Genomic DNA, 72,089 nt, shown 5'->3' on the forward strand with positions numbered 1-72,089 from the left:
ATTCCTCACAGTCTGGAGTCTGAGAAGTCTAAGAGCAAGCAATCAACAGAGCTGGTGTCTAGTGAGCGCCCATCTCCTGGTTCATAAGATGGCTATTTTTTGCTGTGTCCTCACATGGTAGAAGGGAAAGGAAACTCTGGGGTATCTTTTACAAGGGCACTAATCCCATTTATGAGGGCTCCACCTTCATGACCTAATCCCCCTGCAAAGGCCACATATCCAAATATCATCGCCTTGGGGATTACGATTTTAACATATGGGTTTTTTGGGGGGTGGGTGATACAAATATTCAGTCTATAGCAGAAGTCAAACTATTATCACCCCCATTTTGCAGATCAGAAAACTGAGGCTCAGAGAAGTTAGAAGACTTGTTAAATCTCATGCATCTTGTAAGTGATGGAACTGGAATTTGAAGCCCAGAAGTGCAGCTTCAGAGCCTGCATATTTAAGTACTATTACATACTGTCACTCAGATATAAGAAGAAAATGACACAGTCTACGCGGTCAAAGAGTTTAGAGACTGATAGGAGACATGTATACTTTCTCTCTCTGGCTCTCTCTGTTTCTCTCTCTCACACACAAACACATTAAAAAATACACATGAAAAAGTAGAATACAGAAGAGTGCTACAGAGAATTAATGCTACAAGAAGCATCTAGGAGAAAGAGTGCTCCTTGCAGGCTCAGGGACTCAGAGACCAGTGCTTTAGAGCTGGACCTACAGCCCCCTTTCACCTCTTTCTTCTGTGCTCAAGAATATGCTTAGTGAGGCAGCTCATAGGGGTACCTTAAGGGCTGTGCCTGAGGAAGAAAACAAAGGCTGGAAACCCATCCAGAGCCATACATATATGTCCCTCCCTAGAGTCGGGCGTGGGTATTGCCACAGTCCTGACCCCAGCCGTGGGAACTAAAGTGTTGCCAGTAGCCTATGTTGCAGTGAAAGCATGTGCAGAGCAGGTCAGAAGAGCCACGGTGTAAGCCTTCTGTGCCTCGGCCTCATCTCTCACTAACAAGACTATATGGAAACCACAGCTGGAAGGGCCTTTCTAAGCTTTCTCTTCACTTATTTTGTAGATGAAGAAACTGAAGCCCAGAAAATTCAATTAACTTGATTAAGGTCATGCTACTGTGTTGGTGGCCAAAGTGCACAGCTAAAGGAGTTCCTCTGCCTTGTGACTTAGGTAAAGGATTTAGGGGTTTTCATACAGGGTTTGCTTTCTTCCTCCCTGTATCTGGACACACACGCACGCTAGTACATGTACAATAATTTCACTTCTTGATGCTTTTGTTTGTGATTTTCTCCCTTGATTATCACCTACCATTTACACAAAGTACTGTGAGAATTTGTTCAGCATTTTTCCTCTCTGACCATAGGTGGTGAGAGAAAAATGTTTGATCTGCCCAGACACAAATTTTCAAAGGGTGTCATTATAATGGCCAGAGAATGAATGGTGCAACTCCTAATAGAATCTTGAGAACAGGCCCCAGTTTTCGGGGATGGCATTTCACGTGCTTGCTTGGAGGATGGGCAATGATCTAGTGCCTCTGTGACATGATCAATTATATAGGCCCAGGGTTAGGGTTACATAACAGGCCTGCCTATGGGGAGAAAAACATAAAACAGAGGGGTGCAAAAAATGTGCTGTGCAATTGCATAAGAATCTTGTGGAAAACAAAATGCCTTACTCATTTTAATAAAAACACAGGGGAAAAAATGATGAGTCTTCACTCTGTCTAATCAATTTCAGGGCTTCATAATAAAAGCAAAGCTGCTTTTTCCCCACAAATAAGCACAAGATCAATCTTCAAAAGCAACATATTTTATTGCACCTATTCTTGGCTCTTCTGCAACCCAATTTATAAATGGTTATTTTTTTCCTCAGTTGGGTGGAGATAGGGTGGGGAAGGCCGAGCAGGACTCACAGGTGTCTACAGTGTTCTAAGCTGTGTATCACAGGGCTGTTTTATAAGTCTTTCCCAGCTCCCTAGTAGCATCAGTTAATTTGCAGGACTGGGTCATGGAGAGGAGATGCACACGCAAACGTGTGGCAGAGAAAAATCTTGATTCAACTCTGCTCTCCTCCTGGGATATTTCATACCAGCCTGCACATAAAATCTGGTGCTGAAACTTCCTGCCCCATTCCCACTCAAGCACCCAAACAATATCTTGTCTCTTCTACCTTTGTGCTGAACCGAGTTCCTGCCTTAGGCTAGTTCCTGTGGTTGTAAAGATCTTAAAAGGCCATATCTCCCAAGAAGCATTTCTTAGCACTCCCCCATACTCCCTGCCTTCCAAGATAGATATAGATACTTCAGTTGAGTGTTACTTTAATGCACTTTGCTTCATCTGTCACTGTTCCCTTCCATGGCTTTCCTACCCCATTCCCAGCATGCTCAAGACCAGGGATCTGGCGTACCTTGGGTCTGTGCCTATATTAAGCAGTACTGTGCTTGGCACGAAGAAAGGGCTTGGACAGCATTCCTAGAATGGATATAAATGCTGCAGCTTACCTGAAGTGAGATGAGAGGGGGCAGTAATGAGTTAATCAGACAAATGTCCCTGTTAGAGTAGATTTTGAAAACTAGCAATAAAGGGCCTGAAAGTAGGAAATATAGAGGCCAAGAGTTGCAGCCGCAGTGCAAACAGGGACAAGGAGCTTGAATCTGTGACCTGGACATGTTTGCCTTCAGTTTGTGTCCTTGGAGCTTACCACTGCCAGGATGATTTCCTCAGTGAGGTGTCCTCATTGAGTCATATTTATAACCTATTTCCCCAAACTGGATTGGATTTCATGGGTGGTTTACCTAGTCCAGGGACTTGCAGTAGCATACAGGGGATACTCTGTGCCCATGGTGAGAACTATGGTGCACGTGTCTTGATTGATACAGCTGCTCATTTGCTGAGCCGAGTGATATGCAGGCATGCAGGGCATGCTGGCGGTGATATGCAGACATAAACAGTTTTGTTTTGGTAGAAACTCCTCTAGGTAAGATAGTGTTTAAAGAATAAACGCTTTCTTTTGTAAGTTGAAGAATCCCAGTGCAAATGGAGGAGGGTTAGGAATGTGTTTGTGAGTGAGAGAGTGACGGAGAGACACAGAGACAAAGAGAGACAGAGAGGAACTACTTGATCCTCCAATTAGACTCACATTGAAAAATAAGAGCAAACATGTAGTGTTTAACCCATGCCAAGTATTGTGCTCTCAGCACCTTACGGTGAGCATGTTTTTGAATTCTCACAATGTTTAGAGGTTGTACAATTGTGAACCCTATTTTATATATGAAAATAGTAAGGCTTGGATAAGTAAAATAATGTGCCAAATATCACAGAATTGGTGTGGAGAAAATGGAAGTTCCCATGGCCAGGATCCTCACCTGACCTTAAACTACTTGATGATGTAACTGGCCTGCTGCTAGGCTACTGCTTCCACACCGGTAAGCAATAGGCTATTATTGACTGAGTCACTATATAAATAGCTCTGCCTGGTGCTCTGCATGGAGGCAGAGATGGATTACAGTCCTGCAGACTGTTGGATGCAGATGTAATTCTAGTTCTCAACCCACCACCTATAGAATAAAACTGAGTATAAACCCTTTTACCCCAAGAACATTCCGTTGTCATTTCTCAGTCACATCAAATCCATAGTGAACTTGCCCAGGGCTGAAAACTCTCAAGCAAGACAATTGGTAAGTGGTAGAGCAGGGAAATTAAACCTCATTTGTTTGATTCCACAGCTCACATTCTTCCCTCTAGTTAAAGGTACAATTTACATGCGGTAAAAGACACAAATCTGAAAAATACAGCTGGATAATATTTTACTATGTATATACCTACATGACTGCCACCCAGGTCAAGATAGAGAACATTTCCATCATCCCAGAAAGTTCTTTTGTGTCCCTTCCCAGTCAACACCACCTTCTCAACCCAAATGTATTTGGTAACCACTATTGTGACTTCTATCAGCATATATCAGTGGTTCTCAAAGTATGCACCCAGGATGGACAGCATCACCCTTACCTGAGAACTTGTCAGAAATGCAAATTCAAGGCTCCACCACAGACCAAATGAATTAAAAAACTATTTTTTAACAAGCTATCCAGGTGATTGATTCATAACCAAGTTTGAGAACTGTGGCACAGAGTGGTTCTGCACGCTTTAGAAATTCATATATATAAAAATAGAATCACATACTATGTACTCTTTTGTGTCTGGTCTTTTTTTTCCTTAACAAAATATCTGAAATTTATTCATATTGTTGCGTGTATCAGTAATTCCTTCATTTTTAATTGCTGATTAGTATTCCATTGTATGAATATACAATGTTATCTCTTTGATAGGTTGTTAATGGAACTTTTATTAAGAGAAGTTTATTAAGGGAAATATTACATTTGTCTAAGGCAATTAAATTTGTGGAATCACAAAAATTAAGGAGACACTTAAGCAAGAATAAAGCAGACTGTTGTATCATATAATACAATTTCAGAAAGGCAATGCTTTTCCTACCACCAAATCTCTCTCTTACTTGCTTCCTAATGCTGGAAATTTATTTAATAAGAAGCTAGCACCTTTATTCCAGAATAAACACTAAAACTGAAAAGGCATGTGCATGCTCCAAAATTTTTAAAAAAAGGAATAAAAGACTAAAAGTCATACTTAAGTGTTAATGGTCTATCCTGTCTTGCCAGTAGAGTTAAGGGCATAGAAGTCAAATATATAGCATGTATCCTATCACTTACTCATCCAAGCTATTGACAGGTATTACTAATCAATCATGCTCTTTTTAAATGTTGATTCCCAATACAATCTCAGAATTCTTCTCAACAAATTATCCCAGGCAGCAACCATCACTCCTTCACAGCTAGCATGCCATCTCTGGCCTAATTCAAGTGTGCATACACATGCATGTGCATGCTTGTGTGCACGTGTGATTATAATAGTGTTTAGAACTAAAAGGGGACGGAGACCCCATGGGAGGGATGTATGGCTCAGAGAGGAGAACCAAAGTCCTATTTTCTTTTCCTTTAGACAATTTTTTTTACTAAGGTATTTTTGATATACACTCTTATGAAGGTTTCACATGAAAAACAATGTGGTTACTACAATTACCCATATTATTGAGTCCCCCACATGCCCCATTGAAGTTACTGTCCATCAGTGTAGTAAGATGCCACGAATCCACTATGTGCCTTCTCTGTGCTACACTGTCTTCCCCATGATCCACCCCACACCATGTGTACTAATCATAGAACCCCTCAATCCCCTTCTACCTCCCCCCCCACCCTCTCCCACCACTCCCCTTTGGTAACTGCTAGTCCCTTCTTGGAGTCTGTGAGTCTCCTGTTGTTTTTTTCCTTTGGTTTTGCTTCGTTGTTATACTCCACAAATGAGGGAAATCATTTGGTACTTGTCTTTTCCTGCCAGGCTTATTTCACTGAGCATAATTCACATAGCTCCATCCATGTTGCTGCAAATGGTAGGATTTGTTTCTTTCTTATGGCTGAGTAATATTCCATTGTGTATATGGACCTCCTCTTCTTTATCCATTCATCTACTGATGGACATTTAGGTTGTTTCAATATCTTGGCTATTGTTAATAGTGCTGCAATAAACATAGGGGTGCATATGTCTTTTCTTTTTGAATCTGAGAACTTGATTTCTTTGGGTGAATTCCTATGAGTAGAATTCCTGGGTCAAATGGTATTTCTATTTTTAGTTTATTGAGGAACCTCCATATTGCTTTCCACAATGAATGAACTAGTTTACATTCTCACCAGCAATGTAGGAGGGTTCACCTTTCTTTGCATCCTCGCCAGCATATGTTGTTCCTAGTCTTTTCAATGCTGGCCATCCCAACTCGTGTGAGGTTATATCTCATTGTGGTTTTAATTTGCATTTCCCTGATAATTAGTGATGTGATGCATCTTTTCATGTGCCTGTTGGCCTTTTGAATATCTTCTTTAGAGAACCATCTGTTCATAACCTCTGCCTATTTTTTAATTGGATTATTTGCTTTTTGGTTGTTGAGGCATGTGAGTTCTTTATATATTTTGGATGTTAACCCCTTTTCAGATATGTTGTTTACAAATATATTCTCCCATACTGTAGGATGCCTTTTTGTTCTGCTGAAGGTGTCCGTTGCTGTGCAGAAGCTTTTTAGTTGATGTAGTCCCATTTGTTCATTTTTGCTTTTATTTCCTTTGCCCAAGGAGATTCATTCACAAAAAAGTTGCTCATGTTTATATTCAGGAGACTTTTGCCTATGTTGTCTTCTAAGAGCTTTATGGTTTCATCACTTACATTCAGGTCTTTGATCCATTTTGAGTTTACTTTTGTGTATGGGGTAAGACAATAGTCTGGTTTCATTCTCTTGCATGTAGCTGTCCAGTTTTGCCAACACCAGCTGTTGAAGAGGCTGTCATGTCCCAATTGTATGTCCATGGTTCCTTTATCATATATTAATTGACCATATATGCATGTGTTTATATCTGGGCTCTCTAGTCTGTTCCATTGGTTTATGGGTCTGTTCTTGTGCCAGTACCAAATTGTCTTGATTACTGTGGCTTTGTAGTAGATCTTGAAGTCAGGGAGTGTAATCCCCCAACTTTGTTCTTCCTTTCAAGATTGCTTTGGCTATTTGGGGTATTTTGTGGGTTCCATATGAATTTTAGAACTATTTGTTCCAGTTCATTGAAGAATGCTGTCAGTACATTGATAGGGATTGCACTGAATCTGTAGATTGCTTTAGGCAGGATGGCCATTTTGACAGTACTCATTCTTCGTATCTATGAGCATGGGATGTATTTCCATTTATTGGTATCTTCTTTAATTTCTCTCATGAGTGTGTTGTAGTTTTTTGGGTATAGGTCCTTCATTCCTTAATTAGGTTTATTCCTAGGTATTTTATTCTTTTTGATGCAATTGTGAATGAAATTGTTTTCCTGATTTCTTTTTCTGCTAGTTCATCATTAGTGTATAGGAATGCAACAGATTTTTGTGTATTAATTTTGTATCCTGCAACTTTGCTAAATTCAGATATTAGTTCTACTAGTTTTGGCATGGATTCTTTAAGGGTTTTTATGTATGATATCATAACATCTGCAAACAGTGAATGTTTGAGTTCTTCCTTACCAATCTGGATGCCTTTTATTTCTTTGTGTTGTCTGATTGCCATGACTAGGACCTCCAGTACTATGTTGAATAAAAGCAGGGAGAGTGGGCATCCTTGTCTTCTTCCTGATCTTAAAGGAAAAGCTTTAAGCTTCTCACTGATAAATATGATATTCACTGTGGGTTTGTCATATATGGCCTTTATTATGTTGAGGTATTTGCCCTCTATACCTATTTTGTTGAGAGTTTTGTATCATGAATGGATGTTGAATTTTGTTGAATGATTTTTTGGCATCTATGGAGATGATCATGTGGTTTTTGTCCTTTTTGTTGATGTGGCAGATGATGTTGATGGATTTTTTAATATTGTACCATCCTTGCATCTCTGGAATGAATCCTACTTGATCATGATGGATGATCTTTTTGATGTATTTTTGAATTTGGTTTGCTAATATTTTGTTTAGGATTTTTGTATCTATGCTCATCAGGGATATTGGCTTATAATTTTCTTTTTTTGTGGTGTCTCTGCCTGGTTTTAGTATTAGAGTGATGCTGGCCTCATAGAATGAGATTGGAAATACTTTTTCCTGTTCTACTTTTTGCAAAACAGTAGGTCTTCACTAAATGTTTAATAAAATACAGCGGTGAAATCATCTGGTTCTGGAGTTTCATTCTTAGGTAGTTATTTGATTACCAATACAATTTCATTGCTGGTATTCAAAATTGGTTTATCCATTTTGTTAGCATATAATTTTTCATAGTATTCTCTCATAATTCTTTGTATTTCTGTGGTGTCAGTGATTTTTCCTTTCTCATTTCTGATTCTGTTTATGTGTGTAGACTCTTTTTTTCTTGATAAGTCTGGCTAGGCATTTATCAATTTTTGTTTCTTTTCTCAAAGAACCAGCTCCTACTTTCATTGATTCTTTCTATTGTTTTATTCTTCTCAATTTTATTTTTTTCTGCTCTAATCTTTATTATGTCCCTCCTTCAACTGACTTTGGGCTTCATTTGTTCTTCTTTTTTCTAGTTTTGTTAATTGTGTCTTTAGACTGTTCATATGGGATTTTTCTTCTTTCATGAGTTAGGCCTGTATTGCAATATACTTTTCTTTTAACACAGCCTTTGCTGCATCCCACATATTTTTGCAGTGTTGAATTATTATTGTCATTTGTCTCCATATATTGCTTAATCTTTGTTTTTATTTGGTCATTGGTCCATTGGTTATTTAGGAGCATGTTGTTAAGCCTGCATGTGTTTGTGGGATTTTTTTTCCTGCTGTAATTTATTTCTAGTTTCATACCTTTGTGGTCTGAGAAGCTGGTTGGTACAATTTCAATCTTTTTGAATTTACCAAAGCTCATTTGGTGGCCTAGTATATGATCTATTCTTGAAAATGTTCCATGTGCACTTGAGAAGAATGTGTGTCCTGCTGCTTTTGCATGGAGTGTTCTGTAGATGTCTGTTAGGTCCATCTGTTCTAATGTGTTCTTCCGTGCCTCTGTCTCCTTACTTATTTTCTGTCTGGTTGATCTTTCCTTTGGAGTGAGAGGTGTGTTGAAGTCTCCTAAAATGAATGTATTGTATTCTATTTCTTCCTTTAATTCTGTTAATATTTGTTTCATATATGTCAGTGCTCCTGTGTTGGGTGCATAGATATTTATAATGGTTATATCATCTTGTTGGACAGACCCATTTATCATTATGTATTGTCCTTCTTTTTCTCTTGTGACTTTCTTTGTTCTGACATCTATTTTGTCTGATACAAGTACTGCAACTCCTGCTTTTTTCTCCTTATTAATTGCATTGAATACCTTTTGCAATCCCTTCACTTTTATTCTGTGTATGTCTTCGGGTTTGAAATGAGTCTCTTGTAGGCAGCATATAGATGGGTCTTGTGTTTTTATCCATTCAGTGACTCTGTCCTTTGATTGGTGCATTCAAACCATTTACATTTAGGGTGATTATCTATAGGTATGTATTTATTGCCTTTGTAGGCTTTAGATTCATGGTTACCAAAGGCTCAAGGGTAACTTCCTTACTATCTCACAGTCTAACTTAACTCACTTAATATGCTTTTACAAACAAAGTCTAAAGATTCCTTTCCCCCCCCCTCCTTTTTCTTCCTTCTCCATTATTTATATATTAGATATCATATTCTGTACTCTTTGTCTATCCCCTTTCTGACTTCAGGGGTACTTCATTTAATTTGGCATCTGCTGAGTAATTAATTATTCTGTTTTCTTTACTGTGGTTTTATTTCCTATGGTGACAGTTATTTAGTTGTAAGAACATTTCCATCTATAGCGATCCCTCTAAAATACACTGTAGAGATGGCTTGTGGGAGGTAAATTCTCTCAGCATTTGCTTAACTGGAAATTGTTTAATTCCTCCTAGAAATTTAAATGATAATCTTGCCAGATATAGTATTCTTGGTTCAAAGCCCTTCTGCTTCATTGCATTAAATATATCATACCAATTCCTTCTGGCCTGTAAGTTTTCTGCTGAGAAGTCTGATGTTAGTGTGATGGGCTTTCCTTTGTATGTGATCTTATTTCTGCCTCTGGCTGCTTTTAACAGTCTGTCCTTATCCTTGATCTTTCCCATTTTAATTACTATGTGTCTTGCTGTTGTCTTCCTTGGGTCCCTTGTGTTGGGGGATCTGTGCATCTCCATGGCCTGAGAGACAATCTCCTTCCCCAGATTGGGGAATTTTTCAGCAACTACCTCCTCAAAGACACTTTCTATCCCTTTCTCTCTCTCTTCTTCTTCTGGTACCCCTATAATACAAATATTGTTCCACTTGGATTGTTCTCACATTTATCTCAATATTCTTTCATTCCTAAAGATCCTTTTTTCTCTCTGTGCCTCAGCTTCCTTGTATTCCTCTTCAGTAATCTCTATTCCATTTACCATCTCCTCAACTGTATCTAATTTGCTTGTAAATCCCTCCATTGTATGTTTTCTTCCTGATACTGTGTTCTGTAATGATTGAATCTTTCTCTGGAATTCTTCCCTATGTTCTTTAGTACTTTTCTCTGTACCTCCAAATGCATGTTTTTGATTCTTATTTTGAAATATTTTTCAGGAAAATCGATGAGTTCAGTTTCACTTGACCATTTTTCTGGTGTTTGTGGTATTTTGGTTTGAACCAGGTTCCTTTGACATTTCATATTTATATGTAGCACCTCTAGTGCCCAGAGTTCTACTCTTTGAAGCAATGTTAGGGGTTACAGGGGAGTGGTGCTGGTGCCTGGGGGGAAGAAAGAGGTGTTTCCTGTTTCCTGGCTGCTATGCCTGTCTCCACTGCCAGAACCAGTGGGATGAGCAAACCAGTGTAAACCTCTATGTTTTGTGTTTGTAGTAACTGTGGGCAGGGCTTCCCTCTGGCTGGCCTGATGCCAAAGTAGGGGCTGCCGATTTGCCAGCAATTGGGGTTGGCCAGGAAGAAGGTTCAGCAGGCTGCATATCACACTGCAGAAATTGGAGCTGTGTAGCCAGCCAGGGGGATGGAGCAACTGAAGCTCCTGAAAGTTTCCAACTTGCTGTTCAGAGTGAACCTGGACAATTTTGCCCACCTGTCCTTTTTCCTGTGCAGTAAGCTCTGTGCAATCCCTGCCCTTTTAGCAGCCCTCTCGCTATTAGGAAGTCTCCAGACTGCCTGCCTTTCTTTTTTCCCAGAGCAACTGGATGTGGATCCCTGTTTTCCACAAGCAGCTGGCATCTCAGTCTCTCCAGGTATTCTACCTGTCTTAGTTTTCCATTCCCCCCAGTCTCCAGAGCACCATGCAATGTAAGTTCATGCTCCCAGGGCAGATCTCTAGGGCTGGGTATTCAGCAGTCCTAAGCCTCCACTCCCTCCCCACTCTGTTTCTCTTCCTCCTGCCAATCATGGCTTTGGTATGTTGCCCTGTTTTGTGGAGTCTGTTCTTTTCTCCAGGTGTATGTAGTCTGGCACAGCCTTCTTTCCTGTTGCTCTTTCAGGATTGGTTCTATTAATTATATTTTTGTATTATATGTGGTTTATGGAGGAGGCCTCTGTCTCACCTCTTATGCCTCCATCTTTAATGCTCTCCCGAAAGTCCTATTTTCTTTGCTCTGGTGTGTTTTCTCTTCTGTTTAAATTGGAAAGCCCATTAAGTATGGATGGCCAGAACATAACAAATTATTAGTTAACTAATTCATGGGAAATCAGTATAAAAACAGCAAAACAACAACAATAACTACTATCACTGTTTTTATTGAGTGCTCTGTATTGGACCTTGTAGCTTATTTACATGCATTGTCTCACTTAATTCTCAGAACCCTGCTAGGCCAGTATTATTATTTCCATTTTAAACATTAAATTGAGGCTTAGAGAGAGGTGCCCAAATCCACATAACAGAGCTAAGATTAAATGCGAGGCTATGTCATTCCATGTTCTTTGGAAACTCCCATGTTCATTTGGAAACCACTATTCCATATTGACTCTGAGATCATTGGATTTATTTAGTGCTACTTAAAACCCTTTTCTTCACAACTCTTGTTAAAATTTTCTGAGTCCACTTTCCTGCCTTAATAAGAATATAGTAATGACCACTGAAGATTTCAGAGATATCATCCTTACCATCAGCAGTTAAACTAATAACTAGAGCTGTCAGTGGTGCAGGTGTAGATTATAAAATTAGTATATGAGACACCAACCCTCCCCATGGTGTTTGCTCCCTCTCTTTAGTTCTAAAGACCATTATGTACATTTATTCATTTATCAAACATGTAACACATTTCTATTTTATATCATTCATTAGACTTTAAGCTCCAGGAGAGCAAGGACCTGTCTTGTTCACTGCTATATTCCCAATACCAGGCACCTACTAAAAGGTATGTCCTCAATAAATATTTTTTGAATGAATGGAGGGGTAAATGAATAAATGCATGTACAAATGCCAGGCACTGTACTGAGCTTTAGGGTACAAGCTTGACTTCTAATTCTGCCCATTTGCCTCAAAGAGGGGAGTTAGTAGAGGGATCCTATTAGGTGGATAAAAGTTATATGCTTCTGAATATTAGACTTTGGATTTCCATGTACAATATATATAGAAAACACGAAGTTTGGTCTTCTCAGGTTATATCTGCTATTTTCCCCCCAAGAACTTAATGGTTAAGATTTTATTTGCAACAGAACAAAACTTGCTTCTTTAAAAAAATAAAGCTGAATATATTCATACTGGCAGAAGAATGTGAACATTGTGTCTATAGTGATTTTTACATTGGATGTTACATTTTAAAAAATGCAGAATAACAAAAGAAGGAACAGAATTCCTCACCATCCTTTGCACAGTGAAAATGCATTACATGGTAAGATAGTCTTTTTCAAAAATAAGTCAATGCTGGTAGAGAATCAAAGAAAATGCTTCAGTGGTTTTTGTCAAATTGGAAGTAGCACATTCTTAGTCTAGTGAAAGTGAACATTCACAGATGTCTCACTTCTTTCTGAAATTATGCACAGGATGGGGAACAATGGCAAGTAATCCACCCAAGTGTATTTCCATGGAAGCTCAGATGTCCTGTTCCTCTGTCTCACACAAAAGCAGTACAGATGGCACACTGGCAGAATTGGAGTGGTGCCCATGTCACCTCTGCATCAAAGGCAGTGGGTTTCTGTTGACCCAGAGCTGCAGGCTTGTATTGTCTATAAGTGGTAGCCAATCGCTCCATTGGAGCCACCTTTTAGGCACAGGTGGTAGAAGCCATCTGTTTTCCCCTGAAAGATAAAAGGAATGATGACCATCTTTCTTGATATCACTTGTAGTCCCACAATGATAATCATCCATGAGGAAGGTCAAAAAATAACAACCCAAACTTCTCTTTTTGGCCTATATAGCCATTTAGGACCACGTTCTAAGAAATGTTACAAGGGATAACAGTCAAAGGGTTGTATTTCAGAGTGACACTGTGGATTTGGAAGAGAAATTTAGTTTTTTCTTTCTGTTTTTGTTTCTTTGGTTCTGTTTCATCTTTACTATTCTATGGGCAAAGGCTGCTCTGGTACCAAGCTATGGTGCTATGTGGTGACATCAGCCCTAACACTGATTTTTTGGAAGGTGATGACAGTACACTTAAATTCTTTTCACCAAACCCAGATTTATTAGTTTCCTATCACTGCTATAACAAATTACCAAAAACTTACTAGCTTAAGACAATACAAATTTATTCTCTTAACATTCTGGAGGAAAGAATTCTTAAAATCAAATTGTCTAGAGGGCTGTGTTCATTTTGAAGCCTTTAGAGGAGAACCCATTTCCTTGCCTTTTTAGATTCTAGAGGCCACCTGCATTCCTTGGCTTATGACCGTCTTCTCCATCTCCAAAGCCTAGCACTTCTCCTCTGCTGCCATCATCCCATCTCCCTTTTTTCTGCCATTGACCCTCTTGCCTATCTTCTACGGGCCCTTGTAAGTACATTGGGCCCAACTGAAAAATGCAGGATACTCTCCCCATCTCAAGATATTTAACTTAATCACATTTTGCCATGTAAGGTAACATATTTATAGGTTCCAGGGATTAGGACATGGACATCTTTGGGGGGCCATTATTCTGTCTACCCCACCAGCCTAGCTGTAATGATAATGCTTAACTCACTTGGCTGGGGTACCTAAGTTCATGAGGCCACTATTGCTCGTCTGATGTTTATAAGTACCATACTGATGATTATGGACCATATAATATAATGCTAGTAACAACTGTATGAGGTAAACATTATTATAATCTCATTTTGAAGATACAGTGGTGGAACTCATAGAGATTAATAAACTTGCCCAAGTTCACATATCTAGGAAGTAGTAAAGCAGTACTCAAATCCACATAGATCTTATTCTAAAGTCCATGATATTTCTAGTTCCCTACTCTGTAGCATTGGTTTTGCTGAGTTTACTTACTTCATTTCCTGGCCACTGTACATACCTAAACTTTGTCCAAAAATAGCATAGCTGGGTGCCTTTCACCACATGTGGTTAGATTTGGACAAATTCACCACCACCTCTACAAGGGTAATTCTTGGTTAGGGTACCTAAGTTGATGAGGCCAATATTTTAATTCCAGTTTAACTCCAGAGACTTATTAAGCACCAGTGTATGCTGCCAACCTGTGCAAAGTCTGTGCCTCACCAATGGTGATGACTCATTTGAGCTGCCTCAATATTGTCAGAGCATTACACTGCAGCCATCCTTTCATGATTATCTCTCAGGATAAAAGGGAGCAGATGCCTCTTGAGCAGGTCAGTGAAAAGGCCATGCCTTGAAACTGAGAAATTGCCAAGTTTCCGAAGCTCCTTTAATTTGCCAATCCATCTGCCTCTAGGAGATAAGAGATCATTTTTCGCATTTTTTAACTGTTCAAAAGATGGTCCCTGAGATAAATAGTGTCTGGGGGTGTATGGACAATTGTGGACCATAGAAGGCTGGTTAATACAGAAGTTACATGACCATCTTTGAACATTTCTTTTATACATTTCTTTTATAGTATGTGACTTCATCTTTTCAGGGACACTGGAAGGTCAAACCCAAAGGTGATAGTTACTGTGACATTAATATGATTGTTTTATTAGCCAATAAATGCTTCAGTTTTTTAGAGCCCCTCTGCTCTTTAGTTATCTCAGGTTCCCTGACCCCTGGTTTCCTGCACCAGACCCCCAGATGCTCTATCTTTATCTGCACTCTAAGCTCCAACTAATTCTTCCTGTGTTCCATTTCCCAGTGGAACTCTGTTTCTTATAGTTTTTATAATAACTGTATACCAAGTTATTAAGATATATAGCTTTGTTATTCTTCCCAAATAATAACTTTGTTGAGAAAGGGAGGGAGGTATGAGGAAGAGGAAAGGGAGAGGGGAAGGGAGGGGAAGAGAGAGAGAATTTTTGAAGTTCTCATACCAGGAAAAATTTTTCCCCCTTTCTTCCACATCTGTTCCTTTCCAGAATTTTTTTTGTCATATTCCCTTAGTTTTCCAAATACCAAGGAGCCTCAAGAGCAACTTCTTTAATCATTCATCAAGAGCCATCTAGTCCTATTGATTCTTTGGTTCAGTTTTACACTTTTAAACCTTTAATATGTGTGTCAGGCACTGTGATAGGTTCTAGAGAAACAGAAAGTTATCAGACAAACCCTATAACATGGGGGAGATTTTAGATTAAGAAGAAACAGACATATTAACAGAAGGTTTTGCTGTACCATAGTACAGACAAAATGCACATATGGGAAACCAGAGTTTTTGAAGAGCTAACTCTTCATTATGATGGATAACTAGAAGTTAATTGGGCAAAATAATTGGCAAGCTTCATTTCTTTAATAATAGCTTTGGCTTACCTCCATTCTTTTCCAGGTTCATGGCCTTACCCAAACCCAGGCCTTGGTCAGCTCAACCTCAGATTGCTTATTAAAACAGTCTCCCAGACACTCCGCAGGCTTCCTTTCTGGTATCCTCAATGCCCTGCTAGCCACTGGCCCCTGTCCATTCTCCGCCTTGCTAATAGATTCATCTTCATTAAATATTTCCTTGCAAAAATCATTCACTCTCCTCCTACCACCTCTCCCAGTTCTAAAATCTTCATTGACTTGCTACTGCTTTTAAGACAAAACCTTGAGCCCTGAATCTGGGATTCAGTGCTCCCCACAGTTGAGTCCCCATATATGGGCCCAGCCTCATCTCCCATAATTTCTTACATATGCCCTACTCCCAACTCAAATTAAATGTGTGCATAATTTCTCAAGATCCCAGATATGTTCTTGCCTCCATATTTTGCTCACATCAATCTTGTTCAGAGTGCCATCCTCTATCCAATCTCCAGACAGATTTAAGTCCTACTCTTCCTTCAAGAACAGCTCAAGCCCCATACCCTCTATAAAACTACCTGGTCCATCCCCATCCCTCTGTTATCATTGTTTTCATCAGTAGGCTTCAGTCATCTAGTATTTTACCATGTGCAAACTTCTACTGCACTTACTTGACAGGTATAATTCTACTCTCTTTCACTGAGCAGTAATCCCCCTAAGACAGAGGCTGTATCTTGCAACCCTTAGTATCTCCAGTGCGTAGGCAGCTCAGATTTTGAGGATGATAATGAATTGATCATGTGGTATATATAGGGAAGATATGTGGGGAAAAAATCTTGGAATCCCTCATTTCACACCCAAATTGCTTACATGAAGGGTCAAGATGAAAGATTTCTTGGGAACAAAGTTTAGCTAGAGCTATAGGCCTGAATGCTTACAGGGGCTTGCTTGGGAGGGAACATAATTAGGCTGGAAATAAGCCAATATTTATTTAATTAACAGATTTTTATACAGTGCTCACTGTGTGGTGGGTGTTGTTCTAAGTGTTAGAAGTATTAACTCATTTAATTCTCACTACAACCCTATAATTATTATTCCCATTTTAGAGATGAGGCAATCAAGGCACGGACAGTTAAGCCATTGTTGCAAGGTCAAATGACTAGTAAGTGATAGATCTTGAACTTCAGTTTAAGTGCTCTAACGTTTAGTGTACTTATTTTTAACCATTGCACAATATTAATTTTCCAAAAGGGACTTGTTGCCTCCAACTTGAGAGTGTATGATGAACCTGAGGACATCTAAACTTAAAGAAAATTGTGAGCCAGAAAAAATACATCTGTGCGCCAGGTCAAAAAAAGTTTATTCTTTGTAACAGCACATATATTCTAGGACAGTAAGAAGCATCCCCGATTATGTCCTCTTTACCTTGACATCAGTTCATATGCCTATTATGGGCATTTGTCAAAGCAAAGGAAATATCAGTGTTCACTGGCATCACTTGATATGTTAAGGTTTGCAGATTCAACTTGCAAGAGATTTATGAGCGCTTTAAAAAAACAAATGGCTCCCCTGCATTTGTTCCCATAGTACTTTGTTTATATCTTTACCAAGCTGTTTATCAAATGTCATTTTTTCTTCTATTTCAAATAATAAATTTTCCACATTTTTGTAGCGCAAAAGATACTTTCTCTCTCTGGACAGTTACTTCTACATTTTCCCCCCTCCTCTTGAGGCTGGAAAATTGCTCGTGTATCATTACAAATTCTCTACTGGATGATTCATGATATTAACTCTGGGTCCCCCAATCTTTGCTCTTGATATGACAAAGCAAGGTTTTAGAATTCCAAAACATTGTTTTTCTTTCTCAGGTGCCTCACTCTAGCAAATCACAGTTTCTTTGGCTTTCAGACTCTCATCCTAGCAAAGGGTGTTACAGTTTTATTTTGGAACTTAAATGTAAAAAATCTGACTAGTGGGTATGCTGGGTTATTTTCTGTCCTCGCTTCCCTGGGGCCATAAGCTTCAGTGCTGGAATCTAACTTTAATTGTGGAATGTACTACAGGACAAAAAGGAATTACCAGAAAAAGAAAAAAGGGTCAATTAATATTCTAAAACACTGTGCTATGTAAGGAAATAAATCACATGTAATTCCAAATTCTAGGAAAGCACTGCTAATATTTTATGTCTCTCCTTTTGCTCTTTTTCTATGCATACATGTATGCACAGAAAAAAATATACTATATATTTATGTGTATGCATAGATGCTCTATGGTAATCTTATTTTTTGATCCATATGATATATCTTTGTATATTCCCTGCAGAGCTGGAGATCAAGAACGGATTTGCTGGCTAAGTTACTGTCTTTTGGCAATTCTCCCCAAAGGCCCACAGACCATCCTTACCTACCTGTGGGAATGGAAGTAAATATTACCCTCCTGATAGCAATTATTGTGATCCTCACAAATGAATATCACAGAAATTTGGAAAAAGAGTTTGAGTTCAAGCTACTCTTTTATTTTTTGCTTAAGGCCTCAGGTACTTAATCCAAACTATAGAAGGGGGTAGTAATAGTGCATGTAAAATGGGTTGCTGATTTTTCTTTCATCCTGCTTACTTACTGAGGGTGTATGACTCCACTTTCAAGATGTTCTGGTAGGAATTGTTCTCTAGCTGCGTGAAGGAGGATGCCCCCCACTTCTTTGCACCTTCTCTTTTATTCTCCTTCTCAGTCCATTTGTCCTTTTAACTTCATTCCTTCCTCCTCAAGTCTCCCCATCCTCTGTTCCTTCTAGGTCTGTTATCCCCACCCATCAGCTATTTGTGAAGCCCAGGTAAATGTCAATCTCTCTGTCCTTCTCCTTGTAGATTGTTGCTCTCCAACATGGGTTGTCAGTAAAAGATGTCCTGCCAAATAGAGGGAGAGTAGTGAACTCTGAGTCCTGTAACTGGAAGAGGGAATGGGGGAGGAAGAATGTCAAGATGATCCTCCACTCTGGGTCGCAGTCTGCTATTTGATATTTTTATATTCTCAGGAAGGACAAAATTTAAAAGAAATTTAAAAGCACATCTCACACAGGGACAATTTCCTGCCCAAATCCTTCACTGTATCTACATCAGAGATGAATTGTTCTCTTGCCAGCATAACCACAGTCTTACTATGATAAAAACCATTTGTTTCCTTCACAACCTGGATTATAATGTAAAGCCTTTTCCATTAATTTGACACAGAACAGCATCACCGAGTTATCCTTTCTTTTTTTATAATCATATAATAAGCATTTTCTTTATATATACATATATTTTATATGTATATATTTAAATATCAGTATGTTACTCCATTATGTTTCTGCATCATAGTGTATTTAATTATTCCTCTAATGTTTAGTATTTAGACTGTGTCTATGTTTCAGTATTATAAAACTAACAAGGATTATCTGGTATATTAAATTTTGTGCACACATCTGATTATTTCCCTAGGATGGTGTCCTTAGAAGTGGAATTAGGGACCAAAAGATACAACTTCATGTAATTTTATTGAAATGTTTTAAGTTAAAAAGTAATTATGGTTTTAAATTATAAAAGTAATTATATTTTTTGAGAATTTTAAGAATAATTATCCCGGTACTAAAAAAATAAGTGTATAAAATAAATTGTAAGTCATTTCTGTCATTTTAGCCCTTAGAGATTATAATTTTTAGCAGGTTATTGTGTATTTTTAGCATGAACAATTTTAATACTCTTTTGAATGTTGTCTATTGCTGTCCCCAAAGATCAACCATTTTAAAATCCCACTAGTGGTTGATGGAAGCGCTTGTATCACTGCATACTCATGAACTTTAACTATTCTTCTTTTTAATAATCAACATTTGATGAACAAATTTATTTTGAGAATGTTTTACATTAACAATACTGATTATATATATTTACCACATATAGATACTTATTTATATATACATATTACAAATATTTTCTCCAGTTTGTAATTAAAACTTTTAAGGTGTCATTAAGGTTTCTGGATTTTTATGCAATCACATTTTTCAACTTTTCCTTTATAATTTTTTTCTTGCATATTTAAAAGCCTTCCCTTCTCCAGTGAGCAGATAAATATTCACCAATATTTTCCCATAATCATTTAAGATTTAAAAATGTCTTTAATATAATTTAAGTTATAATATATTTCAAATATAAGAAAAGTGTATGAATTTAGTATAAGAAGCACCTATGAATTACTCACTCAGATTTAACAGATGCTAACATTTTGCCTAAATCTACTTACGTTATTTTGGTAAAGAAATACAGTTACAACTATAGCTAAAGGCCCACCTCCATCCACTACACCTCCCTGCCTCTGCTGAAATTTATGTATGTAATTTATCTGCATGTTTTTATATTTTCTACATATACTTAAAATCGTATGTACTATGAAGCATTATTTGGGGGGGTTTAAAATTTTACCTGAATAGAATCCTTTTCCAACTGACTTTTGTTATTCAACATTATACTTTTAGGATTTACTCAGATGCCTATATTTCTACTTCATGCATTTTTGCTACTTTATCATATATAATTGCATAAATACAGAGTTCTTTTTGTGATGTGCCTGCTCATATCACTTGTGTATTTTTTCTTCTTTCTTTTTATTTATTGAAGTATCATTATTATACAATCTTATATTGCTTTCCAATGTACAACACAGTGGTTCAATAGTTACCCATATTATTAGATCCTCACTGCCTCTAGTACAGTTACTGTCAGTTAATGTGGAAAGATGTTACCAAATCATTGACTTCTCTACATGCAGTACTGCTGTCTCTGTGACCAAGTTATATTATGATTGAGAATTTTTGTGCCCCTTTATCCCCTCACCTCCCTCCCCTTTGGTAACCACTAGTCACTTCTCAGGGTCTATGAGTCTAATGATGTTTTATTCCTTCTGTTTTGCTTTGTTTTTATATTCCACAAATAAGTGAAATCATATGGTATTTGTCTTTCTCCACCTGGCTTATTTCGCTGAGCATAATACCATCTAGATCCACACATGCTGTTGCAAATGGCAGGATTTCTTTTCTTTTTATGGCTGAATAATATTACATTATGTGTGTATACCATATCTTCTTTATTCATCTATTGATGGACACTTAGGTTGCTTCTATATCTTGGCTACTGCAAAAAGTGTGGCATAAAAATAGGGGTGCATATGTCTTTTTGAATCAGGGATTTCATTTTCTTCGGGTAAATTCCTAGAAGTGGAATTACTGGATTGAATAGTATTTCTATTTTTAGTTTTCTGAGGAACCTCCATAGTGCTTTCCATAGTAGTTGCGCCAGTTTACATTCCCACAAACAATGTAGGAAGATTCATATTTCTCCATACCCTTGCCAACATTTGTTATATCTTGTCTTTAGGATAGTGGCCATTGTAACTGGTGTGAGGTGATATCTCATTGTGTTTTTAATTTCCATTTCCCTGATGATTAGCAATGTGGAGGATCATGTTATGTGCCTGTTCACCATCTGTATTTCCTCTTTGAAGAAGTGTCTGTTCAGGGCCTTTGCCTATTTTTTAATAGGGTTATTTGTTTTTTGGGTGTTGAGGCATATGAGCTCTTTATATGTTTTGGATGTTAATCCCTTATCAGATGAGTCGTTTACAAATATATTCTCCCACATTGTAGAATTACTTTTTGTTCTGCTGATGGTGTCCTTTGCTGTACAGAAGTTTTTTAGTTTGATGTAGTCCCACTTGTTCATTTTTGCTTTTGTTTCCTTTGCCCGGGGAGATATGTTCATGAAGAAGTTGCTCATGTTTATGTCCAAGAGATTTTTGCCTAGGTTTTCTTCTAAAGAGTTTTATGGTTTCATAACTTAGAGTTCTTTGATGCATTTTGAGTTTACTTTTGTGTATGGGGTTAGACAATGATCCATTTTCATTCTCTTACATGTAGCTGTCCAGTTTTGCCAACACCAGTTGTTAAAAAGGCTGTCATTTCCCCACTGTATGTCCATGGCTCCTCTATTGTATATTAATTGACCACATATGCTTGGGTTTATATCTGGGCTCTCTAGTCTCTTCCATTGGCCTATGGGTCTGTTCTTGTGCCAGTACCAAATTGTCTTTTATTGTGGCTTTCTAGTAGAACTTGAAGTCAGGGAACATAACCCACCCTGCTTTATTCTTCCTTCTCAGGATTGCTTTGGCTATTTGGGGACTTTTGTGCTTCCATATGAATTTTAGAACTATTTGCTCTAGTCCATTGAAGAATGCTGTTGGTATTCTGATAGGGATTGCATTGAATCTGTACTTTGCTTTAGGTAGGATGGCCATTTTAACAAAATTGATTCTTCCTATCCATGAGCACGGGGTGTATTTCCATTTTTTGGTATCTTCTTTAATTTCTGTCATGAATGTCTTGTAGTTTTCAGAGTATAGGTCTTTTACTTCCTTGGTTAGGTTTATTACTAGATATTTTATTCTTTTTGATGCAACTGTGAATGGAATTGTTTTCCTGATTTCTCTATCTGCTAGTTCATTGTTAGTGTATAGAAATGCCACAGATTTCTGCATATTAATTTTGTGTCCTGCAACTTTGCTGAATTCAGATATTAGATCTAGTAGTTTTGGAGTGGATTCTTTAGGGTTTTTTTATGTACAATATCATGTCATCTGCAAACAGGGTCAGTTTAGCTTCTTCCTTGCCAATCTGGATGCCTTTTATTTCTTTGTGTTGACCGATTGCCGTGGCTAGGACCTCTAGTACTATGTTGAATAAAAGTGGGGAGAGTGGGCATCCTTGTCTTGTCCCCGATTTTAAATGAAAAGCTTTCAGCTTTTTGCTGTTAAGTATAATGTTGGCTGTGGGTTTGTCATATATGGCCTTTATTATGTTGAGGTACTTGCCCTCTATACCCGTTTTGTTGAGAGTTTTTGTCATGAATGGATGTTGAATTTTGTCGAATGCTTTTTCAGCATGTACAGAGATCATCATGTGGTTTTTGTCCTTTTTGTCGTGGTGGATGATGTTGATGGATTTTTGAATGTTGTACCATCCTTGCATCCCTGGAATAAATCCTACTTGATCATGATGGGTGATCTTTTCCATGTATTTTTGAATTCAGTTAGCTAACATTTTGTTGAGTATTTTTGCATCTATGTTCATCAGGGATAATGGTCTGTAATTTTTTTTGTGTGTGTGGTGTCTTTGTCTGCTTTTATTAGAATGTTAGAGTGATGCTGGCCTCATAGAATGAGTTTGGAAGTACTCCTTCCTCTTCTACTTTTTGGAATACTTTAAGAAAGATGGCTATTACCTCTTCTTTAAATATTTGGTAGAAATGGACTATGAAGCCATCTGAAACTGGTGTTTTGTTTTTGGGGAGTTTTTTGATTACCAATTTGATTTCATTGCTGGTAATTGGTCTGTTCAGATTTTCTTTTTTTTTATCGGTCAGTCTTGGAAAGCTGCATTTTTCTAGGATGTTGTCCATTTCTTCTAGATTGTTCAATTTATTGGCATGTAATTTTTCATAGTATTCTCTAATAATTCTTTTTATTTCTGTGATATCTGTTGTGATGACTTCTTCATTTCTGATTCTGTTTATGTGTGTACATTCTCTTTTTTTCTTGATAAGATGGGCTGGGGATTTATCTATTTTGTTTGTTTTCACAAAGAACTAGCTTCTAGTTTCATTGATTTTTTATATTGCTTATATTTTCTCTATTTCTGCTGTGATATTTTTTATGTCCCTTTCTACTGACTTTGGACTTCATTTGCTCTTCTTTTACTAGTTTCTTTAATTGTGATTTTAGACTCTTTATTTGGGATTGTTCTGGTTTCCTGAGGTAAGCCTTTATTGCTATGTACTTTCCTCTTAGAACTGCCTTTGCCACCTCTCACAGATTTTGGGCTGTTGTGTTTTTGTTTTCATTTGTCTCCATGTATTGCTTGATTTCTGTTTTAATTTGTTCATTGATCCATTGGTTATTTAGAAGCAGGTTATTAAGCTTTCATGTGTTTGTAGGCTTTTTTGTTTTCTTTGTGTGATTTATTTCTCATTTCATACTATTTTGGTCTGAAAAGATGCTTGATACAATTTCAGCCTTTTTAAATTTATTGAGATTCTTTTTGTGACCTAGTATATGATCAATTCTGGAGAACATTCCATGTACACTTGAGAAAAATGCATGTCCTGCTGCTTTTGGGTGGAAAGCTCTGTATATATCTGTTAAGTCCATCTGTTCTAATTTGCATTCAATGCCTGTTTCCTTATTTTTTGTCAGGATGATATACCCATTGATGTAAGTGGGATGTTAAAATCCCCTAATGTGATTGTGTTGCTGTCTGTTTCTCCCCTTAGGTGTGTTATTGTTTTATATATTTAGGTGCTCTTTTATTGGGTGCATAGATATTTATAATGGTTATATCCTCTTGTTGGATTGATCCCTTTATCATTGTGTAATGTCCTTCTTTGTCTCTTGTTACTTTCTTTGTTTTGAGGTCTATTTTGTATGATACAAGTACTGCAACTCCTGCTTTTTTCTCCCTATTAGTTGCATGAAATATCTTTTTCCATCCCTTTACTTTTAGTCTGTGTATGTCTTTGGATCTGAGGTGAGTCTCTTGTAGGCAGCATATAGATGGTTCTTGTTTCTTTATCTATTCTGCCACTCTGTCTTTTGATTGGTACATTCAGTCCATTTATATTTCAGGTAATTATTGATAGATACATACTTATTGCCATTTTATTCTTTTCTGATTGCTTTTTGAGGCTTGTCTCTGTTCCTTTCTACCTCTTTTATTCTCATCTCTTGTTATTTGATGACTCTCTTTAGTGTTGTGATTAGATTTCTCTTTTTTAATTTTTTTGCACATCTATTATAAACCTCAGTGTTGTGGTTGCCAAACATTCAAGGATAGCTTCCTTACTATATAACAGTCTTTATTTAGTTGCTGATTACTCTATTTTAAACACAATCTAAAGGTACTTTTTTCTTCTTCTTCTACCTCCTCTATACTTTATATATTAGATGTTATAATCTGCTCTTTTTGTGTATCCCTTGACTGATTCTGTGTATTGTTGATTTTCCTTTATGTGTTTTGTTTTAATTTTGTACTTGTTTGGTAATTAATTGCTCTACTATCTTTACTGTGGTTTATTTTCACTGGTGAAAGCTATTTAACCTTAGGAACATTTCCATCTACAGCAGCCCCTTTAGCATATCTGGTATGGCTGCCTTAGGTGGTGAATTCCTTCAACTTTTCTTTATCTGGAAATTGTATAGTCTCTGCTTCAAATTTAAATAATAATCTTGCTGGGTAGAGGATTCTTAGTTGGAGGTCTTTCTGTTTTAGTATATTAAATATTTCATGTCACTCCCCTCTGGCCTGTAGCATTTCTGCTGAGAAGTCCACTGATAGCCTGATTGGGTTTCCTTTATAAGGAATCATTTTTCTCTCTCTGGCTGCTTTCAATACTCCCTCCTTATCCTTGATCTTTGACATTTTTATTATTATATGTCTTGGTGTTGTCTTGCTGGGATTGCTTTTATTAGGGGCTCTCTGCAGTTCCATGACCTGAATGTCCATTTCCTTCCCCAGACTGGGAAAGTTTTGAACAATTGTTTCCTTAAAGAGATTTTTCTATCCCTTTGTCTCTCTTGTCTCCTTCTGGTACCTATTAATGTGAATATTGTTTTTTTTGGAATGGTCACACAGCTCTCTTAGCATTCTTTTATTTCTAGAGACCCATTTTTCTTTCTGTTCCTCAGTTTTGTTGTGTTCCTGTTCTCTAATTTCCATCTCATTGACTGTCTCCTCTACTTGCAGTAATCTACTCTTAAATCCTTCCATTGCATGTTTCATTTCAGTTACTGTATTCTTCAGCTGTGAGTGGCTCTTTTTCAGTTTTTCTATCTCTTTGTGGAAGTCCTCCTTGAGATCTTGAATGTTTTTCTGTAAATCCATGATCATGTTTATGACTTTTACTTTAAAATCTTTATCAAGAAGATTGGTGATTTCTGTTTCATTTAGTCCTCTTTCTGGTGTCTTGTCTTGTAGTTTTGTTTGGAACATGCTCCTCTGCCTCCTCATTTTGTCAGGGTTTCTGTATTTCTTCCTTTGTATTAGATGGCTCTGCTATGCTTCCTAGCCTACAGAGTAATAACTTTATGAAGGAGGTGTCCTATGGTTCCCAGAAGCTCAAGACTCTTTACAGTGCCTGTTTTTACTTTGCCAGAGCCCCAGCTATTGTTGGTGTGCAATGAGTAGGACTGCCTTTCTGTCTGCTGGCAGTGGTATGGGTCTGCATTGCCAGCAGTTTGCTTCAGCTGCCTTTGTGATCTAAGCAGAGGCCTCTGCTGGAATCACTGTGGGTGGGGCTGCCCTCTGCTTGCCCTGCAGCAATGGCAAGGCAGCAGGGTTGATGGACTGGGCAGGTCATTGTGTGGTTCTGGAGCAGGGCAGGACATGCAGCAACAGGCTTGGACACCTGTGGGGAGGAAGGAGCTCCTGGGGCTGGCTCCTGCAGACACCTTCCTGGTTGGGCTGAAATGGGGCTGAGAAAGCTGGGAGAGTCTCCCTCTGCCTGCTAGGCAGGAAAGTCTGATGCTCATCAGCAGTGCACGCAGGGAGGAGCCTCAGAGCTCCATTGCCAGCAAGGGGGATGGAGCGTCTTGATCTCCTGAAAGTTCCTGACCTGTTGAGTCAAGGGAGGGCTGGGGAGGTATAATCCTCCTGCCCTTTCTCCTGAGGAGAAAACTCCACCCAACCCTTGCCTCTCTGGCACCCCCTCCCATTTCTGGCAAATCTTTCAAACTGCCACCTCTGCTTTGGTTCTCAGGACCAGCGAGCATGTCTGTCCTCCACAATGGCTGGAGTCAGCCTCCCAGAGTATTCGATCTGTCCCTGGTGTCCAACCCCACTAAATACCAGAACCCAATGTAATGCAGACTTCTGCTCCTAGAGCAGCTCTCCAGGGCCAGGTGTGCAGCACTCCTGGGCTCCTATCCACTCCCCACTCTATTGTTTTTTCTCCTGCCTATGGGCTAGAGTTGGGGGAGGGCTTGGGTCCTGCTTGATTGTAGCTCTGCCATTTTACCCTTTTCTGTGTGGTCTCCTCTTCTTCCCCAAGTATAGGTGGTCTGTTCTGCAGTCTTCAGGTCATTTTCAGGTTTAGTTATATTTCCTGTATATTCTTTTATGTGTTTTTGGGAGGAGGTTTCCACCTTGCCTTCCTACTCTGCTTTTTTCCTTTCCAGCCTCTGCTCATGATTTTTCATTTTGTTGTTGATCTTTTTTAAAATTATGGATTTGTCTGGATTTGTTTTATTTTCTTGACCCAAATCCTTTGTATGTAGCAAATATCTGTTCCAAATCATGACTTGTTTTTTAAGTTTATGACATTTTATGTCATACAAAAGTTTTAAATTTTAATCATATTTATCTTATATTTAGCATATTTATCAACTATTGCCTTTATGGCTTGTGTTATTTGTGTTTTGTTAAAAAGAACAGTGTTCTAATTCAATGATGTGGAAATATTTTCCATGCTCTAAATATTTTTAAGTTTGTATTTTCAAGTATAGGTATTGATTCACATGGAATTATTTTTATCTGCATGATGTGGGGTAGGGTTTTCATTGTCTTTTCCCAAATAAATAGCACATAGTCACAGCACCACTTATTGAACAGTATGTTCTTCCCACAATGCACAGTAACATTATTTCTGTCATACGTCAAGTTGCCATATAAATAGGCTTTCCATTCTGTTCCATTGTTGTATTTGTTTACCCCTGATTCAATGACCACTGCATTAATTACTATAGCTTTATGATGAATCTTGGTAACTGGTAAGGAAAGTTCTCCTTTTTTATCATTCTTTGACATTTTCTTGATTATTTTAAGCCTCTGTCTCCAAATGAATATCAGGGTCAGCTTGCCCATTTCTGTGAACTATCGTTTTGGAACTTAAATTGGAAGTCCCTGGAATTTATTGAATGACTTGGAAACAATTGTGACATTTAAAATATTTCTCCCTGTTAATTAATAAGCATGGTACAAGTCTCCATATAGGTTGTCTTTTATAGCACTGTCACATGTGAATGATAGTAATTGTGGTTCTTCATATTCAATCCATAAATCGATAATTTATTTCCTTGTCTTTCTCCACCAACTAGGATCTCTAGCATATGCTTGAGAGAGGCAGCAATAGTGTCATTCTTGTCATTTTCTTAGCTTTAAAATGGCTACTATATTTTGAATATTTTCTCAGTAACATGTCTGCTGTTGGTTCAGGTTAATAGCTTTTATCAGGTTAAGGAAAAGCCTGAGTATTTGTAGATTGCTAAAAATTGCTTCACTCTTGAATGGGCTTTAGCATTTCTAAAAAATTCTGTATCCACATTATGATATAATTTTTTCCCTTTTAATCTGTTAAAATGATGACTTATAATAATGGATTTTCTTTTTTTTTAAATTTTTTATTAAGGTATGATTGATATACACTCTTATGAAGGTTTCACATGAAAAAACAATGTGGTTACTACATTTCCCATATTATCAAGTCCCCACCCATACCCCAATGCAGTCACTGTCCATCAGTACAGCAAGTTGCCAGAAATCTACTATGTCCCTTCTCTGTGATACACTGTTCTCCCTGTGATCCCCCACACCATGTGCACTAAACATAATACCCCTCAGTCCCCCCTCCCTCCCCACCCACCCTCCCCTTTAGTAACCACTAGTTCATACTTGGAGTCCCTGAGTCTGCTGCCAATTGTTCCTTCAGTTTTACTTCATTGTTATACTCCACAAATGAGGGAAATCATTTGGCATTTGTCTTTCTCCACCTGGCTTATTTCACTGAATATAATGTCCTTAATAATGGATTTTCTAATATTAAAATATCTTTGCATTCCTTGGTTAAGTCACATATTGTCATCATGTATTTTTTAATGTGTGTAAGATTTGGTGTGCTAATATTTTATTTAGAGTTTTTGCATATGTATTATAAATGAGATAGACTTATGATAGAATTTATTCTCTGAGGGTATAAGAAAAAATATTTGTTCTGTGATATTTTGGTAGAAATTGTCTGTGAAATTATCTGGCCTGGTGATTTTGTCTGTAGATTTAAAAACTTTTATTCAGATTCTTTATTGATTATATAAATATACTCAAGTTTTTCCTATTATTTCTCAAGTCAGTTTTGGTAATTATTTTTCAGAAAATTCATTTTTTATGTTTTCAAATTTATTGGCATAAAGGGGTTATGGTTTTTCCATATTAATTTTTAGTCTCCAATGTATCTCTAATGATATTCCTGCTTTTTATTCCTTATATTTTAAATATGTATTTCCTTTTTTTTAATAATCAGATTTACTATGTGGTTTCCATATTGTATCAGTCTTTCCAAAAGATTAGCCTTTGGTTTGTTGATCTTCTGTATTTTCTCTTTATCTTCTATTTCACTAATTTTCTCTATTATTATTTTAATCTTTCTAATTTTTTATGTTTACTCTTCTTTTTCTAACTTCTTGAGATTTTAAATACTTAACTTTTTCTAATGTCTACCTATCACAGTATAAATTTATTAGTTATGTACTGATTGCCAAAGCTGCATCCCCCAAGGTATAGTTCATAGTGTTTTCATTGCTTTTCAATTTTATTTCTTTTCAAATTTCCATTTTGATGTTTTCTTTGATGCATTCATATCATACATACATTCAATTCATAGAAGGCAGCTGGATCTTTCTTTTTTTTAATGTTTTCCATTTGTATTGCATTGTGGTCTTAGAACCCATTCTGTGTGATAACTGGGCTTTTTTTTTTAGAGATGAAGGGCAGTCTAGTCGTTGTCACTGTATATTATCCACATAAACTTGAAAAGACTATATTTTCTGATTGCTTTGTGTGGGTTATTATATATGTCAGTTAGACCAAATTCTTGTTCATTGTGCAGTTCAATTATTTTGTACCCTTATTATTTTTCTTCTTGATCTCTCCATTACTGAGAGAAATACAATAAAACCTCCCATTATACTTGTGGATTTGTAAATTTTTACTTGTAATTCTGTCAATATTTTTAATATATTTTTGAGGCTATGTTTTTAGGTTCATGAAATTTAATCATTATTCTATCTTCTAGATAGAATTGCTTATTTTATTATAACTAATCATTTTTATCTGTAATAATGCTGCTTCCTTTAAAGTTTACTTTTCTGATATACATGTAGCTGACTTCATTTTGTGAGTCATATATTTTTATCCATCCTTTGACATTCAGTCATTACATTGACAAAGGTTTTAGTCAGGTTTCTTGTAACTAGCATATAGCCAGCTTTAAAAAATTCCTTTTTATGAATATTTGCCTTTCAACCTGACAGTTTAGTCAATTTATATTTGTTGTGATTACTGGTATATCTGAATTTATGTCTGCTGTATTATTTTATCCTTTCCATTTACCATGCTTTCTTTATTACCTCTTTTCCCTTCAAGTACTATATTGGACTGCTTAAATTTTCTTTATTCTCAGGGATTTAGGATTGTCAATTTGTGAGCCTATCATCTACTTTTCCTTGCCTGTCACTTGTTCCTTTCTTTCTTTCTGAGAGTACAACCATGTATTTTAAAAAATTCTTATTATATTTTTGTGTTTGAAACTAGCACATCATTTTGCTAGAAGTGGAAGTTTGTAATTAATATTTTGAGTCCATTGTAATTATTCTTGGTGGATGGTACAAACTAAGGAACACTTTTTTAATTTTTCAAATTGCCAACCAACTGTTCTAGTATCACCACTGAAGAAATCCTTCTTTCCTCATTGATTTGAAATGGCATTTTATTATTTGCTCCATTTTTTTCTGTAGATTAAGATCTATTTCTGAGACATTTACAATGTCATATAGATATGTATATATACTCTTGTGCTCATATCTTATTGTTCTAATTATTGTAGTTTTAGGATAATACATTTTAATGCTATTTAATTTAGCAACTTCTTCTTTATCCTTCCTTTGAAAAATTTTATTGACTATTTTCATATGTTTCTTTTACCAGATGAATTTTCATAACTCTTCAAATTTTAAAGAAAAATATGTTTTAAATTTAGTCATGGGATAATTAATCCCTTGTTATGTCATCTTATGTGTGAATATAGTCTATTATGTACTTCAGTAAGGGCACACATGTGTGTTATATATATTTTGCATTGTTCATTATTAAGTGTCTTCAGTTACTACTTCCTAGAGTAGAAATTACTTAGATATTCACATCAAAAAACACATTAATAGTATAAAAATGTATGCAATGAGAAGTATATCTTCCTCATATAGCATATCTCTATTCCCCAGTTTTATATTATTTAATTAATTTTTTATTGAGTTATAGCTGATATACATTATATTGGTTTCAAGTATACAACATAGTGATTGAATAGTTAGATACATTATTAAGTCTTCACCCCAACTAGTGTAGTTACTATCTGTCAACACCGCAGTATTATTTTAGAATGTATTTGTCTACAAGTAATGGAACATCTTATTCATAGTAGCTTACATACACAAGGGCTTGTTAATTCTCTGCAGTGAGAACTCTAGTGGTAGGCAATCTGGAGCTAGTATGACTCAGAGAAGCCATCGGAGACCCAGGCTTCTTTCATTTTTCTATCTTACTGCCTGTAGCATGTAGACTTTGTGCTTGTGAACTTATGGTATTAAACCTCTAGCCTCAAGTTCCTATTCCAGGCAGGATCAAGGAGAAAAGGACATGATAGCCATCTAAGTCTGTCCCCTTTAAAAGAGCTTTCCTGGAGCACCATCTAGCAACTTTTACTTATATCAAATTGGCCATATGTCCTGCTAAAACTGAAGGACAGTCTGGACAGCTGGATGCATTACTTATCCAAACAAAAGTGGAGTTTTGCTACTAACAAAGAAATGGAGAGTAGATACTGATAGGCAGCTAGCAGTGCTTGCCTCCTGCCATCACCTGCCACTATTAACAGTTTCTGGATTTTGTTTGTTAATTTTTCTGTATGTATATAAGCACATATCTTTGTGTGCTCTATAATTCCAATCATTATTTAACTTCAGTACTATATTTTAAAGTTTAATGCTCACAATCAGTCCTTTCATCTTACTTTTTTTCCATCCTTTTCTAGTTTGGCTTGATTTTGACTTCAAGTTTTTCTGAATTGCTCATGCCTACTCTGAGTTATTGAATGTTGAAAATAGTTCTCAGTTACCTTTATGTTTGAAAGATAGCTTGCATGGGCATAACATTCTTGAGTCACATTCTCTTTCCCTGAGGATTTTTTCTGAATTGTTCTACTATAATTTAGCAGGAAGCTTGATACCAGCTTAAGTTCTTATTTCATTTATAAGTTTTTAAATTTATTTTGCATGGTTGTTTATAGGATTCTTTCTTTGATTTTGAAGTTAGGTAATTTTACAAATTTGTCTTATTAATATATTCCTACATCAATCTTCTTTTCCTCTAGAAGCCTGGGTCTCTGATTGCTTCTCTTAGTCATACTAGCTCCAAGCTGCCTACCACTACAGATCTTACTGCAGAGAATTTAGTCTTTATACTCAGGTCTTCCTTTTATAACTAAATTATCAAATGGGTTGGGCTTTATAAATATAATCACCAGTTTAATCTATCTTTCACCACTGACTTCAAGCATACTTTGTTGGATTATTTCTTTCTTGCCCTTGAGTGACATATGGGCAGATATCATAGTATTTTGTTTGCCTTCATATGTATATATAATACATATATATAAATAAAACATACGTATCTGTGGGGAAGTTGGGGTTCCTATGGCCAGGATCTTCACTGAACTTAAACCACCTGATGATGTAACTGGCCTGCTGCCAGGCTACCGCTTCCACACCTTTAGGCAATAAGCTATTATTGCGCTATATAGAGAGCTCGGCCCAGAGCTCTAGGTGGAGGCAGAGACATTAGTGCTCCACCTACTGCCTGTTAAACAAGCTGGGTAATAAACCCTTTCACCCCAAAGAAACGTTCTACTGTCTTTTCTTTGGTCACATTGAACCCGTAGTGAACTTGCCCGGGGCTGAAATCCATTGGCAAGACAGTATCCAAAAACTCAATCTAATCTAAATCAAAATCTTGCATCTTATATTTAATTAAAACTTATTCTATTCCTCCAGCTCAGGCCCTGACCAGGCTTGGGAATTTGCACTGGGACAGGAATCATTCTACTGCTTCTGGATGGTGCAGAGAGAAGGGATGAAAGGTAAATATATATATTCACCCTTGCTAAATGTCAGTTACTTCCCACCCCCAGTTATTATGACACTCTTAAACACACACCCACACATTTATAAATGTCCTCTGGCATTCAGTATTTTCAACCTGAATGGTTTTATTTTCTAAGGGACATTCGCCAATATCTGGACACATATATGATTGTCAAAACTGGGAAGCCAAGGCTGTGTTAAACATCGTGCAGTGTACAAGGCATCCCACACCACTAGGAATCACACAGCTCAAAACAGCAGCTGGGCTGAGGCTGACAACCCTGTTCTAGCGGGTAGAGGACTGTAGCACACCCAGCTGAGAATGCCTGGAAGTCTGTCTGGCTAGCAATGACCCCTGTGTGTTACAGGTTTTCTGAGTTAATTGTATTGCAGAGCTGACTGCTAGTGACCATTTTTCCTGCACCCTACCTGTTGTGTGCTTTCCCTTATTCTACTTTACTGCCATTTCACAGGTTTCACAGAGTTCAGGGACACACTGACTAAGAGACTATTGGTTTCCACTGCAAGGAGGTGCATCCCCCTTTTAGAGAGCCTTTCTTATTACCAAGCTGCTGAGACTTGTATTCTCTTCATTTTCTCATTCAACCAGGTCAGATTTTCTCTGCACTGGGCAACCTTGTTCACAGTTCTTACTTGGGGTTGCATTTATATTTTACTTTTATTGATAATGTCATTTTTTCTCTATTTTTCATTCTTCTCATTGTTTTCAGCTGGTTTCAGAGACAAGCATCAGACAGTTAGCTTTGCTTTGGCATCTGTAACCTGAAGTGATTTATACCTACTTGTTAAATGGTTTTGCTTACTCTTTGCTGCAGTCTATTTTCTAATAGGTTATTTCTGATAGAAAAAGTATTTACTTCTTTGTATATTTAGTTTGAAACTAGCTACCTTATTAAATCATTTTAAGGGTTCTGTTAAATTTTCAGTGGAATCTCACTGTTTTTCTAGATAGGCAGTGAACAAATACTGAGAATTTTGTGACCTCTTTTCCAATTATTAAAGCCCTCGGATCTTTATGTCTTATTGAGCTGGCTAAAAATTTTAGAGGTATATTCAACAATTTTGGTAAGAAAGGACACCCTTTTATGAACACTGAGAATTCCACAAATGTTTTATAATTAATTCACTCATTCATTCCTTTTAACTATTTTTTAATTACCTACTATGTAATAGCACTGTACCAGGTGCTGTGCATACAGTGCTGAACAAAAATGTAGTCCCTGCCCTCATGGACTGAACAGGCTCATGATGTTCAATAAACAGTTATGAAAATAAATTTATAGTAACAAGTCCTGAAGATATCAGAAAATTCTATTCTGAGTAAGAAACATTTATGCTGGGTCCTAAAGAATAAGTAGAAGTTACTTAGGATAAAAGAAATTCCAAACAGAAGGCACAGTATGAACCAAGGCCTTGAGATATACTGTTTGAAGAACCCAAAGAGTTAGTAGGACTGGGTCTTGGTAGAAGGAGTGCTGGCCAGAGATGTGGATGGAGAGATTATTAGTGGCTGGTAATTCAGGGCCTAGTTAAGGCCCTTGTATTTTCTTTTAAGTTAATGAGAAACAGGTGGTACTATTAACAGAGACCAGGAACATTGGAAAAGGGGCAGATTTCTTTTAGTGGGATTGGGAGATTGAGTCCAATTCTAGACATGTTGAGTTTGAGACATCTGTGAGAAATCAAATGCCATGTAAGCATATAAATATTCTGCACACATTTGGAGACAGGAAGATAGGTTGTGACAACAGGAAAAAAGAACCTGAGAAGGAAGAGCCACAAACTTAGAAGGAAAACTAGGGAGCTTCAAATGTAGAGAATGGTCAACTCAGTAAGTAACGATATCAAAAAGTCAAGTAAGGTGAGAACTGAAAAGTACCTACTAGATTTAGCAACATGGAAGTCAGTAGGGACTACTTAGGCAAGAGATATTTCAGTGGAGTGATGAGGACTGAAGCCATGGAGAAGTGAATGGGAAATGAGGAAGTGGAGTTAGTGTGTAGATAGCTCTTTGGGGAAGCTTGCCTTTATTGAGTAGAGACAGAGATCAATAATAATAAAAAAGTGGGATCAAGAAAGGATTTTATTTTAGGTGGGAGTTAACAAAGTATCTTTGAACACTGATTATGAAGGTCCGGTAGAGAGGTAGGAAGAAATGGGAAGCAGAGCACATGCAAAGGATTTAGTTTTTGTTAGCATGAAGGCTACTTTCCCATGATAATTAAAGGGAAGGAGAAGAAGATGAACACAGGTGCAAGATGGGGGAACGCCTGTCTGACAGCTATTTTCTCTGTGAAATATGAGGCAAAATCATCCTCAAGAGAGAAAGATTAGCAGTGGGGAAGGTGACTTTGCTAAGTTGGAAAAAAAGAAAAAAGAAAAACTAGTCCTTGCAGAAAAAGAGCAAGCTTCCTAGAGAAATGTGATAAGGCTTTTGCAGTGTTTAATGCCAAGTTGACAATTTGTCATAAACTTACAGGCAATACCTGATTTTCCTGCTCTGGAATTTTCTCCTTCAACTTTTCAGTTGTAGTCACTGATCATGGGAATGGTGAGACTCATCCAGTGTTACATTTCACTGGTGGCATAAAACAAGAAGGGAAAGAAAAGAGCATTAGCAGCATTTTCAAAAGGCTGATAGTAATAACCATCAGATACAGTATGAATGGGGAGAAAGTGAAGTATGAGGGAACTGAGAGACGGAAAATAGAGATCAATGGAGATCTTAATGAAAGACCTGTTTCAGCAAAGATGAGCAAGTGAACTGGAAGAACAGGAAGGTGTGTTGGGAAGTGAGACATCTGAATTAGTGATTTCAAGGAGGATGCAGATTCTTATGACAATGAGGTAGGTCAAAAATGTGACTGGGATGGGTGGCTGAGACAGAATGGAGAAGAGTATGTTTCTTGCTCTCTAGCAAAGAGAAAATAGGAACTCCAAAATTGTCCCTTTATGGGTGGTGAAAGATGCCCTTGGCAATTTGCATTTTTGCCTGCCTATCATGTTACATTTGCTTTAGGTGTTCGGACAGGGTACCTTCTGCAGGGTACTTCAGATTATGCAGAAAATTACCCCAATTTATAATTTCCTAGGAAAACCTTGAGATGATGAGTCATTATGTCATTATGACTTTTTGATTTAAAAATCAAGTCATGCTTGATTTCCTACTTTGGGTCCCTTGAAATCCTGTTCCAAATCTTTCTGTTACTTCGTGACTGTCTTCCTGCTCTTTGATTTCCTGAAGTGGCCTATTTTCCCAAAACTGAAAAACAGAGGCAAAATTCCTGTTATTTTTTTTTCTATCACAACATGTAAAATATCAGTATTAAAAATGGTTCTGCAGAATTTCCAAGAGTTCATTTTCTTCTTTTGCTTAGCATAAACCAAATCCACTGCAGACTGGTGGGTGTTCTGGCAACAAAACATAGGATTAGACATTCAGAGATATTCCTTTGAGCCAGCACAGCAAGTCACAGAACTTGAACTCTTCCAGAAATCTTGTTGTTTCACAAACCCATTGGTGCCAACACCCTGGCCTAACATTTCATTAATTTTACTAATTTTCCTGGAGACTAAAACTGATTTCCCCAATTGAGGTCATAATAAAGCTCTTTCCCACTTCTCCTGGAAGTTGTTTTAAAAGAAAATGGTAGTAGGATTCAACATGGATGATTCTGCATGCTTTGGTAAGCCCCAAGTCATGTCTCTAGTCCCATCTACTTTCTTCCCTGTGTGATTCTGCCCACATACATAGTTTTCTTCTAGTCCCTTCTCTGCTCTTTCTGGTACTTAACTTACCCCTACTACACTTATGTCTACAGTTGGCACCTTTATGCAATCGTTCCCATATCATCCTTAAATGGCTAGTTGGTTTCATGTCAACCCAGTTTCTCTTTCTCAGCTGGAGTCTCCTCAAGGGCAGGTTCCATGTTGTCTACATTTTGCATTCCCTACACAGTACAAACTGGAGGCAACACTGCATGGGCCCTTTGTTATCTCACTTTCTCATGACTGTGCCCTCTGCTTTGAGGAGAATGAATCAAATTATTAGAAAACTAGTTCACATCAGGAATTTAGGCAATCTCATAAATATGAAACCTTCCAAACTCTGTTTTATGTTCAATTCACAGCAAGCTTGATTTGGCATGATGTTCCTTTCCCTTTGTGCTCTGAGAAATAGTAACTGATGGAGAATGTAGTCAGGTTTCCACTTGGGAAACTAACTCTTAACTTTGGCTTCATTACTGACCCTTTGTTTTACACACTTGTAGTCTCTAGTCACACTAGCCTGGGGCCTCAAAATAAAGAGGAAGCTTCTGGGTTTCATGAGGCAGAAGCTAGAAAATCCTGTGGCTATATACAATAGCCCTATCCCTCCCTCCTGCAACTCTTTTGAAGACTATTAAAATGCACAGAGTAAGTAATGCCATCATTTAAAAAATTGTCTAAATAGAGGACAGGGACTGCTGGCTTCATCTGTCTATTCCCTATAGATCACCTAGATGGGATTTAATAAATTCAGTTCACTTCAACCAATATTTAGTGAGACCTTCTAGATACAAGTTTAAGGCTTTAGATGTAAGAATAAATAATAGAAGCAAGATTCTTGCCCTCACTAAGCTCTTACCATAATAATGGAGACAGGTAAGCAAACAATTACAAAGCAGTATGGTAAGTACTTTGATAAGGAAACGTACAAAGTGTCTTGGGAGCACAGAAGACAGGCATTGATCTAGTCAGGAAGCAGCAGTGGGTCATGGAAATCATTCAGGAAGAAATTTTCTAAAATCTATGAATTTGCACCAACCTAATTCAGCCCCCACCAATAAAATTGGATGACCTTAAAGAAGTCATATAACCTCTGTGTGCATCAGTTTTCTCATCTGTAAAACTAGGCCTGTAATACCCTCTCTGAATGAATCAAGTAAAAGAAGGGATGTGGAAGGGCTTTGAGAAGTTTATTTGCCAATTTATTTTCTGTTATTACTAAAGGTAATTACCTGCACTGGCAGGGACATAATGAATGCATATCTCAAGCTCTGTAGTCAGATATTTATGGATTCCAGACCTGGTTCTGCCAGTGGGCAAACTTTGGGCATGTTACAGAATCTCTCTAAGCCTCATTTTCTTTATTTATAAAGTGGGGACCTCATAGGATTGTTGGGAAGACTAAATGAAATAATGTGTGTAAGTTATCACATATTAATCATTCATTGAATATTGGATAATATTGATAATGATGATGCTTAATATGGTGATGACAATAATGAAGTAAAGTAGTAAGTGGAGTGTGTAGTACACAGAAGTTGTTTTAATTACTAATATTGGTGAGATGGGGTCCTGGATATTACTTTGGTAGTTTTATTCTGTCTGTGCCCAGAGGCTGCATCCTTAACCCCAGCTCCCCATCATTTATTACTTTCTTATAGCCAATAAGGGGACAGGAATCTTCCAAGGCTCTGCTCTCCATTATTTTCTTATTATACCTGCTAAGCTATTGCCAACACTCTCACAGCTTCCATCATCTTTCTGTGTAGCAATCATAAATTCATCTTTAACTCCTATTTCTCTGCCTATGTCAGTAGTTCCCCAAAATGGGCACTCATTGGAATCACCTAGAGAGCTTATAAAACTCAGTGCCAAGTATGTACATAATACTAGTTAAATAATGATAATCAAACATCATTATTTTTACAAGATTCCCCCAAATGATACCATTGTGTGGCAAAGTTTGGTGACCATGGACCTAGGTTCAGATGCATGCTCCCAACCTTCTTTTAGAAATCTGGATGGCTTGTTAGCTCTTCAAACTCAATTAGCCCAAGACTCATCCCACTGTCTTTACCCAACCAATCTGCTGTTTATCTCAAATGCCATATTTCTGTATATTACCCAGGCCTCAAATTGAGGGGTTATCAATCAGCTGAACAACTACCATGGATTATACTTCTGATATAGGAATCATTTTGATCTTTGCTTTTCTAGTCCCACTACTACGAGGCTCACTCAGGGCCCCATTAAATATCACTTAGGTAAACAAGACACTGGAATCACAAATTTTATAGAGTTTAGGTTATAAAAGTCAGAGCAGAGCAGAACACAAACACTTTAAATCTCTTAGGAATGCATTACTTGGAAACTGACATTACGTGGCAAATGATCCAGTGTAGCCTATGGTTGCTCTAGGATTGGAATAGCTCACTCCTCTTTTGAGCACTAGATAAAGTAGTTGGCCTGAGTTTAGGGAGCAATGTTATACTAAAACAAAAGGCATATATTTTAATTATAAAATCACACCTAGCCTAGTGAGATGTTCACATGAGAGTCCCACAAGAACTGAGAGGCCCTGTGAGGAAAGAGCTTGCTTCTACTCCCATCTCATACTCACTCCGGGGTATACATTTCTTGAGTGAAGCAGTAGACAACAAAAACCACCATGTTCTAAAAATGTTATTTTCCTTTTTCTATTGAGTGCCTATAATGAAATATGTATAGGTTATAGGTAGGTGTGTATGTGTGCACATGCACAGATGTGTGTGTCTCTGTGTGATGTGCCTCTACTTTACAGTGATTTCTCCCCACCACACACACACACACACACACACACTCCTTCTAACGTTTAATCCATTATGCACACTGCTGCCAGGTGAACCTTCCCAAGGCACAGTCTTGTCAGATGACTTTCCAGTTCAAACGTCATCAGTGGCACCTCATAACCTATGGAATAAACAACTTCCTCAGTCTATCATTCAGGGCCCTCTGTGATCTGGCTCCAAGTCTGCCACTGTATTTTTATCAACTTCTCCTTCCCTTCACAGATCACATGTCCTGTCCAAACTGAGGTATTGACTTACATTTTGCCACCATGATACTTTTGCTCATGATAATTATTTCTTTGCTTAAGGTATTTCACCACCGTCCCATCTACACTTGATGAAATACTATGTTTCCTTCAAGATCCAGTTTGAATGGAAACTTGGAAAGTTTCGGAGTCCTTTCCTGTCACTTCAATGTATGTATATTAGACTGTCTTTTCCTGGAGAACTATGAGAGTATCTTCTTCGTATGACTCCATATCACTGACTCTGCCTAGAATTATGTCTCACACATCATAGACATCCAGTGAATAAATAAGAAATTAAAACATTATAATTAAACAAAAATGACTTAATGATTCTTCCTCCTTTCTCTCTCCCTGACCCCTGCCATTTATTCATTATATAGTGTCTTTCAGTGTTATTTTAACAACAATGTTAGTAGTTCCTTTATGAGGTGACTCAGATTTTAGAATAAATGGAAACTCAGAGCAGAGCAATTATATGAAGCATTAGGGATGGGGCTGGGGTGGGAGAGAAACTAATTAAAGCTAATTTAATTACAGCATGAGAAAGAACATGACTTAAATGCCACTATTAGGTCCAAATGTGCTGAATCATTTTGAAGGAAATCTGAGCACTTACCTTGTCTACTGGGAATGGTCATGCTCATGTAGGTGAAGGACTATAATAAATGGGCCAATTTGCTCTTGAGAGTAAATGGGAGAGAAAAGAAATGCATTCTGACCCATTCATCTTCCTGTTTGGGACTCTGGGATGCTTTTACATGACACTTGCAAATGTGCACTGGAATTCTTCACTAAAACTGCCTCAACCACCCAAACTGCTGGCACAGGCTGTAATATCCTACCAAGGAGGCCTCCAGATGCCGTGATGGGAGGAAATGCCCTGTGAGTGTCCCAGCTCTGTCTCAGTAGTAGAGTGCTGCACTGGTGTCACTGCTTAGTAGAAACAGCAAGTCAAAAACAGGTTTGAGAGAGGTAAACGAAACTTGACCTCTGAAGGAAAAGTAAATTTAGGGGTTTGGCTGGAGTCATATGCCACAGCAGGAATAGAAACCATCATGGTCGAGTTGGCAAAGTCCGTGGGTGAATGCACAGGTGTTATAAGGAGATGAACCCAAGACCAGGAGTTTGAGAGCTCGGCTTCTCTGCTGAGACTACACCTCCAGAAAGCCTTGAAAGCATGGCTTTCAATTCTTGGAAGTATTTTTTCCTTTAATAGGAGAAAAAGGGAGAATGATATAAAGGAAATCAGTGAGGTAATAACTATAGCCTCTATGTAATGTGACTAACAGTGTCTTTGAACAGCTTGCATCTTGCTTAATAAAGATGTGCTAAATGTTCTCATGAGGAAACTGGCTTCAAAAAGGCAGAGTTTATCATGATGTCAAAAGAGCAGAATTTTTGGATAGATAAGTAAGCCAGTGTTGAAATAGTTTTCTTTATTACTGTATGGAAGTGCTAGCATTGAATGGAAATATTGCAACCACAGCAGAGCAATTTTATCAGTTAATCTGTAGTTTGATTGAGGTTGATTATCTCAGTGGTTGGAGTATGATGATAATGAGGTCTAGAACATATATGCAGTGTCCACATAAGCTTTACTTTTTACTCTGGTCACAGATTTCAGCCCTAATCTTGACCAGCCTCTGGACAAATATATTGATGATCATAATGGAGAATACTTTAGGTAACATGAAATGTTTCACTATGCTACATTCTTACAAATTTAGATATTTCTGATATAGGACTTGCAGATGGGTGAGCCTATAGTAGTCAGGATAAGCTAAATATGTTGCAGTAACAAGCAAGATCTCAAATATCAGTGGTTCAACACAACAGAAGTTTATTTCTTGTTTAGACAGAGTCCACTGTAGGTCCTAGATGACTCTTAAAGGTAGTTGTCTCCCATGTGATAATTCTGCAATCCAGGGTCATTTGGCCTTTTGGCCTTACCATCTCAAGATCTCCTTCATGGGTGCTATGGTAGGGAAAGAGAGATACTAGACAATTGCACATGACTTGTTAATTACCTCAGACCAGAAGAGACAGGATATTATTCCTCATATTTTATTTTTATGGGGCTCCACCAAATTGCACAAAAGCTGAGAAATGCAGTGTTTTTCCCTCCTCTATTCAGAAATGGAAGATAACCACATATTGGGGAACAGTAGTGTAGCAGACATATTGTCCCATATGGCATTCCTACAGCTCACCTAATTTCAGCACAGCTGTAGTGGACAATTCATCCTATGTCAAGAACTCTATAGAGCCTCTCTGCTTTTGTATCTCAGCACTATCTCCAAAATGTTAGGAGGCTGCTAAACCTACACAAAAGTGCAGCCTTGGAAGGTGACAGAGTTAAAGTGCTTGAGGCTCACCCTTAACAAATAGGGGATAGAAGGTCAGGGGATAAATGTCCCAATCATCCAGTCCTTCAGAGGAAAAATTCTGAGGTGCTTTCTAAATGGTTTCTCACAAGGTCTCTGGGGGCTTGAGACACAGTTGTTCACAAGGTAACCAACTCAATAGCATACACTTTATTGGCTTCTCTCCCTTCTCTGTCTCCCTGCTTGTACTTCAAGGATCACTTTCCATATAAGCCATCTGTACCCATGTTCTTATCTCAGGCTCTCCATCAGGAGAACCCAAACTAAGACAACTAGTAATGCCTACTATAGAGCCAGCACTTCACTGAATGGATTGGAAGCCAGGAAGCTGGGTGTTCCAGGCTGAGTCCATCATTCACTAACTTCATGATCTTCAGCATATCCATTCTCATGATAACATCAAAATTGTTTTTCATCTTTAAAATGCATTCTTCAGACTAGCAAATCTCTAACACCATTTCCATATCCGATTCCCATAATTCTGTGACTAAATTCTGGCTGTTAAGAGTTGTTAAAACAATCATGGAGATCAGTGTTTCTTTAATTTGAAATATTAGCCAGAGGGTTTCCAATTAGATTAGAGAAAAGAGCTGCTTGAATATAGAATTCTTCATTGGTGATTTTTAGGTACAAGATTATTGCGTGTATCTGGAAGAGTTTCTATCTAGGCAGCTCTTAAGTGTTCTCCTACTTTTGATTCTATGAAGCTATTGGGATGTGGTGAAAGTCATTCACTGGCAAATTTGATTATTGTTTGCCCTATAATGGCGTCTTTGTCTCCTTTCTTTGAGGAAATCAGAGGCAAATATCCATAAATGAGCTCATATCAAGGACTTGGTTGAAATGGCAACTTCCCAGGGGATATCCATGCTCAGTTCCTGCTACTATATTAATAAAATAAGCTAATATTTAATAAACACTGTATCACAGATATTGATCTAAGCACTTAACATGAATTCTATTATTTCATATTCACAAGGATATATGAAATAAATATTGATATAAGATATATTTTACTGGAGAGGAAACTAAAGCCCAGAGAGATTAAGTTTATCTTCCTAGGATCACATAGTTAGTGAGTGTCATAGCAGGGACTCAAGTCAAGCTGTGTCTGATTCTATTGCTTAAACACCTAACTATATTGTCACCCTGTTTTGCCACTGTAATCACTGATGCTCCCAGTATAAAATTTGAGGTTCCATCTGAGTATTAACAGCAACAAAGAAAAAGAAAGGAAAAAAGAAAAGAAAGAAAGGAGAGAGAAAGAAAGAAAGAAAGAAGAAAGAAAGAAAGAAAGAAAGAAAGAAAAGAAAGAAAGAAAGAAAAGAAAGAAAGAAAGAAAGAAAGAAAGAAAGAAAGAAAGAAAGAAAGAAAAAAAAAAAAAAAAAAAAAAAAAAAAAAAGAAAGAGAAAAGAAGGAAGGAGGGGAGGGGGGGGGGGAGGAAGGAAGGAAGGAAAAGGAGAAGGAGGGGGAGGGGAGGGGGAAAGAGCAAGCTATCTTTTTTTTTAGTCTCCATCTATTAAGGCAGGAATGTGCATCTATGAATTTAGAAAACATTTTCCCATAATAAGGAGAAATAAGAGACATTTCTCTTTCTTACCCACAGCCTTCTGACTATTTGTAGGATGATTCTATTCATATGAAAGTACTTCAAAACTCTCATGGCTTGGAGTTGGGGTTGACCTTGGAAAATTTCCAAAACTTTCAAGGAGACATTCTTTAAGCTCATACAACTATTTTGTCTTTCAATAAATATACATTTAAGTTAAGATCAAATTCTTGGTCCTACCATTAGATTCCATAAATACTGAATTAAATAAATAAGTAAAAGGATTATTCTTCATTTACTTTAAACATCTAAAAAAAGTGAACAAAGAAAGAGTTCACTGAATGCATTTGCTTCCATGATGTCACACTGCAGCTGTACAATGGGTTGATGCTCTTAGTTCTTTGGATCCTATATTCTGGAAAGAAGGAAACATGTGCTGAACAGGTTGTCTGAGGAAAGCATTGAATGAGTTTAACGGGAAGCCTACTTTCTCTGGCCTCACAGAGATGTAAATGCAGAGAAAACCACCTTCCTATGAATTCCTCCTGAAGTGTGAATATCTAATTTCTCAACTAGAAGTAGGCTGGTTGTGTGTGCCTGTGTTCTGAAGACTGTTGAAAAGACATTGCATTTTGAGCCTGTTTAGAGTCCACAAGAGACAGCTGTTTGTGATGCTTGTGCAAATGCTTAAAATGTGTAAATTTCTGTCCATAAGTGTTAGCCAAGGTTATTCCCTTTGTTGGTAAGAAAAATATTCCCTCTCTTTTGGCATGTTATGTACATAAGAAAGGTTCCAGATTCTGTTAGAATGGTAAATGTCCCTTCAACTTTTAGAGAGCATCTTCTTCATGGAAGTATTGAATCAGAAGCACAGAAGAAAGAAAGACAGAAAAAAGCTAGGAAGACAGACACCTTTCATGGCCAGTAAAATTGGAGCCTTTTATCTTTTTATGGTCAATTTACATTTAAATAGAGAGACCCTTTCGTGCTGATGTAGGTGATGGGGGAAATGGTCTCTGCATCATAAATAATAAACATCAGGGGGAAATGTCAGTTTTTCAGCCTACTAGCACATTTTGTTGCTATGACAACAGAATACAAAGTGTTCTCTTAAAGGGAAACATGACAATTTGTTGGGAATTAAAGCAAAACTCACCCAACATAACATTTTTAAATATAATCTAATCTTAGATTCATAATACCAAGCATATACTGAAAAGGACTTAGAGTTCTGCTTTTTAAGGAGAAGTTATTATGAGAAGAGGCATACTGACAGTACTGAGGAGAAGCATTATGATGGAACTCTTCTGTCCAAGTCCTCTTAGAACCCACAGAACCACAGCCATTAGTAGGCCCATCTGGTGTGGAGCCAGAAATTGGCACCAAATGGAGGTAGACATTTAAGCAGGCTGTGTTTTAAGATTCTCACTGCATACATAATTTTTCTATCTGAGCCCATGTTAACCATTTTTTAAACCATTAAGCATGGTTTGAACTCAACTAAACTGAAAATTTAAATTTTCCATTTTACAAGGTGGCACCTGCCTACCTATTAAAAGAGGTAATGCTGAGAGATGGTTATGGAGATTCCCCATTTAAAATTCTATAAATGCACAGATTAAGACTTTGCCAGTGGTGGAGAATGTATTTGTTGATTTATGTTAGCTCAGGTGGGGTTCAGATTTTGATCTTATTACTGTCAGCTCAAAATTGTCCCTGGAGAGCTTTTGCTTCCATACTCAGATAAGACGGTGGTAGCCCACGGCAGATATCACTTAATTGATCATGGCGTTCTTTTACGCCAAGACTGGAGGGAGTTTCAGCATCCTTCTCAACACAGTGCTCTAGGCAGCCAGCAGCTACTATCCATTTTTTTGGAATTAGCACAAGAGATGAAACCAATTTGCTAAGTCTGTTTGATCCTATGAAACAGCTACCACTCCTGTATCTCATTTTGGGTTTGAGGACTCAGAAAGTCAGCTCAAGTCTTCCAGTGTTGTCCTTATTGTTCCAGTCCATACTTACTTCTTCTTCTTTGAAAAAATCTTATTACCTTTATATATATATACCTTTATATATAGTATCACATATTTTTAGCTCTTAGTTATGCCATGGATCTTAATTCTCTCCCTAAATATGCACTTGAGAGACTTTTTCCAAATACAAGTTTTTGCAGAATTTTTTAAAATTTTTTATTATCAGCACTGTGATTTAATGTCTCCTTTTTGTTTGTTTTGCTTTGTTGATTTTTCTCTTTGGCTCAGTGCCTATGATCCAACTGAGAAGTAGTTTAAGTTTTTCTTTGGTGTCCCATCATCCCATTCCCATATATGGGACACCATTTCTCTTATCGCAGAAGAAAAGTATCTGATAAATAAATTGTGATAAGGAACTTCATGTTACTCTTCTGGACGTATTTTCATTTCTAAATAATAGATGTCTAGACGGGGCAATATTTAACACAATGACTGTATCTTCAGTGGCAGAATTCCAGGCACTGTGATTTCTTGTGGGTTTGGGGAGAAGATATTTGGGAGGAGGATGGCTCAAATCATGACATTTGTAAAACCACCGACTCTAACCTTACATAAGGCTGATACTGGTAAATGAACGGCAGCTATTCTCATTCAGAGTTTGTGTTGGCGTAATGTGATTAGCACTCTCTGTGGCTTGGCCACCTGCGTTTGGTTATTGAGTGCTGTTGTCACATGCAGAACCAAAGGGAAAGTTGCTATTGAATTGTCACCAGTCACACTGGAAAAGCCATAGAAACAAATTCATTAGCTCAGTTTGCTAGCCATTATATTAGTCTAGAAAAATAAAACTATGTTGAATGATCAGGCCTCCAAATGGCTGCTTGTTTTATTGGTATTTCTTCAAGTGCAGTCAACCCTGAGCAAAATGATGAAGTAGACAGTGTGTTAGAGGGGGCTCTAGACTCCCTTAGGTCTTCCAGTTGTGGAGACATCTCCTTGCCTCCCAGGGACCGGGGCACTTGCTCCTCTTTTCTTAGCAAACCTGCTTCTCTTTCTTCACCCTGCATGTCAGTCACTGAAACACAAAAGAGTATTTCTCAAGCTGGGGTTTTATGGAATGAATTTGGTAAAGTGAGTTCCTATGGAAAGATACATTTAGGAAACCTATGTTTACATAGGGCCTCTTGGAACTTTGCCATGCGTATGAACATATTAAAAGCTTTTTTTTTTAACTGGTAGAAAGCAGTAAGAGAAAAAGGTAGATTTTTAGCACTCCTCCAGGGGTGGAGGTAATATTCTTCTGTTTTTTCTACTTTTTAAAATGTATTCTTTTTTAACCATCCAAACTTTCCCAATGACCGCTAATCTTGTGTAATATAAACCAACAATGTTTGTGGAATAGCATGCTATAAGAAACTATACAGGCTTTGGAATTGGACAACTCTGACTTTAAATCCATTTAACTAATTAGTTGTGTCATTTTTCGCAACTTATTTAGTATTTTTACAACCTCATTTTCTTTACCTGTGAAATGGGGGTGAATGTGATACTTTTACAACATCACAAGTTTGTTTTGAGGATTAAATTACATATACACATAAAGCCCTTGACACAGTAAATATTTAAATTTTCCCCTCTCTTTTCCCATCTTCACCACAAGTAAGTTCAATCCTTTCTACAAGTAGGCTCTAGTAGTAAGGAAGTATTCCATAAACTCTGTGTGTTTCACTAATACCCTGTTAATTTTTAGAAGGAAGTGTTTACCCTCCTGCAAAACTAAAGAGCAAAAATTTCCATGCATTATGTGTATATAAAAAAATCCTTTTTTTTGTACTATTAAATTCCAAGCCTCAAAAACCAGTAATACATTATGACCTTGCCAGCAATAGCTCAAGCACTTGCTATTTAATGTGCGATGCCTCACATACCATTACAAAATATTGGCTTTAGCAACAAATTAATTATTAAACGTCAAATTGTTATTTCCCATGACAGTTTCCAAATGGACTGGGTCTGCACTAACAAGTAGTGAAATGTGCCTCCAGTCTCCTCACAGCTGTGGAAGAAATGATCACAACTCCAGTGGACTCATTTTACCTGGCAGCCGAGCACTAGAAGCCCATCTGTCAACACACGTTTCTCTTCCAATCTCCTCGAGCCCCTTCTTGAATTCTCTCTTGTTTAAGGAGAATATTAAGAGCTAGTCAAAGTGGTGGCTTTTTATAAGGACATTTCATGTACAGTCAACTCCAGATAGTTTACTTACAGGGTGTCCACATTATCAATTAAAATCATTTGACTCTATTCTCTTAACCAGCATTTTGACCAGCATTCTCTGTCCTGCTTCACCCTTCAAATGAGTACATTGAAAAATAACAGATTCATTGATTAAATTAGTCATAAACCAAACAGCATCGACTGTCTCTAGAAGCAAAGAAAAAGCCAATAAGAAGGTACTTTAATCTAGGTTGTATTTCAGGTAAGAAGGAAAATTATTGCTTAGATCAAGTTAAATTCTGTTACAGGTGTTGATGAGAAAGTTTCACTGGGATATAGGTCCTCCCTCTGAAATTTGTTATATTATCACTTATTCATGGTTTTCAAATGGCATGAATTAAAGCTGGCATTATGTTAAATACAAGCAAATGATTGTCCAGATTATTTTTGTTAATTGGGATGACCTGGGATGAAATTGTTAGTTGTTCACTGTTACCAACATTAGCTCTGTAAAATTACCTGTATCTGTAGGCAGAAATATTTAATAGGTGATTACTGAAATATATCTTTATTAATACACCCTTCCCACTACTCTTTCTGAGTAGGAAGTGAAGTAGGAGATTTAGTTCAAGCACATTTGTTGGTGATATATCATTGTGGGCATTTTAAGATTACTGCAATTGGTAGGGTGGAGGTGTTCAGCTTAATATTGTTGCAAATTCTCAGCTATCAGCCACAAACTTGGGGGAGAGAAAGAAAGAAAGAGAGAAAGAGAGACAGTGAGGGAGGGAGAAGTGAGGGCAGAGACACAAAGAAAGAGGAAGGAAGGAAGGAAAGAAGGAAGGAAGGAAGGAGGGAAGGGAGGGAGGGAGGGAGGGGGGGAAAAAGAAAATCAGTGACCAAGAATATTATACTGCGCATTGGCTTGCTACAATTTTGAGTCCTTGACTAGCCATAGATCATCTGCTAACAACATGCCCAAAGTTACACTGCTCTGCAGAACTTCAGAGAAAGGAAGTACATGTGAATGCTGTTTATCATCCTGAATGTTCAAAGGGAGAGGTGACAAAGTTATTTTGTCAACAGACCTATCAGTCTGTGTTACCAACAATGTCCATACAGATCGTTTCTCACTTTCTCTGGAAATATGTATTTTGGATGATTATTGGCAGCAAGTGCTTTGGGAAGCATTCAAATATATAGATACCCAGAGTTTTATAAGCTCAAGAGGTACTCAGCTACTTGTTACTTTATTTTCATCATTTGTATTTCTTTCTTGAGCTACATCTAGTTGTTGGCCTTGCAGTAAACAAAGCACACAATAAATAGTAAGGGAAGCAAGCTATTACTTCATTTTGCTAGCTGGCATGACTGGGAATACTCATAAGGACCTACAGGGTCTTAAATCACAATAAATATAAAAATGGGCCAAAAAAAAATGAAAGGGCCCGGGGACCTGGCTACAAGGCTGAGGGAAAATACAAAGACGATCCTGATGATCTCCATCTTGCTATTGAATGTTGTAGAAAACGTAAGGAGAGAGATCTTAAACGAGGTAAATCAAAAGAATCAGTGGATTCCTGTGACTCAAGCCACTCGAGGGAACGGTCAGCTGAGAAAACAGAGAAAACTCACAAAGGATCAAAGAAGCAGAAGAAGCATCGGAGAGCACGAGACCGGTCCAGGTCATCCTCCTCTTCCTCCCCGTCATCCTGCTCCTGTAAAGCAGAAGAGTACACCGAAGAAGCAGAGGGCAGAGAGGAGAGCACCACTGGCTTTGATAAATCCAGGCTGGGGACCAAAGACTTTGTGGGTCCAAGTGAAAGAGGAGGCAGAGCTCGACGGACCTTTCAGTACCGAGCCAGAGGGAGAGGCTGGGGTAGAGGAGGCTACTCTGCTAACAGCAGCAGTAATGATTTTCAGAAGAAAAACCAGGATGAGGAGTGGGACCCTGAGTACACGCCCAAGAGCAAGAAGTATTACCTGCATGACAACCGGGAAGGTGAAGGCAGTGAGAAGTGGATGAGCCGGGCCTGGGGCCGAGGAGCCTTTCCCTGGGGTCGGGGCTAGTTCATGTTCCAGAAATCCAGCACCAGCCCCAAGTGGGCCCACGACAAGTTCAGTGGGGAGGAAGGGGAGATAGAAGACAATGAGAGTGGGACAGAGAACAGAGAGGAGAAGGACAGTTTACAGCCCACAACCGAGTAGGGGCCACTCTGATGGAGCCTCTGCCTGGGGGAGAGAGGTGCTGGGAAGATGGCTGGTGAGAAACTAAGCAGAGGAACCTCAAGATGATGCTGAAAATCCCACCCCTACTGCCCACCAGCCAGGCAGAATCCTACTACAGCCGAAAGCATCCCTGGTGCTGCATCCCACTGGACAGGTGGCTGGCCTCTGAGCCTGGGGCAGGCCCAGGTCTGGAACAGAACACACTCGATGGCCTTTAGCTGTGTTTCTCATTTGTTGTTGGTGTGTGGGGTGGGGCTGGGGTAGGGAGGGGAGAGCGATACTTGAATTTTGGTTTGTTCCCTATTAGAAACCTGTGGGAGTCCAGCTCCAGCCTAGGGGTGGGATGCCCGAAGGTGCAGGATGGAGTTGGTGTATGGAGAGACAGGACACGGAGTCAGATGGAGGTGGTCTCTCGACAAAGTGCCGATGACAGCTTTATTTATACCATTTTGCACAAGGATATGATTATTTTTTATTATTCTGATGATTAATTAGTATAGGTAGTTGGTTAATAAGTATAGGCAAGCTTTTTTCTTTCTTTTACTTTCTAATCTATTCATGGTTGGTCAAGCATTAGACAGGAGATTGTTTTTCTGTTCCCTGACCGAAACTTTTCCTATCAACATGTACTCTATTGTGTTTTACATTTCTATGCAATGCAGTTTCTAAGTAGTGCATGTGACTGTAGGAGCGTGCAGTATATAGCAGCGACTATGGAGTCTATCAGCTCAGGGTGTAATACAGGTCACCTAGTGCCACAGTTAGCTAGGATTCTTTCCCACAAAAATATTCTTAGAAGCTTTAATAAATTTATAAGCAATCTAAAATCATAAACTCATATTTTCACTTTATACCCCTTTATAGGGCACAGTAGGCAGCAAACGAAATTTCCCCTTCTTATCTACATTTCTCTTTCTTCTGTGTGGATACCAAAATCTCCCTGACATATGCTACACAGGTCTCCATGACTCCACTACTGCACGGACTAAACAAGTTCTTACATGGTGAACAATGCAAGGGCATTCATATCATAGAAACTATTTCTGTTTTAATTACAAACCTTAAACTATAAACAAGTCAAATATGATGTATAATTATTCATTTGATTTTTATACTTTATATGTGAATCTAATAAAATGTTAATGTAGTAGGTAAATGCAAGATATAGATAGAAAGCATGATTTAGAACTGTAAGAAGGCAGGTGTAGATGATCAGGTTTGTGCCTACAGACCAGGTGTTAATCCAAGCTGAACAAGGGCAACAAAACATCCACAGGTGTAGAAGATTTCTCTCAAAACTGGGGGGGTGAGGTTCTAAGACTCACCTCTGTTGCCCTCCTTTTTCTCACCTGATGGCCCCCCTGCGACTGTGCCTGTCTTAGGTTGTTCCTCCCTTGAGGAATCTTACCCGTCTCTGGCTAGCCAGCCATCTTACGGGGCCATACAGGGAGATGTAAAGCTGGTTAAGTGAGAGAGAAGTAATATTCTTTGAAAAGGTTACTTTTTTACTTCTTTGCAGATTTATGCTCTGTGGCTTCTATGCCCAGCACTTGTTTTGGAGGTATCGTTACTTCCTGGAATATGGTACGTGGTAATTTCACATATGAGGCACAAATTCTAGTAAATGGCTGTGATTAGGAAAGAAGAAAAACAAACTATAGAAGTAGTAGAGGGAAGAAAACATGAGATGATTAATTGTCAACAGGGTTATTCTATTCAATATTCTCTCATAACTCTATTTCTAGAAAACTTTCCATCACTAGTTTCACTAGCATTGTAAACAAGGGGGGCATTCTCAGTGGAAATGGGGTGGTCAGTGTTTGACTAACTAACAGCAGGTTTTGGTACTTTATGCCAAGATTGCCATCTGGCCCTTGTGTGTTCCATTCTTCAGGAGCACTGTCCTGAAAAGCTCCTGGGAAACTTATGTTCTCATCCTTTCCACACTGCTCAGCAAAGGTTAGCTTAGCTCTTGGAAATAATGCAAGCAAAAAACAAAGCCAATAGTATAATGAAGAAAAACAAAATCAAGGTGGGTAATAGGGGGAGCCAGCTGCGAAGGCCCCTGCTTTGTGGGGTCTTCCTCCAGCCTGAGCTTTGCTACACAGCTTGAGTAGCATGGCTCCCAGCAGAAACCAACAGTTTTGTTTGTAATTTCATTTGGAGCTAAGAGGACTAATTTGATAATTTTCAGTCTCTTCTCCTTTGTTCTGATTTTAAAAGGCCCCTCTCACCCTTTTTTTTTTAGGCATATGTAGTAACATTAGAAAGATTTAATTTGGGCAACTTTGATTCTTAAAGAGAAAACAAAGCATGTGAACAAACATTGAAGTGTTCACCTCAGTTTGGGACCAAACTGCTTGGATCTTTGTAAAAATTGGTTTTTGTATGTCGAGGAGTTCAAGGCCTTTCTTATCACCTTGTGTTCTCCTTTTCTGCACAGCCATGTACACATGGTGTTGCCTCTAACCATACCCCATTTGTACATGTGCCCCCCCAACCCCAAATATTTTCTGATTTCTGGGCTGGGCTTCCCATTCTCCACCAGCAGCTCCAGTATCCCAAACTTTCTAGTCCTGCTGATCTCTCAGCAACAGGGTTGGAAACTAGACAGCAGTTTCTGGTCTGTTTTACAAGAAACTTCTGAATTCTATTATCTTTACAAATATAAGATGAAAAAACAATTTTTTCAATATTTTTTATTCATCTTTTTATAAAATGAAAATAAACTCCTATGATCGATTAAGGAAGGTGGTTATGGCTGGGTGGTTTGTGGAGGTTTGTTTTGTTTTGTTTTTTTCTTTTTTTTATAACCTTAAGCTTTAAGTTGAACTATTCTCAGATGTTTGGGGGGGGGAAACATCCTCTTAAAATGGGTCCTGTGCTTGCCTTCTGGGGAGGCGGTCCTGAGCAGGTGAATTGTACAGCATTTATGCATATGTTATATTTGGACTGTACCCACCTCTCCTTCCCCCACCCCTCAACCTCTTGGGTTGTGCTACTTTCCCCTTACTTTGCTACATTTCTATATTTAAGTTGGTTTTACTTGAATGATTCATGTTTAGGGGGAAAAAAATGAAAACGCCCTTAAAATTTGTTTCAATTCCTCCTGCAAATAAAAAAAATTAATGAAGAAGGCAGATGTAAAAAAAAAAAGAAGGAATGGGGTTTTACAGAGGCTGCCTACATCTCCATCAAGGATGTAGCTGTTTCTAATATCTAAATCTTGAGTGACATCAGCAAGAGTAGTGATGTAAAGACCTCCAAAATATCTCTCCTCTGTAAAATCATTAAGAACACTGACAGACACTGTCAGAGTCAATTTTTACTAAATAAAAAATTTACCAGAGCAGCTTACCAGCAGATTTGAGAAAACAGAAAAATCAGAAAAATTGAGATTAATCAATTGAGATTGTCCAGTCTGAAGAACAGGAATAAATAAGAATGAATAAAAATAAACAGTGCCTAAGTGACCTGTGGGATGCCATAAAGTTTATCAACATATGCATGATGTAAGTCCAAATGGAGATTAAAGAATGAAAGTAGTAAAAAGAATACTTTAAGAAAAAATAGCTGAAAACTTCTCAAATATGATGAAAAACATTAAGCTAAACATCTAAGAAGCACAATGAACTTACAGAAGAACAAACTCAAAGAGATTCATATCCAGACACAATATAATCATACTGTCAAAGACAAAGACAGAGACAGCATCTTGAGAGCATCAAGAGAAGCAACTCATTCCATAAAAAAAACCCTGAATAAAATTAACAGCTGATTTTTAATCATAAATCATGTAGGTCAAAAGGCAGTGGGGTAATATACGAGCATACCTCAAAGATATTTTGGGTTCAGTTCCAGACCACAGCAATAAGAAACGTATTACAATAAATTGAGTCAAATGAATTATTTGGTTTCCCAGTGCCTATGTTATGTGTATACTATATAGTAGTCTATTATGTGCAATAGCATTATGTATAAAAAAGTTCATAACTTAATTAAAAATACTTCATTGTTAAAAAGTGCTATCACCTGAGCTTTCATTGCTAAAAAATGCTAATCACCATGTGAGCTTTCAGAGTTCTAGTCACTGATCACATATCACTATGACAAATATAATAACAATGAAAAAGTTTGAAATATGTAAGAGTTACTCAAGTGTGACACAGAGACATGAAGTGAGAAAATGCTGTTTGAAAAATGGTGGCAATAGACTTACTTAATGCAGAGTTGCCACAGACCTTCAATTTGTAAAAAACAGCAAATGTAAAGCACAATAAAGTTAAGCACAATAAAATAAGGTATGCCTGCATTTCAAAGGACTCAAAGAAAAATACTGTAACCAAGAGTTTTATGTCCAACAAAACTATCTTCCAAATGTAAAGGAGAAATCAAGACATTTGCAAATATAAAACTGGCTAGATAACTTGCTCTATAATAACCAATGAAATAAATACTTAAGGCTAAAATGAAAGGGCACTATTTTAGAGTAACTAAAATCCACATGAATGAATAAAGATCACCAGTAGAGGTAACTATATTGGTAATATTGATGATAGTATAATGGATTCTTTAGAAGTCCTTTTTTCTTCTAATAGAAATAACAACCACATAAAGCAACAATGATAAATTTGTGTTAATGGGCACACAATGCATAAAGATATAACCTGTATGACAATAACAGCACAAAGGATAGAAGTAAAGTTTTGTATATAATTGATATTAACTTGGTATTAATCTGAACTGTACTGGCATTATTAAGATAGTAATTAAGATAAAACAATGAGGAAATAAAAATGGCTCACTAGAAAATATGTATTTATCACAAGAGATAGCAATAGGGGAAGAAAAGAGAAAATAGAGTATAGAAGACTTATAGAAAACAAATAGCAAAATGGTAGATATAAATTCTAATTCATCAGTGATTACATTACATGAATATGGATTAAAACTCCAATTAAAAGACAGACATTGACAGAATGGGCAAAATACATGATTCAACTATATGCTGTCAATGAGAGACACATTTCAAGTTCAAAAATACAAATAGATTAAGGTAAAAGGATAGAAAAAGATATACTATGCAAACTAGTCAGAAGAGAGCTGGAGTGGCTATATTAACATAGAAAAAATGAACTTCAGAAAAAATTTATTAATAGAAACAAAGGAGAACATTCTAGAGTGATAAAAGTGTCAATCCATCAATAAATAAGATATAACAATTATAAGCCTATGTGCACCTAACAACAAAGTCCAAAAATGCACAAAACAAAAATAGACTTGATGGGAGAAATAAGTTAACTATAATGGTTGGGGACTTCAATATCCTACCGCCAATAATGGATAAAACAAGTAGGCAGAAGATCAAAAGTAAATAGAAGAATTGTACATAAACAGACATCTAAAGACCAGTCCACCTTAAAAGAAGAGAATACAGTGTTTTTAAGTGCACAGGGGACATTCTTGAAGACAGACCATATGTTAGGCCATCAAATAAGTCTCTACATTTAAAAGGTGTTAAATAATATGAAGTATGTTTTTCAACAACAATGGAACAAAATTAGAACTCAAAAAAAAGAAGGAAATTTGGTAAGCTCACAAATACATGCAAATCTAAGAAACACATTCATAAATAACCAAGGAATAAAGAAGAAATCACAAGGAAAATTGGGCAACACTTTGAAATAAATGAAAATGAAGACACAACATTTCAAAACTTATGGAAAGCAGTGCTTGGAGGGAAATTTATAGCTGTGAACACCTATATTAAAAAGGAAGTAAGATCTCAAATCAATAAAATAGCTTTACAGTTTATGAAACTAAAGACATGAACAAACCCAAAGCAAGCAAGAGGAAGGAAATAGTAAAGATTATAGCAGAAATAAATGAGATATAGAGAATAAGACAAACAATAGAGAAATCAACAGCACTAAAATTCCTTTTTGAAAGGATCAATAATATTGACAAAACTTTAGCAAGAATCATCAAGAAAAAAAAGAGAAGACTACTAAAATCAGAAATGAAAAAGGATCATTACTATAGAACATAGGAAAAAATTTTAAAGTAGTATAAAAGAATACTATGAAAAATTTTATAATAACAAATTAGGTAACTTAGATGAAATTGACAATTCCTAGTGTGGGTAAAATTGCAGTATTTCCAGAATCTCTTGCCTAGACTTGGTCCATCTCCAAATCAATAGGGTTCACAGGGTGGGGAGAGGCCAGCGTGCACTGGGTCAGAGAGAAATGGGTGAGTGGGAGTAGCTGCAGGAGAGGGACAGACAGAGCCAGGCTTCTTGTAAGAAAAAAACAAGTTTCTCCCTCTTTAGTTTCTCCCTTAACTGATTTTGGCTACACTGGTTTCACTTGTTTATTCGCCCAGAGCTGGGCACATGCTTTTCCCCTGGAGGTACATCTGGCAGTAGTCAGTAGGAACTCTGAACCTGAAATCTGTCTTCGTGGGTGGGATGTTTGGGTGGGCTGTCCCTAGAGATGGTGGGGAGATACCTGGAAATGCCCCTGTGAATGGTGATAACTCCCTTGTGGATGGTGAGGGTGGGACCACCCTGTGGATGGTGCAGCTTCACCCAGGAACCCCTCCATCCATGGGGTTTCCACTTGGAGAGCCCCTAGTGGGGAATTGGTCTAGGGTAAAGCACCTTCTAGATGAGTGGGACCCTCCTCAGAATTGGGAGAGGGTAGAGACACTGGAAGCTATGGAATTAACCTTCCTTTAGGGGGTCCGAGTGCTGTGTGGCAGCAGGAATTGTGGGGTTGTTGATTCTCAAGATATTGGAAAGGGCTACCAATGAAAGAGATGCCCTTTGGCATCACTTGGATGAGCTGGGCAATAAGCTATTGGATGCCCTTAAGAAAGACAGCTATTGAGAACTGAGGTCATGTTACTGAAAGATACGCTAGCAGCAAGGGACGAGGAGGTGGTGGCAGGAGAATCTGAGCTGCAGGAGGCCATGGGCGGGGGGAAGGAAGGACTGGTGTCTTTAGCCCCAGAGATGGTACAGGAGACATTGGGGGAGGATGAGGGGGTGTGGGCGAGGGCAGAACTATTGCTGAGGCTAGTGCTCGAAGCACCAGCCCTTCCTGTATTAAAGGCCCACCCGATTGTAATAAAGAAAATAAAAACACAACAACCACAGGCTCCTCAGGGGGAGAACCAGCCTCCTCCCCAGGTTGTGGAGCACTCCAGGCTTCACCCCTATATGCAGGATGAGCTGGTAGATTTGAGCATCTGATTTCAGCAGAAACCATAGGAACCTCTGCCTACATGGCTTTTGTGTCTCTGGGAAATGGGGGTGGAAAGCATTGTTCTGTTGGATTCTGAAATGGATAAACTATCTTCCCTGACAACTCACCCCTCCCTCTGGCAGCGATTGCAAAATGCCTGTCACACCCCAGGGAATCATGAACTTGTGTATTGGCTGACAGCAGCCGTCAGGGCAGTTTGGCCTAATCAGGGTAATTTACCATACCTACCCCCTAGCTGGAAAATGTATGCAGAGCTCCAGCAGTTGGGCATGAAAAATATTATCTATAATATGGACCTCCCAGGGCCCCAATGAGAAATTGTTCACCATGGGGATGAGAAATCTCCATACAGTTCCCACATCTCTTTGGGACCCTAGTGACTGTTCTTGCACCCTACATAGGGCAACCCATAAGTGAGCTACTCGTACTTTAGCAGATCTGGGGGAGGTTAAAACAATAAGAGCACAGAAGGAAGTATGGTCTATGACTGAAAGGAGAAGTACAAAGGGCCCCGTGAAGGTCTTGAGGATCCATATGTGGGTTAATTTGATAAAGGCAGGGGCAGTGAAAGAAAAACTTGATGAGCAGCCCCTTAGGATCTTGTTAGAACTGTGGCACCAATTAAAGCTGGAGCAGTGGTTCCATCTGCTGAGGTCAGACACAGAAGCCAGAGACAAAGCCCCATATCCAGGCTGTGTCCTTTCAGGACTTCCTGGGGACAAGTACTCAGGTTCTGCCTGGGCCCCCCACAGGAGGACTATTGGGCATTTTAGTTTGGCTGAGGGGGGTGTCAAGGCCCCACCTTGGGGGATGTGGTGGGGAGCAGAGGCCACATGTAGAATAAGCAACTCATTGGTCCCCCATGAATGTACAACATGTCCTGGCACTGTTGGACACAGGAGCTGAATGTTGTCTCATTTATGGCAACCCTGAGTGGTTTCTTGGAACCCTGCTGTGATAGATGACTATGGGGGTAAGGCAATTAGAGTGAAGAAAGCCCAATTGCATTGGGAATAGGGCGTTTACCTCCAAAGGAGTAGATTGTGTACATTTCCCCCATCCCTGAATATATTTTGGGGGTGGATATCCTGCAGGGCCTGTAGTTACAGACCACTGCAGGTGAGTTCAGACTGAGGATATGTATGGTAAAGGCAGTTATGAGCAGACATGTTAAGAACCTGCCTATAGCTCTGCCTGTACCTTGGTGTGTGACAAATACTAAGCGGTATAGATTGCCTGGGGACACAAGAAAATTGGGGAAACTCTACAGGAGTTGGAGAAGGTGGGCATTATAAAGCCCACTAGTAGACCTTTTAATTCCCCACTGTGGCCAGTGAAAAAGCCAGATGGCTCCTGGTATATGACTGTGGATTACAGGGAATTGAATAGAGTCACACCCCCTTTGCATGCTGCTGTCCTCTCTATAGCAGCCATTATGGACACTCTCAGGTCATCAAATAGGGATGTATCATTATGTTGAAGAACTGGTTAATGCTTTCTTCTCTATTGACATAGCACAGGAAAGTCAGGAACAGTTTGCTTTCACATGGGAGGGCCAGCAGTGGACATTCACTGTCCTTCCACAGGGATACCTCCATAGTCCCACCATTTGTCATGGAATTGTAACCCAGGACTTGGCCACATGGAAGAAACCACAACAGTGTGACTGTATCACTACATTGATGATATTATGCTCATGTCTGATTCTCTTGCAGATTTAGAAGGGGCAGCTCCTAGACTGCTGCAACATCTAAAGGAGAAAGGATGGGCTGTGAACAGCACCAATTTCAGGGACCCGGTTTGTCAGTAAAGTCCTTGGGGATGGGTTTCACTTGACAAGTCATCTATCACGGCTTGAGCTTGTGGCTACCAACATGGTACCATGCCAACTGGATGGTTTGTCACTGGCCCCTTTGGGGGCAAAAGTTGTGGCAAGATCTATGGGCCTCTGGTCAGAATAAGACAATCGATGTATATCATGAGACCAGCCATTTGCCTTTGGTATCCGCAAGGGAATCCAGGGAATAATGAAGCAGACACACTGGCCCAGGTGCATTGGCTAGAAGGAAAGTCTGCCTCTGATGTAGCCTAATGGTTATATCAGTGTTTGTTGTATGTGGGGCAAAAGACAATGTGGGCTGTAGCTCAGAAGTGGGGCTTGCTGTTTACCCTTGAAGAAGTCAGCAGAGCTTCGAAAGAGTGCCTTGTGTGCTCTAGGAGGGAACTTACAATGAGTCCCACAGCAACATGGGACAATAGCAAAGGGGCTGATATCCCTTGTCATATGGCAGATAGACTATATTGGACCTCTGCCCATATCAGAAGGGTATCGGTATGACTTATGTGGACACCACTACTAGACTGTTGGTTGCTTTTCCTGCACATTGTACAGATCAGGAAATGACCAAAAGGGACCTAGGGTGTCTCTTTGCAGCCTATGGCCAACTGCAAGTGATTTAGAGCAATCAAGGCATTCACTTTACTGGACATGCATTATAAGAATGGGTGCAGCAATTAGGGATAAAGTAGAAGTTCGATGAACCATATAACCCTACCAGGGCAGGCAAGATAGAGAGGTACAATGATTTGTTGAAATCTGGCCTGAAATCAGACTGCAATAGTCTATGGGGCTGGTCAGTTTGCTTACGGACAGTGCTACAGCATTTGAATGAGAAGCCCTGAAAAGGAGCCTTGAGCCCTGTGAACATGCTAACACACATTGCTGCCTCTCCTCTACACCTGTATGTGCAAACCAAAGAGTTATTGAAGCCGGGATATGGCCAGCAGAGCAACATCCTGCTGCTAGCCCCAACTGTGTTAAACCCTGGAGATTCTGTTGAGTGGATTTGGCCCTGGACATTTTGACACTGGCCCTTCTGGCATCTTGGGGACAAGGCCTGGAAGCTCACTTCCTATGTGTTCCTGGAGTAACAGCAGAGTGGCCCCCAAAGATCACAGTAGTGTACCCAAAATTGCTGGGAGGTAATAGCATCTTACTGGGAAGTTTTGTTTTGTCTTTATGGCCAGGGCATGTAACCCCCATATTCCTATATATTGACCCATCTGTAACTCCCACAGGGTAGGGGTTGAAGGTGTGGTATCCTAGACTAGGATGAGATCCCATTCCTGCCACTGTCCTATCATAGGACCCCTCTCTTATATGCATCCTACCTGATGGACAAGATTTGCCTATGCTGGTGTCATTTAAACATGTGTCTTATCACCCTTAAAGTTACTTTTTTCTATAGTCCTTGTGGTTTGGACCCACCCTCTGGCTACAGCTGCTGCTTACTGAGCATGAACAGAGCTCCCTACCTGTTCAGCTGCTAGCCTCCTGTGGAATGGGCAAGGTATGGACTTGATCTCATAGGACTCTGAACCTAGCTGGATCCTCCAGCTTGAGGATTATCATGATTTTATTACTTTTGTTATTGTATAGTATTAGGCTTGTTATAGTGCTCCAATTTTCTCACACAAGGGCCATTGCAAAAGATGGGAACTGAGTAGATTGTATGGCAAGTATCCTTGAGAGTTTGACTGTGGGTAAAATTGCAATTTCCAGAATCTCTCACCTGGCCTTAGTCTATCTCCATATTAATAGGTGTTTACAAGGGGTGGAGAGAAGCTGTTCTCTTCTTAGTCCATTTCCATATCAGTAGGTGTTTACAAGGGGGGAGAGGCAAGTGTGTGCTGGGATGGAGAGAAATGGGCAAGTGGGAGTAGCAGCAGGAGAGGGACGAATGGAGTCAGGCTTCTTGTAAGCAATAAACTGGTTTCTCCCACCTTATTTTTTCCCTTGACTGATTTCAGCTTCACTGGTATCACTGGTTTATTTACCCTGGGCTGGGAACATGCTTTCCCCCTGGAGCTACAACTAGAAAGATTCAAACTACTGAACCTGATGCAAGAAGAAACTGAATATTTGAATGAACATATAACAAGTGAAAAGATTGAATTAGTAATTAAAGAATTTATTATGAAGAAAATTCCAGAACCAGATGGCTTCACTTGTGAATTCTATCAAAGATTTAAAGAACTAATACCAGTCCCTCTCAAACTCTTTTTAAAAAAGGAGAGGAGGGAACACTTTCTAACTCATTCTATGAGACCACTATTGCCATGATATCAAAGTCAGATAGTGACATCACAAGAAACCTGCAGACCAATACCATTTATGAATGTAAAGGCAAAAATCTTCAATGAAGTATAGCAAACTGAATAAAGCAACATATAGGGTGGATTAAAAACTATGATTATGTTGGCCAAGTCTTCTCACTACAAATTCCTTCAGCTCCAGTTTATGTGAGAATATCTTAATTTTTCCTTTATTTATGAAAGATAGTTTTATCAGATATTTTAGATTATTTTCTTCCAACTTTCTATATGTCATCTCACTGCTTTCTGACCTCCATACTTTTTTAAAATTAAAAATTGAAAAGAACAGAGATAAGGAGAGAAGAGAAAAGATAAGGAAAGAAATGTAAAGGAAAGGAGAGGAAGAGAAAGAGGAAAGCAAAACATAGGAAAAAAAATGCTCACATAGTCTTTTCAGATTGGTTCCTTGTTGGGGCACTCCTCCAAAGGTTAGGTCATTTATGTAAATGCTTTAGGCTTCACTTTCTGGTTTCAGAGAGCAGAAAGATCAGCTGGTCATGAAAGCACAGGTTCTTATCAGGTCTTTTTCCAGCATGCCTCTAGCCCTGGCACTGCATCTGGCTTTCTAGATTCCCTGGTATATGTAAGAGGTTTGCAAAGCCCTTATTCCTAAAAGCATCTCTCTCCAGGTTTTCTTCCTAAGCTTTCTCTGTGTCTATCAGTTGCCCCAACTGTAATATTTTACTCCAGGTCTTCATAGAGTAAAAATGAAATAAGATACCACAACAAAAAATTAATGGATATCTCTTTCATTTGTTTATGTTGTTAAATGACCATTCTCAGGGTCTTCTGTCAGTTTCTATAGTATTGGGAAGTTGTAGGAAAGGACAGAACTGCAGCAAAGAAAAATTGTGAAGAAGGTAATGACTCTTGTATACTATGTTCCTTTCAGGTGGGAAGTGGCAGTGGTTTGTTCTTTTGCCCTTCAAAGTTTTTGAGGAGTACCCTCTACTTTGCCACTTTTCTACCCTGATAATGTTCTGAGTTAGACAAAGCAAAGGCAAGTGCCTTGAAACAGTTCTTCAGAGAGCTCCCAGATAGGTAAAAACAGAAAAAACACAATTCCTTTAGAGCAAGATCTACTCTGCATCTTCCAGAACCAGGGACACATACTGAGAATGTAGGGTGTTACCTTCATGACAATCATTGAATTGGAGAAGGATGTGGGGTGAAGATACATTAAAAACCCACCATGTCATCTTTTTCTTTATTCAGCATTTGCTTGGTTGCTATAAACCTTTAACTACTTTCCAGAGTTCCCATGAATGTTCATTTTAAGAGATTTTTGCTCATTTTCACTGTTTCTCTAGGAGGATAGACCCTTGGAGTTACCTATTCTACATTTTGACTGATTCATGGAGTTAATTTTGTAAACTTTTAATTCTTCACAATCAAAAAAGAGCACGTGGTTGTTGCCCATCAAGCATGAAATACTCTCCTTATCCATATGGACTAGTAAAAGGAGTGAAGCAGGAAAAAGGACAGAAGAATTGCTCTTCAGGTGTTTTAACCACATGGGTATAGGAATGACAGGGAACAGTATCCCTTCTAACATTGGGGAATATAGAATATATTTTGGTGAAAATCTCATAACATAGGTTTCTAGCTATTTTCTTCTATCTAAAATGGCAATCTCTATTATTATGTGTCTGGTATCAAGGTGTGGACAGACTTCTGCTGTGAAGAAAGAGAATTCTGATGATCTTTTGGGATGCACAAATGAGAAACTTGTAAATCATAGTGGTTTAGTGAGTCACTCAAGTTTACAGACTTAAGAATAATATAGACCTAGGAATTTAACTCAGGTTTCTGACCCTAAGAAATTTCACTGTAGTAGATTACCCTAATGATTTTTTTAGAAAGTTAAATACGTTGTCATCAATTGTGGGCTTAAAAAGAGTAACTATTTCCTGTTGAATATAGAAATTAAATTTAAAAAATTAGAAATTAATTGATGAATTTGCAAATTGAATGGCATTACTGAAGACATCAAGCAAATTTGAGTATGAGTTGTAACTGTGGTGGATGTTGGTAATTCCCAACTAGCCTCTGCATTCATTCTACCTTGATTACAGTATCTATGTTTTCATTCATAATCCTTTTCCCTTGATGTACTTTGGGAGGAAACTGACCCACAGCACTAGTTATAGCTTAAGCCAACTAGGACATTTCATTACCCTGGCTTAACCAAGTCATTGGTTCAGGTTTGACATGTCATCTATGTGGGCCATTTAGTATTCTTCCTTGAAATTCTAAGCAGAAACATTTTTTTTCCTTGAGTGGTACTGTATGTAGATTTTACGTCTCAATCAGTGCAGCAGCAGTATTACACCCATGATGGAAACCATCTTTCACATCACATTGAGACTATGGCAGAATGGAAAGGCAGAAAGAAACCAGATACTTCATTTCATTATTGACACACTGAATCAGACAATCCAGTTCTTTGTCTTTCCTTTGGATTTGAAGAAGATCCATTAGCCAACAAATCTTTTTAATAGCTTAAACCCTGCTTAAGTTTTCCATTGCTTAAAACACAATGGGTACAGAAGTTTCCAGAAAATAAAGGGGGAAAATTGATTATTTCTGTATGTAGGGCTGAAAATCAGAAACATATTACTTGGCCACGTAGTCTGTAAAGCCAAACCACTGGTGGCCTGAAGATTCATATGATTTTTCATTCCACAGAACACTTGTCTAACATCCAATACATCTTTACTGAAGTCAATCACAACATTCTAAAGAATTTCCATTCATAACACCCAGTAAAACTTTAAAAAATCCTCTCTAGCCATCTATTCACAAAAAAGACCCTACATTTATCTCAGCAAGGAAGATGACCATAATCCCTTCACCTTTTTTTTATGAATACCTTAAGCTTTTTTCTCAAAGCCAGGAGATACTAGCTTTAGTCTTTTCCCTAATATCTCACCCTGCTTTCCTTTTTTCCATTTATACTTTTCTCTTCCATAAGAAACTGCTATAATCAATATATAAATCAATTAAAGAAGCTCCTTTAATCAATTTGTCAAGTTAATCAATCTGTTTTAGTCCTTTCATTCATTTACCTAATCTGCACCAAAATGACACAGGTAGGAATTCAGCTAGCAAAGAAAAAAAGTCCTCCTTAATTAGAAGCCTTGAGTATTCCTTTGTCCTTCTTTTTCCCTGTTATACTCATATTTATAATATGAAAGTCTTAGAATTTTAGGACTTTAGGTCTAAAAGGGAACTTAAAGCTTTACAAATTAATTTTAGCTGGCTAATGGGTCTGTCTTCATACAATAAAAATAAAATAAAACACCACAAGAAACAAAGGCTATCTATTTTTACTTGCTTGAGTTACTAAATGACCATTTCCAGGGATCTCTTGGTCATTTTCTGTAGTATTGGAATATTGTGAGAAAGGAGCAAAGCTGCTGAAAAGAAAAATTGTAAATAGATGATAACTCTTGATGACTACAATATTCCTCTTTCAGTGATTTTTATGGACCCTACAGAAGGACAATAGAGGATAAAGAAACAGAGAAATTCAACAAAACCAAGAGGTGGGCCTTTTAGATTGACAAAATTGAGAAATCTTTAGCTATATTGATTAAGAAAACAGAACTCAAGTTACTAATATTAGAAATGAAAGTGGGGACATTACTACTGATTCTACAGAAATAAAAAGGATTATGAGAAGTATGAACAATTATACTCCAACAAATTGGATAACTTTATTGAAATGGACAATTCCTAGAAATATATAATCTACTAAGACTGAATTATGAAGAAATAGAAAATCTGAATATACCTATAACTAGTAAGGCAATTGACTCAGTAATCAAAAACCTCCCAACAAAGTAAAACCCTGGAACAGATAGACTCATTAGTGAGTTGTATCTAAAATTTATGGAATAATTAACACCAGTGCTTCTGAAATCCTTCCAAACATTTAAAGAGGGGAGAAGATTTTCTCACACATTCTGTGAGGCTAATATTATTCTGATACCAAAACCAGAGAGACAGAAACTACAAAAAAAGTACAGTCTAATATCCCTAATGAATCTTGATATAACAAACTAAATTCAGCAGCATATTATGATTATACAGCAAGATAACTGGGCTTTATTCCTGGAATGCAGGGATGGTTCAACATACAATAATCAGTTGCACAACATTCTCAGAATGAATAAAAATCATATGGTCATCTCAGTTGATGTAGAAGAGGTGTTAATAATGCAGAACACAACTTCAGATAAAAACTTTCAACAAACTAGGAACAGAAGGAAACTTTTTCAACATAATAAAAGCTAGATATGAAAACTGCACAGCTACTGAAAGCCTTTCTCCTAAAATCAGAAACAAGACAAGGATGTCTGCTTTTGCCAATTCTATTCAACAGAGTATTGGAAGTTTTATCCAGAACAATCAGGCAAGAAGAAAAAATAAAAAGCATCTACTCTGGAAAGGAAGAAGTAACTTATCACTGTTTGTAGGAGCAGATTCCATCTCCAAAACGGGACTAGCAGTTATCAAAGGGGAGGAGTTGGGAAGGGTGGGTGGGAAGGGAGGGAGAAGGGGATTAGGGAGCATTATGATTAATACACATAATGTAGAGGGGTCACAGGAAAGACAGTACAACATGGAGAAGACAAGTAATGGCTCTATATCATCTTAGACAGTGACTGCAATGGGGTGTGTGTGGGAGACTTGATAACACGGGTAAATGTTGAAACCACAATGTTGATTCTTAGAGCATCCTACCAATTGATGTAGGACCCCCGCCCCCAGTGCAGGATCCCCTAAGAGAAGAACCCCCACCCCCACTGCAGAGACTCTGCCCCCTGTGGTACAGTCCCTTCTCCCTCATCCCTGAAAATTATTTTGATTGAAACTACCGACCTACAAAATTCAGATTTTCATTTGACTCTGGCTTCTCCACCTGTCCACAATTGCCCATGTCTTGCCCAAAGTTTACTGAGGCTACTGTCTTTCCCACAGACTCTACAAAAAGAAATTATCACTGTTTGCAGATGTAATCTTATATGTAGAAAACCCTAAAGATTCCACACAAACACTGTCAGAACTAATAAAAAAATTAGAAAAATTGCAGGATACAAAATCAACACAAAATTCAGTTGTGTTTCTATACATTAACAATGAACAATCTATCAAGGAAATTAAGAAAACAACTCCGTTTACAATAGCATCAAAAGCAATAAAATACTTAAGAATAAACTTAATTGAGGAGTTGCAAAACTTGTATACTGAAAGCTACAAAACATTGCTGGAAGAAACTAAAGAAGATGTAAAGAAATGGAAAGACATCCTGTGTTCATGGAATCCAAGATAGTATTATTAAGATGTCAATACTACCCAATGCAAACATGGATTCAATGTAATTCCTTTCAAAATCACAGCGTTGTTGCTGTTGTTGTTTTATATAAACAGAAAAATCCATCCTAAATTTCACATGGAATCTCAAGGGGATCCAAATAGCCAAAACAACCTTGAAAAAGACCCAAGTTGCATGGTCTTGCTTATCTGATTTCAAAACTTACTACAAAAATATAGTAAAAAGAACAATGTGGTACTGACATAAAGATAGATAGACATATATACCAATGAAATATATTAGAGACCCTAGAAATAACCCCTCACATATATGTTCAAATAATTTTCAACAAGGATGCCAAGGCTATTTAACAGGGAAAGGATAATCTTCAACAAATGCTGTTGGAAGAACTCAGTGCCCACATGCAAAAGAATGGAGTTGGACCCTTTACCTCAGACCATATGCAAAAATGAACTCTATTTGGATCAAAAACCCTAATGTAAAAGCTAAAAATGTAAAACTTTTAGAAGAAAATATAGGGGGAGAGTGTCAAGGCATTTGTTTTGGCAGTGACTTCTTGGATATGACACCAAAAACACAGGTAACAGAAAAATACATAAATTCTACTTCATCAAAATTAAAACCTTTTGTGGTTCAAAGGACACTGTCGACAGAGTGAAAAGAAAACACATAAGATGGAAGAAAATATTAGCAAATCATACATCTGATAAGGGATTAATATCTAGAATATATAAAATATTCTTACCACTAAAAAAACCCCCTGATTTTAAAAATGGGCAAAGGACTTGAATAGACATTTATCCAAAGAAGGTATACAAATGGCCAATAAGCAGATGAAAAAAATGCTCAACATCTCTAATCCTTAGGGAAATGCAAATCAAAACCACAAGATACCAGTTCACACCCATTAAGATGGTGATCATTAAAAACAAACAAAACAGAAAGTAACAAGTTTTGGTGAGGCTGTGGAAATACTGGAACTCTTGTGCATTGCAGGTAGAATTGTAAAATAGTCCAGCTGTTGTGGAAAACAGTATGGTGGCTCCTCAAAAAATTAAACATAGAATTTCCATGTAATCCAGCAATTTCTCTTCTCGAAAAAATACCAAAAATAATTGAAAGCAGGTTCTTGAACAGATATTTTTATATTCCTGTTCATAACACAATTATTTACAATAGTCCAAAGGCAGAAGCAACCTAAGTGTCTGTTCATGGATGAATGGATAAATAAAATGTGGTATATAAATACAGTGGAATATTATTTAGCCTTTAAAAGGAAAAATATTTTGATACATGCTACAACATGGATGAATCTTGAGGATATTATGCTAAGTGAAGTAAGCCAATCACAAAAAAGCAAACATTGTATGATTCCTTTTATATCAGTACCTAGTCAAATTCAAAGACAAATTATAATGACTGTTGCCAGGAGAGGAGTATAGGGGGAATGGGAGAGTTGCTTTTCAATAGGTATGGAGTTTCTGTTTGGAAATAAGATTAGTAAAATTCATAGAGACTAAAGTAGACTAGTGGTTATCAGGGCCTGGGTGGAGGGAGGATGATGAGTTATTATTTAACGGTTTTTGGAGTTTCACTCTGGGGTGATGAAAAAGTTCTGCAAAGAGATTGTGGTGGTGGCTTCACAACAATGTGAAGGTGCTTAATTCCACTGAACTGTACACTCAAAAAATGGTTAAAATGTAAGTTATATGTTATTTATATTTTACCACAATAAAAATAATATCTAGGTAGTTTAGTTTCATCTGCCATCTAAGATTTCTTAATGAAAGGAAAGGTCTGTAACTGGCACTGTGTGGGCCACTCCTTGAACTAGAACCTGTGGCCAGGGCAAGGGAAAATTGTGATTGGCCCAGACTGGGTCACAGACCACCCCTGTGGCCATGTGGAGTGGGGTGAAATAAACTAAATCAAAAGTACCACAAGGAATTGGGGAAAGGCAATTCACCCAAAGGAAGGTGGGGTTAAGCTAGCAGAATTTCAGAAAGGGTACGTGGATAGAAAAAAAAGCGATGGCTAATATCTCTGGTATTTTGTTCTCTACTCTTTATCTTTCATTCCTTTCTTAAACCATGCTAGCTCAGATTTTAAGTTCAGTTTCCTTTCCTTGATTTCTACAGACAATGCTCATGTAAGTCTTTGTAGCAAAATTTTCTGAAAGATTGTAGAGATGAAGGGCTGTCTCATTTCAGCTATGCAAGGGATTTTAAACTGAGTAATTGACATCCTTTTTCTTAAAGACTTCTTTGGCTATTTCGAATAGCTCGGGGCTTTGACTTACCACCTTGTTTCTTTTTCCTCTGTCAGTCAGGCAGCTGCATATGGGGAGGTCTCTCCCTGTGCCCTAGGTGAAATCGCAACCCAGAAAGGGGAGTGTTCTTGACTGATTGAGAAAGAATTCTCTACCAGGTTGGATGAGCATAGGTAGGGAAGGAATTCATTAAAACAAGAGTAGAAGGGAATGTCAGCAGGAGTGCAGGCAGTAGAGAGCAAGGAAGAACAGGTGGAGGATAGGGAAGTTCACTGAATTCCTCCTCAGCATGGGGCAAATTCCTTGCCAACTCCTGAAGCCAGGGTCACCTGGTGTATACTGTCTGCTTGAATCTTTACAGGGTGGGAAATAAGGCCCTACCACCCTACGATTTGGGAGAGCCACGGAGCACTGGATGGAGTGAGTTTATGTTCTGAGAATTTCCACTTCTCTACTGCTCTGAAATAAAACAGGGAGAGAGAAAAGTAGTGTGTTAAGACTAGAAAGCTGAATGAAAGAGCAAAGTGACAAAGACATTTACCACTAGAGGAGGAGGTTGCAGAGTTCTTGTCTTTATCATGGAAAAGAGTTGAGAGACAAGTGCAATGGGCTTACATAACAAGAAAGTTTATTGGATGTAAGACAGCACACACTCAGATGGTAGAGCAGGTCACCTCATAGAGGAGGCTCACTTAAGGGTTTAGGGTTGTGTTGATCCAGATCTCGGCATTCTTTAGCCACATTAGGTTCATTTACAATTCGGGGGTCTATCTTTTGTCCTGGTTACAAAGTTAATTAATTAAGGGGCTGGAAGAAGAAGAGGAACAGCATATAGATTAAGTTAAAGAATAAGCTGGGCCTTTTTCACAGGCTAAGACTTTACAATGGCATGACCCTTGTCCCATTTCCCTGCTCTATCTCACCTCTGCTCTGCCTAGAGTGTTCATATACAGACGTTTCCTCTCACAGGGTGGGAACTTTCCTCTCAAGAGTAAATATACAGACGATATTTCCCGTTGTCTCATTCAAAGCAATTTAGAACTCCTTGTATACTGTCCCTAGGTGCAGGCTCTATTTCTGGCTTGTCCTTTCCCACCCAAATGGCCTTTTGAAGGTATTTTGCCTCTGGCTTGGCAACTTATTTTAAGAAATGTTACTTTTATCAATATGGTAATTAGTAAACACTTCTCAACATAGTCACTAGTAAATGCTATTATTTGCTATGAAAAAAGTTTTATCTAGTATAGGAAAAGGCTTATTGGGTAGAATATTATAAAATGATCTGTGGTGCATTTGCCTTTTCCTGAGCCATGGGAGGCTTTACTTCTTACTCTCCACGCAAAGTCCATGAATTTCCCCGGTACTAATCTCTGCTTGCTAGCACCTTCCTAATGGCATGATAGTAGCTATAGAGAAATTGCCTCAAAAGTTGTAGGTCTATAAATCCAAACCCATAAAATGAAAACAAATATCAGAAATTCTGTGAGGGCCTCTGAAAAACTGAAAGGTTGCACTGCCATTATGTTGTTAAGAGCCCTGTGCTTAATTTCTGGGGATATACATCTCAGTTTATATTCTTGGGACTGGCTAATGTCCAGATGCATTCAGAAGAGTAATTGGGCACACCTATCGTCATTCTGTACCCAAATAAAATGGCTTCTCTGCATTAGTGCCCATTAGCTCATCACAGAAGCATAGATTAAACCACAGAAAATCACAGCTGAAGGGGACACTAGGAATTATCTAAAACCACTGTCCTTAATTTTTTCCCAGGAAACTGAGGCCTAGAGAATTTTGGTGACTTCTCAGTCATTCTGTTCACAGTGGATTGGATCCAAATCCTAGGTTTCCTGTCTAATACTCTATTGCTTTTCTAGTTATACCAGCCAGGGGACTGCTTCATCTGGAGCTAGTTTTGCCCAGAACCCTGACTCAAATATTTTAGGCACCTTAGGACATTTTTCTTCACTGTGGCAACCAACACATTTCTAAGGGCAGTAAAGTTTTGTTTTGTTTTTTACATCAGTGGAACCAAAATTCACTATGAAAAGGTTAACAGTATTACAGTCTGTCAGTCGGCTATTTTGTCTTTAAGTAAGTAGGAAAGCCTGTGGGAGCAACTTGGGATAATAAAGGTTAATCACTGGGAGCTTAAGGGTGCTTATTGTTAATTGGTGGGCGATTAAAGATCCTCAAGGTTAATAGCTGTGTTTTCAAAGCCAGTAATTCCTTTATAGAAAGCTTCCCCTGTGGCACTGGCCACACCTATCAATCAGTTCCAGTTCCTAGCCAATAGGACAGCAAATTTAGGAGTGTAAACTTAAGGGAATTTAGGGGAGTGGATGACTCTCTTAACTATGGGTCTAGCTACAAATTTAATGACAGTTAGGTCATCTCCATAGTGCTCCATTCTTTCCTTCTTTAACATCAGATGGTTTTGGTTTTGTCATACAGATGCAACCCTAAATGTTACTGTAAGATAAATTTTTAATAAATTTTAACTGAAATAAGCAGGCAAAGAGAGGCAACAAAAGGCTAGGTAGTTTATTTAAGTGCAACTCCTGGGTGATGTTCTGCAGTCTGGCTATCACAGGCCAGGGAAGTTACACTTGGTCAGGGAGGTGGGGTCTTATAAGGGGTTAGGAGGGGGAGGAGTGGGCAAGCTATCTTAGGGGGCGTGGAGAGTTATGATTGGCTAAAGGTGACATAATAGACAACTAGAAACTTTTTTCTTTCTAAGAGGGAGGAGGCTGACATCTGGGTCTTAGTTGGCACATCAGAAGGATGGAATTCAGGAAGAGCTGTCCCCTTTCCATAAAAGGCACAGACCTTGGGGTCTGGTCTGTTCTCCTTTTATGGCTTCTCTCTGTTCTGTTTGCATGTCCTTGTTTTTCCTTCCTCCAGCCTAACATTCCAGCTTTTTGGTCATAATGGGTGATGACTAGATCTGGCTACTAGCTGACAAGGGGCGTCATGGGGGTTTGAGGCTGGTATTAGGCTGAAGGAGGGGGTTCAGTGGGAAGAGGTGCATAACGGTGAAGTAACATCTGGTTGGTGGCCACTCGGGTTATCTGGGTTAGCTGCTGTTGGAGGAACTTGAGGGCACAAGGGGTAGCTAAGAGTAAACTACAAACTGTTATTAAGGGGCCCAGTAGGG

General features: G+C 38.1%; 1 long non-coding RNA gene across 1 annotated transcript; it reads left to right on the forward strand.

Moving 5' to 3' along the window:
- Nucleotides 1–11,892: 11,892 nt before the first annotated feature.
- Nucleotides 11,893–39,754, forward strand: LOC108409102 (uncharacterized). Its single transcript, XR_001856133.3, has 3 exons — nucleotides 11,893–11,967; nucleotides 32,590–32,675; nucleotides 39,605–39,754. It is a non-coding gene; the product is annotated as an uncharacterized lncRNA (long non-coding RNA).
- The last annotated feature ends 32,335 nt before the right edge of the window (nucleotides 39,755–72,089 follow it).

This window comes from Manis javanica, chromosome X, assembly GCF_040802235.1.
Source record: "Manis javanica isolate MJ-LG chromosome X, MJ_LKY, whole genome shotgun sequence".
NCBI lineage: Eukaryota > Metazoa > Chordata > Mammalia > Pholidota > Manidae > Manis > Manis javanica.